Raw genomic sequence first — 72,089 nt, 5'->3', positions numbered from 1 at the left:
TGATCATGTGCATTACTCAGTGATACAGTCCTATCAGTCCTATAATTTATCAGTTTTGCTCATGTAATTTCAAGCAAGTCCTAAACTTGGTGCAAACTTCCATTGGTTTATTGTTTTAGAATGATAGACATATTAATTATGATTAGTTATTATTAGTACCTCACCAGTGGGAGCGCATTCCTGCACAGCGGCATACTATTTTAGAGCTGAGACCGTGTGTGTAAATTGTGGAGGTCAAAGAAACCATGAATATTCATAATTTAACTCCATGTATACTGATCATAGCATATATGAAAAAAAGGGGCATGCCCCCTTTGTAGGCCTCACAGATGAAACCCTGTGACCCAGTAGCTAACCGTACTTTGCATTGGAAGACAGTCCAGGGTCTATTGAATTATCCTAGGGCTGTCATCTGGGCCGGCGTCAGCACCCGGCAAACCCGAGCAAGTGCCGAGGCCCACTACCCTTGGGGGGCCCACTCGGCCGCCGGGTGCTGACGCTGTTGTCGTCATAGCATCATTGTCCATATATGCATAGTAATGTCAGGAGGAGAGAAGGAATCCCAGGCAGAGCGCTAGCGACTCTGCTCCAGGACTCCGTCTCTGGGGAAACCCCTGACATCACTGTCCATATATGGACAGTGATGTCAGGAGGAAAGCAGGAGTCCCAGGCAGAGCGCTAGCGGCTCTGCTCCGGGACTCCATCTCTGGTGAAGCCCCTGACATCACTATCCAAATATGGAGAGTGTTGTCAGGAGCAGAACAGTGTCCCAGGCAGAGACCTAGTAGTTCTCTGCCCGGGACTATGGCTCTGGGGTTGCCCCTGACAACACTGTCCATATATGGACAGTGATGTCAGGGGCTTCTGCTGTAGCGGAATCCCCAGCCAGAGAGTAGGCAATGCTCTTAGAGGGAACCCCAAAGGCACTACCTACAGTGAGGGGGGCTGTGTGGCACTACCAGGGAGGGGGCTGTGTGGCATTACCAGGGGGGTGGCTGCAATGGTGGATTAAGTAGACCATAGACCCTGGGCTGTTACCCACCACCGCCGTGCCGCGCCGTAACTATTGTTAACACTACCTTTTTGTGCAAGCATTAACAAATAGGTGTTACATTTCCCCTTTTCACAGTGCTGTGTCCATACATAATGACAGTATCACACTGTGCAGGGACACATCCTCCTGACAAGGGGAATGGTAACACGCATTTGTCTATCAGTCCTGGACTGCACAAAGACTTTTTGTGAAATACAAGGATTTCCTATAATAAACATGTCAGGACAGATGACAGATTCTGTATAAATCTAGAGACTCACAGGTGACGACGTCTCAGATTCTAGTATTTTTTTTTCCCTCTTTTCTTCGCCGTACGGTCCAGACTTCATGATGACTTCTTCAGGCCAGGAACCCATTTCTGCAGAATTTGCCACTCAGATGTCTTCGGCTCCTCCCTTTTCCAATATTTCCACACCTATAAACGAAGATAAAATTATCATTGTGCCAAACACTGTGCCACTAAATATAATAGCACCATACACTGCGCCCCTGAATAAAATAATAACCATACATTGCGCCCCTAAATATAACTATGTCAAACACTGTAAAGTAAAGCACCACATAAACACAGCCCCCTGTAAATAACACCACATACAGCCCCCTGTAGATACCGCCACACACAGCCCCTGTAGATAACCCCACACACCCCCCCCTGTAGATAGCATCACACATAGGCCCCCTATAGGTAGCGCCACACAGCCCCCCTGTAGATAGTGCAGCACACTCCCCCTGTAGATAGCGCCACACACAGCCCCCCTGTAGATAGCACCACACACAGCCCCCCTGTAGATAGCATCACACACCCCTCCTGAAATTATCTTTCGGCGCCCCACCCCATCATAAAAAAAAATGCCCCACAAAAAGAGTATAATGCCCCCACAGCATAATGCCCTATAGAGGTGCCCCCATACAGTATAATAACAATATTTAATAATATAATATAACCCCTTCAAGGACAGTATTTTGTCCAATTGTATTATGCCCCCTAAGTGCCAAACTCAGTATATTGCCCCTGTACTACCCCTACACAGTATAATGTCCGCTTAGTGGCCCCCACACATTATAATGCACCCTCTCCCCACACACAGCCCTCCCTTTATAGATAGTGCCGCCCTGTAGATTGTGCCATGCAGTCTCCCTGTAGACAGTGCCATAATCCCCTACCTCCTCCTTGTAGACTTGTAGATCGTGCCATACAGCCCCCCATTTCCCCCTTGTAGACAGTGTCCCCAAAAAATACAATTGTACTCACTTAGGCCCCTTTCCCACGACGAACTGAGCTGCTCCCCGACGGGATCCTTGCATAGGCCGGCGTGATTCTGTAGCCTAGTACAGCGTTTCCCAGCCTTTTTGGACTCGATTCACTACTGGAAAAAAAAAATTTCCCCTACCAAAAATTGTTTTGAGATTTGAGAAGGACAGAAAATGGCTAAAAACAAGCACTACACTCTTTGGTTATGTTCACACAGCGTTTTTTGTAAGGCAAAAAAAATCTGCCTCAAAATTCCTTCAGGAATTTTACCTACAAGGGGCTGTGTGGCACTACCTACAGCCCCTTGTAGGTAGTGCCACACATCCGCCTGTACATAGTGTCACACAGCCCCCTGTAGATAGGGCCACACAGCCCCCTTGTAGGTAGTGCCACACAGCACCCCTGTAGGTAGTGCCACACAGCCCCTTGTAAGTAGTGCTACACAGCCCCTGGAAAGTAGTGCCAAACAGCCCCCTGGTAGGTAGTGCCACACAGCCCCTTGTAGGTAGTGCCACACAGCCCCCTTGTAGATAGCATCACACACAGATTCTCCCTGTAGATAGTGCCACACAGCGCCCTGGTAGGTAGTGCCATGCAGTCCCCTGGTATGTAGTGGCACACAGCCCCCTGTAGATAGTGCCACACTGCCACACAGCCCCTTGTAGGTAGTGCCACACAGCCCCCTGTAAGTAGTGCCACACAGCTCCCTTGTATGTAGTGCCACACAGCTCCCTTGTAAGTAGTGCCACACGGTCCACTTGTAGGTAGTGCCACGCAGCCCCCTGGTAGGTAGTGTCACACAGCCCCCTGGTAGGTAGTACCACACAGCCCCCTTGTAGGTAGTGCCACACAGCCCCCTTGTAGGTAGTGCCACACAGCCCACTTGTAGGTAGTGCCACACAGCCCCTTTGTAGGTAGTGCCACACAGCCCACAGCCCCCTTGTAGATAGCACCCCCTTCCTGTAGACAGCATCACTGTAGCTCCCTGAAGGAGTGTAATCCCCCTGTGCCCGGGGATTCCGCTCCTGGAGCGCTCTACTTGATGTCTCTGTCCATATATGGACAGTGACATCAGGGACAACACCTGGAGCGGAATCCCCGTCCACAGCGTTGCCGATTCCACCCTAGGAGAAGCCCTTGTCGTCTGTGTCCATTTACGGGGATTCTGCACCTTCAGGGAGCTACAGTGGCACTAGTAGTTAGCAGAGCAGGAAGATACCTCCCTGCTTTGCTATAGATAGCAACGCCGCTAGTGGCGCCACGGCCATGGGGGAGCCCGTCCCGACAGGCAGCACGAGCGCCCTCATGCCCGCTGTTGCCGCTGCCAGATGCTATGGCTGCTACAGTGGTAGCGACGCCACTGAGTGAAGAAGCCCCCGGGCGGAAAGGCGGCTGCTGAGTCACCGGGCCCGGGTGCTTCTGAAACAAGCAAGGGAAGGAAGCCAGCGAAGCGCCCACTTCCATCTGCTGGAGTGATGCGCCCTGTGCAATGGCACAGGTCGCACGCCCCTAAGGCAGGCCCTAGTCACACAGTGCTACCCCCCCCCTTGCATATAGTGCTACACAGCACTCCCTCCTTGTATATAGTGTCACACAGTGCTCCCCCTTTTATATAGTGTCACTCAGCGCTCCTCCCCCTTGTATATAGTGTCACACAGTGTTCCCCCTCTTGATTATAGTGTCACACAGTGCTCGACCCATTGTATTTAGCGTCACACAGCGCTCCCTCTTGTATAGTGTCACACAGTGCTACCCCCCTTGCATATAGTGCTACACAGCGCTCCCCCCTTGTATATAGTGTCACACAGCACTTCCCCCCTTGTATAGTATCACACAGCGCTACCCCCTTACATATAGGGCTACACAGTGCTCCCCCCTTGTATATAGTGTCACACAGAACTTCCCCCCTTGTGTAGTCACACAGTGCTTCCCACCTCTTGTATATAGTGTCACACAGCGCTCCCCATTAGTATATAGTGCTACACAGCGCTACAACCCTTTGCATATGGTGCTACACAGCGCTACCCACTTTGTATATAGTGTCACACAGCATTTCCCCCCCCCCTTGTATAGTGTCACACAGTGCTTCCCTCTCTTGTATATAGTGTCACACAGCACTACCCCCTTGTATATAATGCTACACAGCACTCCCCCTTCCAGTATATAGTGCTACACAGCGCTTCCCCCCACTTCTTGTATATAGTGCTACACAGCGCTCCCCCTTCTTGTATGCTGCCCCCTTCTTGTATATAGTGCTACACAGCCCCCAAAAAAATAAAATAAAATAAAAAATATTTTACTTACCTTGCCCCGTTCCCACGACGGATGGAGCGCTACACATCCCAGCACCTTATAGGCTGCAGACCTAAAGTGGCCTGCAGCCTATAGTATTCATTTGTATCTGTGTCCTGAGGACGCAGATACAAGTAAATGTGGCTGCCGCTAGAACCATCGCCCCCTCCGGTGCTGGCGACGCCACAGGGCATGAGGGGGCCAGTGCGGTCATGTGCGTTTCGGGCGGCCATGGGCCCCCTGGGAGCCTTGAGCCCCGGTGGCCGCCTGAACCGCCCCAATGATGATCCGCCACTGGGTGGCTGTGTGTCACTTACAGGGAGGAGGGGGCTGTGTGGCACTACCAGGGATGAGGGGCTGGCTGTGTGGCACTACCTGCGGGCCTGTGTGGCACTACCTGGGAGGAGGCTGTGTGGCACTACCTGGAGGAGGCAGCTGTGTGGCAATACCTGGGAGGAGGGGTCATGTGGCCCTACCTGGGAGGGGGGCTGTGTGGCACTACCTGGGAGGGGGGCTGCATGGCACTACCTGGGAGGAGGGAGCTGTGTGCCACTACCTTGGAGGAGGGGGCTGTGTGGCACTACCTGGGAGGGGGGCTGTGTGGCACTATTTACAGAGGGCGATACATTTATGGTGGTACAAACTGGGGGCCTAACGTCTATATGGGGTCACAAAGTGATGTTTTCTGCCATTTTACTGCCGCTGTCAGTTCACCCGCAAAAGGGGCCTACTAAGTCTGTGTTGCCCAAGGGCCCACATAAACCTGGAGCCGGCCATGGCTGTCATTTAGTATTGTTGGTCATTAGGAGTTACTTAGGAAGAGCTGCATGTGCATTATGGTAATATAATAGCATATATGTATATGCTTGTATATTACAATGTAAAAATAAAGATCAATAAAGTTAAATATTGTTATGGAATAAAAAAAATGGAAAATAAATAAATAAAATTAATGATAAAAAATACAAACACATTTTATTAAAGATGTACAATAAATGCATCATATTACTGCTGATAATTGGTCCATAGAGACATATGGATGTTCTGTCGGTGACTTATTATGGCTCTGTACAACTCAGGGCTTTGTACAGTATGTGTCATTTGTATAGCCAGCTTAACTTTTTAGAGATAAATAAACCCTCCAGCTGGGAGACTCATGCTGGCTTCATTATATAGAATCAGCACTTGTACACTATACAATTGTACACTATAGTGAGTGACACTGCTGCATCTCCATAGGAGCATGGAGATCAAGTGTTGTCACCTGCTGCTGCTGGTGCGTGTTGCTAGGCAGCCACTCAAACATTTGCAGGTGCTTTCTAGAGAGCACAGCACTTGTCGAAATTGTTCATTAGGGAGTCTTTGGGAAGGTATGTTTTTGTTTTTTCCTGTTGTTTCCCTCTGAAAATGACTTTAATCAACTTAATAAAATGCCAAAAATCCCAAAGAACCAAGGGAGGTCCCATTTAAATAACTAGATTGAAAGAAAAATGGGAAATAGAATCATATTATCTAATATCTTTTAAATAGGAAAACAATTCTGAGAACAGATAATAAAACAGATGCAGACACTACCTCTTTGATTTCCGGGGTTGAAATAAAGAATAAAAAAAAATATTCATCTTCATTGTGCACTTTACTGAGAGAAGTAATTAAAAGGACTTACAAAATGGTTGCATATGAGGTATAAATTATTATTTTTTTCATTAAGAGTTGCCATCTTTGGAATAAGTTCTAAATTTAAAAAATTCAAAAATATCTTCAGAAGGTACCATTCTAAAAGGTCATGAGAAAAAGAAATACAGCCAACGTCTGTGGAAGAATGGGGTATTTATTTTCCTCCTGAGGGCCCGTCTACCACTGTATAGACAAGTTGTTATTGCAGACGGACCATGTTACTAAAAAAGGACTGACTCAAAATAGTATCGGCCAGGGCACAGGACCATGGGCAGAGTTGTCAGTAGCCCCAATGTCGTGTGAGAATATGGGCCCGCAGGAAGTTCATCTGGTCCTCTAGTGGGCCAGTCTGACCTTGACTGCAGTTCCCATAATGTCTTGGGATTTTGTGCAAACCCAGTCACATACATAGGACTATGTTTAAGGTTGCGTACTTTCATGAACACGCAACAAACCAAATATAGGACCTTGAGAGAACTTGTGTAGTACCAAGCTGACCTCCTCTCCTGTGTGCATGTACACAGCCAGCCTTATATAGGATGTTACCATGTGGAACACATTTTTGGCAGCACCCTTGCCGCTTCCTTACTGAAATATACTGTAGGAAATAACAGTATTGATATTTTTTATAGCCCCCATAACAGAGTAATTCACCAAGCAACACTGTCAACCACAGCCAGTGTTCTTACTAGCATTGACAGCCAAAATGAATGCCCCCAGGGAAAGAAGGGCTTTGTATGTGCACATGCTGTTCTTATAATGCTGGCAATATACATAAGATGGTGTTCGGTTGACAGCTATCTCTCCCTACCCTCCCATAAATATGGATCGACTGAAAGTGCATGTTTAGTTCAACAGGGAGATAAGCTGCCACCAAACACCTCCTGGAGGAACATTATATTTTTAGACAATCCCTTCAAAATTGTTGGGAAGGGCCCACATTTAAAGGGGTTGTCCACTACCAGACAACTGATGTCCTATCCATTAGATAGGTCATCAGTGTATGATCAGGGCAGGTCCAATACCGGTACCCCGCACCGATCAGCTGCTCCAGCTGCCTCCGTGCACCGGACATCCAGGCTGGAAGCAGATGGCTGAGGTCACGGCATAGCAGCTGAATAGGTGCAGAGCTGCAGTTCGGCAGCACGGCTGCTATGTAATGTACAAAGACAACTGCTTCCGGCTCCGTACATCGCATACAGCGCAATGATATCCGGTGCCCGCAGGCAGCCGGAGCTCTGATTGGTGCGTGGTTGGGTGTCAGACCTGCACCGATGATATACTGATGACCTATCCAGTGAATAGGTCATCAGTTGTCCGGTAGTGGACAACCCCTTTAAGGTGTATGGCCAGCGTAAGAGGTCAAGGTGAGCTGGGAGTGGCAATTTCCCATGTTCGTTTCCCTAGCCCTGTAGCTAAATACCCTGGCCAAAGTAAGGTGGCTTGTTGGAGCCACCCCTGACACCCAGCACCTGGCACATTGTCTGCCCCAAGTTACACCCCTGTCAAGGTCAATATTCTAGTGACAGTGGTTCCGGGGAGTGTCCCCTAACTTTTGTAACGGCTTTTAGACTACCTCCCTTCATTTCTGTTATCTTGTGATTATCTACAGAGAAATTCTTGGGGTCCTTGAGGGGGTGCTACTCATAAATATGCCTGGAAACGTAAAATAATTTAATAAAATAAAGAAATATCCAAATTACAACACGAATGTCATACCTAATTATGTTCTTGGCATATGTTCACTTTACTACACATGTGAAGCTGCATTCAGCACATAAGTAGTTAACCAGAAATCCCCAATTGTACAAGTTTAGGATTTAATAGAAGACACAACGTTATTTATTTCATCTTCATTTTGTATCCATTACTGCTATTTTCTCAGGTCATTTACTTGTCAGAAACAGGCAGAACAGGTAATTTTGTGGCACAGAATGCCTGGCGATGCCCTCCCCCTTCTTGGAGGGTCCGTTCAGTGCTTCAGCTCAGCTCAGTGAGGGCCTGATGAAAAGATTGATTTTTGTTGATTTTTCTTGTCTAGCCCGGTGTTTATATAGTGTCTGTGTACAACTTGTATTCTGCTCAGGTAAAGGTTGAGTTTCCAGAAAATCATATCAAGTTTTCAGCAGAGTATATATATTTTTTTTTTTTTTGCTGTTTGCGTTTGAACAGGATTTCTGCCAGGGCAGGGATAAAACATCTTCATAAATATGGAATGATGGCAGCAGCGGAGTGGGGTGCACTGATCTTGTGGGAGGAAGTGACTTGTCCACTAGAAATTGTTACTAAAGCAGAGATGCTTATGACTACGGCTGTATCATGTAGTGGGCAATATTAGTGCCCCCATGTCTCCAATCAGATAACAGTAATTGTCATAGCGGTAGGGGTAGGCTGCTGTTCTGTAGGGCAGTGACCCCTCATTATGTAAGGCATATACAGAATTTTGGCATGGCTGGGATTGATGTGGATTGATGGGTGTGGAAACAGATGCACATACACTTAGGCTGGATTCACAAGAGCGTAGCGTTTTTGCGCAGCTGTTGCGCGAATCACGCTGTTCGCACGGAAGTGCTTCCGTGTGACATGCGTGGTTTTCACCCACCCATTGACTTCAATGGGTGCGTGATGCGCGAAAAACGCCCAAAGAACGGACATGTCGTGACTTTTTTTCAGCGGACTCACGCGGAGTAAAAAACACGCACATGTCTGCACGGCCCCATAGACTAATATAGGTCCGTGCGACGCACGTCAAAATCACGCGCGTTGCACGGACGTATAGCCCGTTCGTCTGAATAAGGCCTCAAGGAAAGTTCTATTAAAAGTACTACCATATGAGTGTCATACAAGGTGCCAATTAACAGTGTCAGACACATTGCCTTATATCAAATCCACGCATATACCCCAATATCAGTGCAGCCACATGTATCTTTAAAGAGGACCTGTCACCTTTCCTGACATGTTTATTCTAGTAAATACTTGTATTGCCCATAAAATAACAATTCTGGAACATATTTCCATACAACTCGTTGTGCTGTTCCTCTCTTATTCCTCATAGAAATTTATGAATAAATTGACATCTGGGTGTTACTATTTCCCTTGTTAATGGGGCATGTCCCTACACAGTCTCACTCGGTCAGTACTGATTGGACATTTTCAGTCTGTGTAGGGACACCCCCCCCCCCCAACTGGTAACACTTAGTTGTCAATTTATTAATACATTTCTAGGAGGAATAACAGAGTTCTAAGGAAACATGTTCCAGAATTGGTATTTAATGGGAATTATTTACTAAACCAGAGAAGTCAAGAGTGCTCACAGATTGTCTTTAATAGCTAAAGCCACATACCCCATTTATAGAGTCAGCCACGGGCTGGTACATGGTGGTTCCTTCCCTTTTTAAACAAAAATGAAGGGCAAAGGGGCAGACACCAACAGAGGGCTCCTGTGCAAGAACAATACATGGACTCCTTGATGTCCAGCTATTAATTTTATGAGAGTGGGGTGCTAGCCATGGACCATCTCATTCATGGCTCATTACACGTCAGAAACCCACTTGTGATAGTTTACCTTACTTTAACACACTTGCTATATCACAGAAGCTGATAGCTGATCACCTGATAGAAACACAGTTGTGATGTCACAATATCTTACCTGACTAAAACTTTCTTGTGATGTCACAGCAGCTTAACTGCTGGAAACACATTTGTGGTATCGCAGAAGCTCACCTGACAGAAACACAGTTGTGATGTCACAATAGCTTACCTACCTGAAATAGTTGTGTCACAGCAGTTAGTTGACAAGAAACATTTATGATGTCACAGCAGCGTACCTGACTGAAACCCACTTGTTATGTCACTTCAGTTTACCTGATGGAAACACAATTGTGATGTGATCCTTCAAGCTTACCTAACTTAAACATTTGTGATGTCACTGCAGTTTCCTGACAAAAACATATTTGTGATGTCACAACAGCATATCTGACTGAAACTCACTTGAGATGTCACAGCAGTTTACATGACTGAAACAGTTGTGATGTCACAGCAGTACACCCAACTGGAACACTGTTGTGATATCGCAACATCTTCTGACCATGGCTCATCTGTGCAGATTTTGCTGCCTAGATGTCTTTGGCTCCTCGTTTTTGCAGCACCTCCCTACACTCTAATCTTAAAGAGGCTCTGTCACCAGATTTTCAAACCCCTATCTCGTATTGCAGCAGATCGGCGCTGCAATGTAGATAACAGTAACGTTTTGGGTTTTTTCAAAAACGAGCATTTTTGGCCAAGTTATAAGCATTTTTATATTTATGCAAATGAGCCTTTCTTAAGTACAACTGGGCGTGTTTAAAGTTATGTACAAGTGGGCGTGTATTGTGTGTGTACATCTGGGCGTTTTTACTTGTTTTACTAGCTGGGCGTTGTGAATAGAAGTGTATGATGCTGACGAATCAGCATCATCCACTTCTCTTCGTTAACACCCAGCTTCTGGCAGTTCACAGACACACAGCGTGTTCTCCAGAGATCACGCTGTGACGTCACTTCCTGTCCCAGGTCCTGCATCGTGTCGGACGAGCGAGGACACATCGGCACCAGGCGACAGAGGCTACAGTTGATTCTGCAGCAGCATCGGCGTTTGCAGGTAAGTCGATGTAGCCTCTGTAGCCTCTGTCGTCTGGTGCCGATGTGTCCTCGCTCGTCCGACACGATGCAGGACCTGGGGCAGGAAGTGACGTCACAGCGTGATCTCTGGAGAACACGCTGTGTGTCTGTGCACTGCCAGAAGCTGGGTGTTGACGAAGAGAAGTGGATGATGCTGATTCGTCAGCATCATACACTTCTATTCACAACGCCCAGCTAGTAAAACAAGTAAAAACGCCCAGATGTACACACACAATACACGCCCAGTTGTACTTAACTTTAAACACGCCCAGTTGTACTTAACAAAGGCTCATTTGCATAAATATATAAATGGTCATAACTTGGCCAAAAATGCTCGTTTTTGAAAAAAAAAACGTTACTGTCATCTACATTGCAGCGCTGATCTGCTGCAATACGAGATAGGGGTTTGAAAATCTGGTGACAGAGCCTCTTTAAACAAAATCCTCATGAATATAATAGTGGTCCTGAATATTATAGTGCCACACACTGTGCCTCCTGAATATAATGGTGCTACACACTATAACCACTTGAATATAATAGTGTCACACACTGTGCCACTGAATATAATAGTGCCATACACTGTGCCCCTGAGTGTAATAGTACCATACACTGTGCCCATATATATATATACACAGCTGATTTGAGAATAATCTGGGCCCTTGGCCATGAAAGGTCATTGGCTCATTACCAGTATCCTATAGCCATAATATACATGGGTTGGCTTACCAAATTGCATTCGAGAAGCACTTATTGCATTTATAATTGTTTTTGCAGACCATGCACTGTCAGTTCGCCTCAAATAGCTGGCTTTACATATAGGAAGGAGCATTATCCCCAAGAAAACAGAGTACAAATAAATCATTCTAAAAACGAATGCAATTTCGAAAGTAGATAAATGACAAGTAAAGTTTGTATTTTCCATTTGTAGATGTCAGACATAATGCAGATATGATTTACACACTTTAATATATTATCATTGGCAAAGGCTTATGGCTCACCAAGCCTCTATTCCCTTTTCATGTGATGTGAAATGGCTGTATGATTTCTATTTTACAGAATAACTTCTCAGGGCATGATGTGGATCTGACGGAGCAATCGACGGCCTTCCTGCATTCTTAAAATATAACAGGAAAACTCAGGATCATTTCAGCTCAAGGATACAAAGCATTGTGTAATGATGGCAATGTTTAACGAGAGAAGATCCGGCTCATTTTATCCACCTATTCTCCATATTCCCAGAACTCATTATAGAGCGGACACATCAAAGGGGATATCAATAATAAAAACTTACACTTCTTTCTTCATAACTAATGTGTTTTATTACTGTGGTTGCTTAAAGCGGTTGTACAGATTTAGAAAAACTTGGCTGTTTTCTTCCCAAAGCAGCACCACACATATCCATGGGGTTTGTCCTGCATTACAGGTCCGCTTAATTGAATTATATGCGGCTAAACTGCAATACTTGGCACAACCTGTAGACAGATGTGGCGCTGTTTTTGGATGAAAGCCGCCATGACAATTACTTTAAGGCCTGGAAAATGACATCTGGTTCTCATACTAGACATCGGTGTTGCGCCAGAATTCTGGCCGAAGTTGCACATTCTTTTCACCGCAAATCGTTTTAGACAAATGTATTAATGAAATGCGCCAAAAATAACAGATGTGTGCCACTCGCTCGATAAGGGGACATGGCTTAGCAGAAGCAGTGTAGTTTCAGATGCGTCAAATTGCACCAAAATTTTGGTGCAAATAAGTGGACTAAAATAAGCCAACCAAAAAGGTATAAAGTTACACAGGAAATGTATCATCCAGCATGAACCACTGTGATAAATTTTTGTCGCACCTAGTCTTATACTACGCTGTCTGAGACGGGGGTTTGGGGACCCCTGCCAGAGGTGGTACCCACATCTATCAGACATTTATGGCATATCCTGTGGCTATGCCATAAATGTCTGAGCTGGGAATACCCCCTTAATACTGACAGTACATAGTTCCATAAATCTTTTGCCGGCAGACATGTGTGCATATTTCCTATTTTAGGTTATTGCATTATTTTTCATAGTTTTGCTTCATTTATCATTTTGTGTAAGCTGTATAGTCAAAGCATACGTATCTTTACTGAAAACTAGCCATGATGAGATTTCTTATATTTACTGAGATCTGTTTCCTCTTGCAACTGGGTACAGGAAGAAGCAGACATTTTGGTAGCTATCATTAACCCCTTAGTGACTAAGCCTGTTTTGGCCTTCAGGACCAGCCCCATTTTTGCCAATCTGACATGTGTCACTTTATGTGGTAATAACTCCAGAATGCTTTTACCTATCCAAGCGATTCTGGGATTGTTTTCTCGTGACATGTTGTACTTTATGATACTGAAAAAATTTTGTCATTAAATTCAATATTTATTTGTAAGAAACGCCAAGATTTAGAGAAAATTAGCAAAAATTAGCATTTTTCTAAATTTTAATGTATTTACTTGTAAAACAGATAGTAATACAACACAAAATACATACTAGTTTATATTTCCTATATGTCTACTTTATGTTTGCGTCGTTTTTTGAACATTCTTTTATTTTTCTAGGACGTTACAAGGCTTAGAACTTTAGCAGCAATTTCTCATATTTTCAAGAAAATTTCAAAAGGCTATTTTTTCAGGGACCAGTTCAGTTCTGAAATGGCTTTGAGGGCCTTATATATTAGAAAGTCACCATAAATCACCCCATTTTGAAAACTGCACCCATCAAAGTATTCAAAACAGCATTCACAAAGTATTTTAGCCCTTTAGGCGTTTCACAGGAATTAAAGCAAAGTAGAGGTGAAATTTACAAATTTCATTTTTTTTCTTCAAAAATTCATTTGTAATAAATTTTTTCTGTACCACAGAAGGTTTTACCCAAGAAATGCAACTCAAGATTTATTGCCCAGATTCTGCAGTTTTTAGAAATACCCCACATGTGGCCCTAGCGCGGTCATGGACTGAAACACAGGCCTCCGAATCAAAGGAGCACCTAGTGGATTTTGGGCCTCTATTTTATTAGAATATATTTTAGGTACCATGTCAGGTGTGAGGAGGCCTTGTGCTGCCAAAACAGTGGAAACACCCCAAAAGTGACCCCATTTTGGAAACTATACCCCTCAAGGAATTTATCTATGGGTATAGTTAGCATTTTGAACCCACAGTTTTTTTGCTAAATTTATTTGAATTAGTATGTGAAGGTGAAAATCTACTTTTTTTGTGAAAAAATTAGGAAATTTTAAATTTTTACAAGGAATAAAGTAGAAAAAACACCCCAACATATGTAAAGCAATGTCTTCCGATTATAGCAATACCCCATATGTGGTAATAAATTGCTGTTTGGACCCACAGCAGGCCTCAGAAGAGAAGGAGCACCATTTGGATTTTGGATTTCTGATTTTGCTGGAATAGTTTTCAGTGCCGTGTCGCGTTTGCAATGCACTGGAGGGAAGAAAACCGTGGAAACCCCCCAATAGTGACCCCATTTTGGAAACGATACCCCTCAAGGAATTTATCTATGGGTATAGTTAGCATTTTGAACCCACAGTTTTTTTGCTAAATTTATTTGAATTAGTATGTGAAGATGAAAATCTACTTTTTTTCTGAAAAAAGGTAGCCATTTTTAATTTTTACAAGGAATAAAGGAGAAAAAGCGCCCCAACATTTGTAAAACAATTTCTCCTGATTACGTAAATACCCCATATGTGGTAATAAACTACTGTTTGGACCCACACCGGGGCTTAGAAGGGAAGGAGCGCTATTTGGCTTTTGGAGCTCAAATTTAGCTGGAATGTTTTTGGGTGTCATGTCGAATTTGCCCCTGAGAGACTGAAACAGTGGAAGCCCCCCAAAAGTAACCCCATTTGGGAAACTACACCACTTAAGGAATCTATCTAGGGGTATAGTGAGCATTTAGGCCCCACACGTCTTTTGCAGAATTTATTAGAATTAGGCCGTGAAAATTAATATCAACATTATTTCCACTAAAATGTTGAATTTTTTCAATTTCACAAAGGATAAACGAGAAAAAGCACCCCAACGTTTGTAAAGCAATTTCTCCCGAGTACGGCAATACCCCACATGTGGTCATAAATGTTTTTTCATTAGAAAGTAATTAACCCTTTACGAACTGATTCATGTTTTGCTTTTTCGTTTTTCCTCTCCGCTTTCCAAGAGCCACTACTTTTTTATTTTTCTGTCAATAGAGCGGTGTGGGGGCTTATTTTTTGCGGGACGAGTTGTCGTTTTTATTGGTACCATTTTTTGGTACGATGCCATATCGGTGGACATAAACGGCTGTTTGGGCACGCTGTAGGGCTCAGAAGGGAGGGACGCCATTTGGCTTTTGGAGCGCATATTTTGCTTGGTAGTAGCTCTGGCGTTTTGCTGGTATTTCAGTTTATAATGTTGGGGCACATGTAGGCTGGGCAGAGTACATCAGGGGCATAATAAGAGGGTATAATAATGGGGTAAATAAATAATAATCCACAGATATGTGGCCGGTGTCGCACTGATAAATGGTGCCCGATCTTATCCACTTTTGGAACACTCTGCACATTTTGCATCGCCATAATCTGGGAGCCGGAACTTTTTTTATTTTTTCACCACCGGAGCCGTGTGAGGGCTTATTTGTTGCGGGAAAATCTGTAATTTTCATTGGTACCATTTTGGGGTACATGCGATTTTGTTGATCACTTTTTATTCAATTTTTCGGCAAGCAAGGTGACCAAAAACCATCAATTCTGACAATGATTTTTATTTATTTTTGACAGCGTTTACCCTGGGCTATAAATGACTATTATACTTTATTCTGCGGGTCGGTACGATTACGGCGATACCATTTGTATATAGGTTTTTTTATGTTTTGCAACGTTTGCGCAATAAAATAACTTATTTAGAAAATAATGTCTTTTCTGTGTCACCATATTCTGAGAGCCATAACTTTTTTATTTTTCAGTCAAAAAAGCTGTGTAAGGGCTTGTTTTTTGCGGGACGGGTTGTAGTTTGTATCGGTACAATTTTGGCGTACATGCGACTTTTTGATCACTTTTTATTACATATTTTGTGAGGGGTGGTGACCAAAAAATAGTGATTCTGGCATTGTTTTTCGTTTATTTTTTTTGCGGCGTTCACTGTGCGGGAAAAATAATATTATAGTTTTATAGTTGGGGTCGTTACGAACGCGGTGATACCAAATATGTGTACTTTTTTTTTACGTGCTCATTTTTTTTCCTATAATGAAAGACTTATTATAGGAAAAAGAGCAGTTCTTGTTTATATCACTTCTAACTTTTATTTTTACACTTTTTTTAAAACATTTTTATTCTTTTTTTTACTTTTTTCACTTGTCCCACTAGGGGACACTTAGACTTGCAGCTCTGATCGCTGCTGGAATACATTACACTACACACGTAGTGTAATGCATTTCAACTGTCATTGTGACGTGACTGTCACACTGACAGGAAGCCCACGACGTCCACCCTCGGGGTGGTCCTCATAGGCTTCTGTACATGGCAACCCGGAAGCCATTGTCTGGCGTCCGGTTGCCATGGGTACCATCGCCAGCCCCCGTGATTTCACATGGGGGCTGCCGATCGGCACTAAAGACCTTAATTGTGGCGTTCAAAATCGAGCGCCGCAATTAAGGGGTTAACTGCCGATATCAGCGGCGACAGGCCGCTGATCGGCAACGGGGAGAGCAGGGCTGACACCCTGCACAGTTAACCGCCGCTGCGGTGTAGCGCCGCGCGGCGGTTAACTGTCAAAGCAATGACGTAACTGTACGTCAAGGTGCGCGAACTTACTGCTCACCATGACGTACAGTTACGTCATGGTGCGTTAAGGGGTTAAAGAGGCTCTGTCATCACATTATAAGTGGCCTATCTTCTACATAATGTGATCGGCGCTGTAATGTAGATTACAGCAGTGTTTTTTATTTAGAAAAACTATCATTTTTGACGGAGTTATGACCTATTTTAGCTTTATGCTAATGAGTTTCTCAATGGACAACTGGGCGTGTTTTACTTTTTGGCCAAGTGGGCGTTGTACAGAGGAGTGTATGACGCTGACCAATCAGTGACCAATCAGCGTCATACACTTCTCTCCATTCATTTACTCTGCACATAGCAATATAGCTATTTCTCTATGTGAAGCCACATACACAAACACTAACGTTACTGCAGTGTCCTGACAATGAATATACATTACCTCCAGGACGTGATGTGTATTCAGAATCCTGACCACTGCCCAGCACTTCTCTGTGATTTACAGCACAGCACAGCGAGATCTCTCTCTAAATGACAGTTTACATTGTAATCTCGCAAGACTACGCCAACTGTTTCCGGCATGTACGTCCGGTGCTCAGAGGCAGACGGTGCGGCTTAACGGTGCGGGATCTGGGTGTCGGGCCTCCACAGATCATGTACTGATGACCTATCTGTGGATAGGTCATCAGTTTTCCAGAAGTGGACAACCTTTTTAAAGCGTACTTAACTTTTGAGGTGACTTTTCATAATAAGCTGTCATATGTGTGTACATGAGGAATTACAGTATTTCTGGCCATTATATGACTTGTATATGGCACTATTTAGTAGTTCTCCCCTCTGCAGACTCTATCTCTAATTCTCAGTTGTCTCTGAACTTGTGGGCGGAGCCTAACTGCTATCATGGACTGACATAGAAATCTTACCATCACATCTGTGTGTTTCCCTCTGCTCCTACTTCCTCTCCCTGCTAGAGCCCCCCTCCTTAGACTTACATGCAGCATTTGTTGCTAAGTCGCACTCTGTCTCTGCTCCCTATTCGTGCTCCCCCTCCCCTCTCCATAGACTTGTATAGGAAGGCAGTTACGTGACACACCCCCACCTTCTGCAGCAATCATTTCTGCTCTGTAACCAGGGATGGCCAATGCTTCACAACAAGAGGTGGACAGCAGATTATAGGAAGGGGGAGACCCAGTGGCAGTAACTTCACACAGAATTTGCATGGAAAAAACAATTACATTTTAACAGTAAGTAAATTATAAAGCTGATCTATATCAGGTACACTATTAGATTAGCATAAGTTGTTTGAAAACTGAGTGTCCATTTAATGGTCACCTGATGGTTACAGGAACTTTAGTCATTTTACCACCACCATCAGGCATCCTAAATTCGATGTAGAACCCACAGCCAAAATTGCATCAATGAAACCTTTCCTTTGCTGAGTTTATAAACAAGGGTATGTGTTACACAGAGTCCCTGTGATTGACTTGGCCTTTACATAGTTGTTTCTTAAAGAGGCTCTGTCACCAGATTTTGCAACCCCTATCTGCTATTGCAGCAGATAGGCGCTGCAATGTAGATTACAGTAACGTTTTTATTTTTAAAAAACGAGCATTTTTGGCCAAGTTATGACCATTTTTGTAGTTATGCAAATGAGGCTTGCAAAAGTCCAAGTGGGTGTGTTTAAAAGTAAAAGTCCAAGTGGGCGTGTATTATGTGCGTACATCGGGGCGTTTTTAATACTTTTACTAGCTGGGCGTTCTGATGAGAAGTATCATCCACTTCTCTTCAGAACGCCCAGCTTCTGCCAGATCACGCTGTGACGTCACTCACAGGTCCTGCATCGTGTCAGACGAGCGAGGACACATCGGCACCAGAGGCTACAGTTGATTCTGCAGCAGCATCAGCGTTTGCAGGTAAGTAGCTACATCGACTTACCTGCTAACGCCGATGCTGCTGCCGAATCAACTGAAGCCTCTGGTGCCGGTGTCCTCGCTCGTCTGACACGATGCAGGACCTGTGAGTGACGTCACAGCGTGATCTCTCGAGAACACGGCTGTGTCTGCACTGCCAGAAGCTGGGCGTTCTGAAGAGAAGTGGATGATACTTCTCATCAGAACGCCCAGCTAGTAAAAGTATTAAAAACGCCCCGATGTACGCACATAATACACGCCCACTTAGACTTTTACTTTTAAACACACCCACTTGGACTTTTGCAAGCCTCATTTGCATAACTACAAAAATGGTCATAACTTGGCCAAAAATGCTCGTTTTTTAAAAATAAAAACGTTACTGTAATCTACATTGCAGCGCCGATCTGCTGCAATAGCAGATAGGGGTTGCAAAATCTGGTGACAGAGCCTCTTTAAGTACAGTCTGAACATGCACAAGGCTCCCCTTGCTTCACAAGCAACACAGCACTGACAAACAAGGGATGAGGAAGAAGCCTAGGTGGGTCATACTGCTCTTCACTCATCTCACCCTACTGTCCGGAATGTGGTTGGGTGTGCTGGCTTAAATAAGCACCAGTATGGGAGCATTTAGTTTTTTTGGGTACCTTCTCTGCTATGAATGCCAGTGGAAAAATTCAACAATAATACAGTTACCTGTTGTATCCCATGAAAAAGGTTACACAGAAATTTAAATGATACATAGTGCATACAGTCAATACTGGGCTGTGTATAGCCATCTTTTTGCCTTGGTCTAGATCAGTGGTACCCAACCAGTGGCCCTGTGAGTCACATGTGGCTCGTGACTTCGATTTGTGTGGCTCGCGATTGGATCCCTGAGTTATGACCATGGCTACAATAAGATTTCCAAATTGACTGGATTGAAGACATATCCTAACCTCTAGTGCCAATTTGGATGGTATAATACATATTTTTTTTCACTATGTACCAGTTAAAACATGCAATACCACTTTCTTCACTTCTGTCCCATATTTCTTCATGTTGGGAATGTGGCTCACGACCATTTGTCCAAGTTTATTGTGGCTCATAAGGTCCAAAAGGTTCGGGACCTCTGGTCTAGATATTTTAATTCTGTACTATATACAACTTTAGAAATATATTGACCTCCCAAACAATGGTCTCTGCCCCATAACATATTTCATACACAGAAACCATCTCTACAAATTGAACAATACGAAATAATTAACAAGAGGTCATCATGACCCAATATCTCTCCGGTATGGAACAGATGAAACCATTTCTAACCCCTACATTATCATCGTCATGTTGTTTTAATGGAAGAAGTGAAATGTACTACAGAGAAGGAACACGCGGCTGGCTGTTTCGTGCCGATAAGCTTATTGCATTGTTCTTCTCAGTGTGAGAAACACTCTCCAAAAGAACCAATCTGGTATTTTAAGGTCAATGGATATTTATGTTGCGAAGAAAGCAAAACCCTCAGAAATGTGTTTCAAATTATTTTACGCCAGATTTGACACAACTGGGAAAGAGCTTGAATTATTGTTTGTTATGGAACACCAGTAAAGTTCTGAGGAGGAAACAAATGTCACTTAAAAGGCTGTAAGATTCAATTCATTACACATACAAATGTATAACTTATAGGCTTCATATGTTTTAGGCCCATACACAGATGGAATACATATCTCATACCATCTTGCGAGAGGCCTTGTTCTTCCCGTTATCTTATAAGCACTGAAGGTGCCCTTAGACATTAGTTATTTGTGCTAACAAGAAGAAAAAGTAAGGAGGATACAAACTTTTTTAGGGCTTCAATGGGTGGTAGCATCATGTTAGACAAGTCGTCAAGTTGTGTGTGCAATAGCATTTAGGGTTTTTCTACTGTTAAGGTTGGTAGGCAGAGGGTCGTGCTACTGCCATAGAGGGTACAACACTTTTGGGTTGTCCCACAAATAAATATATTAATTGTATAGATCATAAAAAATTAGCAGTTAGCCATTTACATGCTGTTAAAAAATGATCCAGTGAAAAGTTATGACATCTACTTACATAGTATGGCGCCACATGCTGTTCAAAGTGTATAGCAATGTCACAGCCACCTACTGAGCTGAATGGTGATTTACACACATGCTCAGTCACTCTCCCCACAGCAAGATCTCTGCATAGTGATAATTTTTTCATTGCAGAGTAGCCAAAATAAATAGCTTTCTGTCCTGCTTGTCAGGGAAGGAGCGGAGCCTCTGCAGTAGCATGGCAGCATAATTGAAGGGACTCCTTCTGCAGGGGAAGTAAGAAGGGGATTTATTGTCAGCTACCAGTGGGAGAAGGAACTGATTCTGCTCAGAGCCCCTACCCCATCAGCAAAGATTAGCAGCAGCACCAAGGGGGACACAGGGATGAAAAAAATTATGATATTTATTCTTCACTAGAAACACTGCAAATTACCCTAAAATAGCTATTAATAGCATTTCAGGACTTTTGGTATGAAAATAATTTATGCGATAACCCCTTTCAATAATCAATTCAACTGTAGTTTTTTCCTTGGTCCTGGAAATGGGAAGGTCAGAATGACATGTGGCATAGAACCAAAAATTTGTGGAAGAAAAGGCACTATTGTTGAACTAGGAATTTCTGCTTCTATACTTTGCGGTGAGTGGTGTGAGGGCTATTTCCTAATTTTCTTGTTGCGGCAGCCTGCAGACAGGAGATCTTGATTGGCATTTATTCTAGTGCTTGGGGCCAATCAGAAGTATGGCGACCCCATAGCTCAAAAATGAACCGGGAGCCCGTACAGATTCAGATATCTGGTACTGCCTCGTTTACCATCATTGCCATTTGTGGTCCGAATCTGGAAGCAGTCTGCCCTCCCTTCAGTAAATTTTTTGGCCAGTGATGTGATGGCTATTTGTTGATGCCCTTGTCTTGGCAGCCTGCAGAGAGGAGATCTTGGTTGGCATTTATTCTAAAGATTAGGGCCCATCAAAAGTATGGCAACCCCTCCTCAGAGAACGGAAGAACGGTTGGTGTTGTACTTGCTGGGGCAGTTCTAGGGAACAAGCTCAAAAACAAATTGGGAGGCAGTACCTTGACAAATTTGTCGACACAGGAAGGCCCATTGAGACCTCCTCTGGGGACAGTGCTTTTAGTTAGATGATTATAATGTAGTTTAAAAAAAAATTACTGTATGCTTATAATATTTTAGATTATAAATTAAAGTTATTTATGGCAGTTTATATATTTTGTACGTTTTATATTTACTAAAGAGACAGCTGTGGCTGTTATTGTCACACAGCATGGGGAGTATTTATTGGGAAAGGGGAGGTGGGGAGGCGTAATAGTCAGTCTTCCTGGAGGGTGGAAATAATGCATTATGGTATCCTAGGGAGAGTCAACAACGACTGGAGTTTTCCTTTAAAGGGTAACTAAACTTTCAACAAACTTCTGACATGTCATAGTGACATGTCAGAAGTTTTGATTGGTGGGGGTTCGAGCACTGAGACCCCCACCGATGGCTAGACCGAAGCGGCAGAAGCGCTCAGGTGAGCGCTGAGCTGCTTGGTTTCTGATAGGCTTTTCTCAGAAAACCGAGCAGTTGGTATACGAACTCAATAGAAAGTCTATGAGCCCATGCACCGCTACATCGGCTTTCCGAAAAAAAGCCGATCAGAAACTAAGCGGCACAACGCTCACCCGAGGGCTTCAGACGCTTCGTTCTAGCAATCGGTGGGGGTCTCAGTGCTTGAACCCCCACCGATCAAAACTTCTGACATGTCGGAAGATTTTTGAAGGTTTAGTTACACAATATGGTGTATGTTTGGTTGTTCTAATCTACCACATGTACCCAGTTTAATAGCAAATACCTCCAGTATCAAATTATCCGCTGACAAATATGGCTCAGGTTTGTCTCAGAATATCCTGTTTATCTTTGAGCACAATATAATCTCCAGCAAACAATTCCCCGTTCTTGTATTACTTCCCATTATTTAAATAGCGTTTCCCACTGGAAGGCGTTGTAAGTCGTTCCTCTGAGTCATTGCTGAAAAAGATGAAATAATGACATCTCAGCTGTAAAGTTCAAGGAGATGTCAGGAGAAGGGCTGACTATTACATTATTGAATACGCTTCCTACTAAATCTGGATCTCATTAGCCGAAAAGCACTGGGATTATGTCTTCTGTTTATTTTGTTAATTGTGATGCAGCCTGGATATTGTTTCCGCGTCTTTAATTGTATCCTAAATGTGATAATAAATCTAATTTGCATATAAACAAAAAATATAGGAATAATTTTTATTAGAACTTGTTCACACATGGACCATTCAAGGGAGATATTGGTGCAGTGAGAATTTCTGTGGATTACAATATCTATGAGTAAACTCGGTAATGAGATACTGGGGTTATGTCCCAAAATCTTTGCGTGTTCTCAGCTATTGCTTTTAATAACAATGAAGGCACAAAGAAAAAAATTCATTGGTCATAGATATAACAAGTTTTTGTTCAATACAACTAATGATGAGCGCTAGCTGTAGGGTATATTCACACAGGGCAGTAATGATATGGCAGAGGGTTGCACCATTACTGCACTGCAAAAGCGTAATTTTTGCTACAGCTTGTGGTATTCGAAAACCATAACCAAATGTATTAACCATTATCGCCTCATGTGAGAATTTGTATTTGGCTAACGATCACGGATGGACCCCATTGACTTTAATGAGGTTCATCGTGGTTTTGGATGGGTTTCCATCATTGTGCTGCTTGTGTGACTGAAACCTTGACTGAACTCCCGATGGAGGTTCTGACTGGTAGTGTGAACAGAGCCTTAATCATTGATGGTAATCAGGTAGTTTTAACATCTATTAGGCAATCTGATAACTCACTATCAGGTACATTCACCCTACTAGTCATGGACTTTCACCTTGCCTCTAATGCCATAAACCCTTCAGAATAGGCCAAATTATAAATCTGTCTGTCATGATGGGCTAGGAGGTCATCAGAACCAGCACTGTCAGAAAATTCTGCTCCACCACAAATAACATAAAAGACAATGTAAACAGCACCAACAGAGACGTCAATGGCAAAATTACATCAAAATGGTCTAAGACAACAGCTACTCACTAGTCCTCGATTAATCATTAGTGAAGTCAAATTCCGGGTCAAAAAATACCATTCAGCTTTTGGTCATAACCACAGAGCTCCACGTTTCCTGAAAGTTTCACATACTTGCCACAATTTCCCTCAATAGGCCACAGCTGCCACAACAACGTGATAATCGAGGGTGCAGGGACCACAGGAAATACTACAATGCAGGGTCATACTAAGAACTGACTGGGTCTCCAGGCAATAAGGGTTATTGGCCTCTTATCAACCACAGTCCAGGTATTTTTTGTTTTTTTACTTTATTTAAAAATTTTAATTCATTACTTTTTTCATGTTTCCTCATCACGGTAGGCTCCAGAGTTGCTTAATGTTTAATTAATTGTTTGTATGTTTATTGTTTATAATATGGCTACAATCATGTTGTAATTGTTGGCTCTAGGTGATGTTCATACTATTTTATAGTTTGTGCCTTATTCTGTATGTTTTTGCTTTTCAACGTGTAGAATTCTAATAATTGTGACAAATGACACCCACTATGTTCCATTGTATTGCACAAAAATTCAATAAAACATTTATGTTTAAAAAAATAAATATTCAGAACTAATACAGCTTTCACTGAACTCAATGGACGCTGAATAAATCTGTACAATTTTATCACTATGACAGGAAGCAGAGGATTTGGCACTCTATATAAGAAATATTAGATCTCTGACCCGACACATGCAGTTCTGGGTGGAGAGCTTTAGGCTCTCCGGCAGTGCTTGATTTTGGAAATATCAATACACTACTTCTACAACTGCCAACTGCATTACTAGAAGACAGTGGGAGATTTCCAAAATTATAAGTTAAACATTTTTGGGAAATATTGTGGTAAATTGATGTAAAACTGTATCTTCACCTCCCAGAACCACATTTGTGGTCTCTAACAAAAACAACTCAGTGAGGCTACATAGGACTCCCATTTGTTGTGCCCTATGCAATGCCCTTCATTGATTCACATTGCTGTTCCCTCTGCACACGCATGCAATTGTGGATAGTATAGGACACATTCTCTCCTTTCGGCTATTGCACACATCCGTGGTTTCCACGACCGGTTACATTGTCTAGGAGCCCGGACCGCAAAAAACTAGGACAAATCATTTTACATTTTACAGGCTGCATTTGCGGTCCGGGCTCCTTAAAGTCATTGCACATCCTGTGGTCCCTGTTTGCGAACAACCCGCGGATAACACCCCTCAGGCCGTCCGTGCCGTAATCACGGACCGTGCAGACGGCTACGGTCATGTGCATGAAGCCTAACATTGACCCATATATTACTTCGTCCCCAGGGGCTTCTCTAATCCACACCAGTCCTGACTTTGTGTCCAAGCTTTGCCTTTGCTCAAGGAATATGGAGGTGGGTTACAATACATAATAATAATAGTTTAATTTTCACACATCAGGTATTACCTCCAGTTCTACACCATTATACAATAAAGGACAAATAAGTAGACAAGCAAGCCTCTGTTCACATCTATTCTGTGACTCCTGTTAATAACAGAAGCCGCGATACTGTGCCGGATCCATCATATGATAGAACCAAACGATCGGCCGATGGATCTCAATAACTGATGAAGTGGTCAACCGGGGTTCTATAAAGGTTTCTGCCATTTTGACAGGAAGAATATAGCTCCGCTAAACGCTCCACTATTCTTGCCATCAAAAGTGATGGAATTACTAAGGGGTCCGAACAGAACCCCAAATGCAAAAGGGAACAGAGTCTAAGTCATAGTTTTATGCACAGTAGCTTGCTACAATCTCAGATCTTCCTTATCTCCTGTATTTGCACACAAAAAAGTGATATCATAAATTGATTCGTTGTCATTCCAGTCATGTATTATAGTAAAGGTTAACTAAGCATAAGCCATTCCGACTTCCAAATGAAGTGAGGGTAATTTGCAGGCTCATAAAGTTGCTCTAATTGCAACTAATAGCACCTACTTTAATATGCTGACTCCTCAGTTTTATAATATGAGAGATATCGTCCATCAGAAGCAATACATTTATATACAGTCCGGCAGTTTAAAACAAAAAATGCAAATCACAAATGCCATCAGTAATTTGCAGGCCAAAAAAATCCATCACTACAAGTGTAATGATAATTGATAATAATCTCCAGCTGAATTTCATGAGGCTGTGTGGAAGACAAAATCTATCTAAAGAGAATTTTATAGATTTTATTTCAATTATTTTTCAGCTTCAAGCAGAATATACAGTATATTTTACTTCTTTGCTATTATGTTCTTCTGCTTTTGTATGGATTTTTGTTTGTTCTAACTAAGCAGCCCGCCTATGACCGAGAGTTACAGACTATTAATTTATCGCTCCAAGCAACTTTGCAAAGAGTCCTAATTAGAAATGTAATGACTATGTATACAGCTCATACACAGACCTATGTGTCTCCATAGCTATAGACTACAAACAAATACTGTGTGTAGTCATGTGTTACTCTACTTATTCTGCTCCCCTCTTCAAGCTAACCTACAGATGTAAGAGAGAATGTGACTGCCAGATATAACATTTGATTTAAAAGTTGATAACAGTAGTGGAGTAGGGGTAAGGGAAGTGACAAAAGTTCTGAGCATATTTCTGGTCACCAAATGATTGTCATTCAGCCATTAGTTTGACCAACTAATGGTAATGGTAGATAGTGGTTCAGAATGCACTAGACCACAGTAGGTGCACGAATAGGGTCCCAACCCAATCGTATTTGAAGAAGTGTTCGGCACAAAAAATGTAGCTTTGAAATTCTTTAGATTTATTGTGTTCGATGCCAGAGGCTTAGTGCGTGCGACGTTTCGGTCAGGAGACCTTCATCAGGCACTTAGTCCTACTGGTCGCTGGCGTATTCAGTTGTTTGGCGCTGTCATCTGTATGGCGGCTAACCGCTATTTTTGTCGCTTAGCCGCCATACAGATGACAGCGCCAAACAACCTGATGAAGTTCTCCTGACCGAAACGTCGCACGCACTAAGCCTCTGGCATCGAATACAATAAATCTAAAGAATTTCAAAGCTACATTTTGTGTGCCGAATACTTCTTCAACTAATGGTAATGGACCCCTTTAGAAAAAGAGCCCCATTCACTTGTATAATGCTGAGCTGCGATACTAGAATTAACCGAAATACAAGAGTGGCGCTGTGTTGTTAATTTTGCTGATACTCTTAACTTTATGCATATAACCTTATTATGGTTTACACATTCCTGTACTAGTGTATGGGGCCTTACTTTTCCTCCATATGCCTCCATCTTGATATGGAGACATTTACAGTTTTTCTTCTGTCGGATTCGTACGTGACATGTTCAATCGGATTCTGTATGTACGAAGTTACTCTTCCCTAAAAGCAATGCTTATACAGTATACTTATGTACTGAGCCCCGATGGAGCTTGAACGGCACCACACAGAGGTTGAGTGGCTTTGTACTAGGGAGTCTTACAGCTTCCGTGCGTTGCTGAACAGGCTCCATATACACAACTCTGCCACGTGCATGATCTAGGGCTAGGGAAGTGCGAAAACAGCACCTACAACAGTGGCAGCTGAGTATGCAAACTCACTCGACAACTACAGACTTCTGAAGAACTTTATTGGTCCCATGACCTTTTGTCTATAAAGGTTTTACTGCAGCAAAACAAATAAAGGAGGAGAAATTCTTTCCGGTATCTACCGGGCAGAACAACAAAAAAAAAAAAGATCACCAGAGTATAGTATGTTTTTCCACTTAGACCTAGAATTATATAAATAATGGAATTTTACTGTTTGTGCTGCAGAGAGAAAAAGAAGATCTGGTTGGTGGCCAAATAAAGTTTCAAAGGAGTATCAGTTAATCGAATCCTTAATCCTTTAAGAGAGTAAGATACCCCAAAGCAAAACCTTGGAGTCAAAAACGCCTTTATTTAACACAACTCCTAGCTCTATGCATCTATGCACATTACCACTTTTTTCTACTTATTTACATTTTATCCTCTAGTTCAAAGACACGTCCTCCCCACATGGCCCTAGACTGAAAGCTATCTTCCATAACTGCCCTGTTCTCTTCATGGGTGGAGCATTCCTGCCATGTTCTCTTCATGGGTGGAACCTTCCTACCCTGTTGTCTTTATGGGTGGAGCCTCCCTTCACTGTTCTCTTCATGGATGGAGCCTCCATTCACTGTTCTCTTCATGGGTAGAGCCTTCCTCCACTGTTCTCTTCAAGGGTGGAGCCTCCCTCCACTGTTCTCTTCATGGGTGGAGCCTCCATTCACTGTTCTCTTTGGGTGAGTGCTGAGCCGCTTCGTTTCTGATATTTTCTCGGAAAGCCGAGCAGTTGGTGTACAGGCTCAATAGAAAGTCTATAAGCCTTTACACCAACTGCTCGGCTTTCCGAGAAAAATCTAAGCGGCTCAGCGCTCACCCGAGCACTTCTGCCGCTTTGTTTTAGCAATCGTGGGGGTCTCAGTGCTCGGACTCCCACCGATCCAAACTTCTGACCTGTCACTATGACATGTTAGAAGACTTTTGAACATTTAGTTACCTTTTAATACAATAATAGGAGTGAATTTGACATATAGTCAATGCACCTATATGAGCAGCTGCATAGTTATTGGAGGTGCAGAAATTTCAGTAATATCTGCGTTCTGGTTCATGAGGGTGCCCAAAAGCCCCATTGCCACATACGAGGGGAAGCACATGACATGACTGTTAGGGGGTCTAGTACAGATTTTGCCTCAAGCTACACTGCTTATATAAGAACTGTAAGGCATTTCTGTGAACTTGTTGTCTGTTCTGATGAAGCAGCATCATGAATGCGGCATGGATTGGTCTAGATGATAATTTTCTCACTGTTTATTTTCTGTTTACTCAGGGGCAGCTGACGGAGCGCGGCACATACGCGAGGTCCTTCTGAAGAGAGTGTGGTGGCTGAAATAACAGGATGGTGAATTTCCAAATGACTCCTTCCCATCTGCTTAATGCATAATGTTCTCTTTGTTCGGAGGAGCTCACCTGCTGGAGCTCTAATGTATGCTGCGTCCTATTGTAAATTCCCAATAGAAGCTCAGGCATATTATTCCAGCTGATCAAGGCCGATGTTTTAAATAACTGCAATGCTTCCTTTATAGACTACACACGATGAGCGCTTGTAAAGTTAATATCATTGTCCATGGGGAAGTACGTGTGTATGTTAAACCCACGTTCCGATAAATGTCTTTTATTATAGGAATTATTGGATATCATTTATTTCCTGGTATTTCTCAGCCTGTCATAGTAAAGAGTTGTTTATATTTTTATTTTAATATTAAATAAAAAATGAGGGAGATTTACAAAGCAAAATTCACCAGAATTCTGTCCTAAATTGGCCAATAAAAAAAATTGAAGGGGTTTTCCAGCCATTGGAAATTGTCTGGATAAGCCATCAATAGCTGATGCATCGGGGTCTGACTCCCGGGACCCCCGTCGATCAGCTGTTTTAAAGGGGGTGCATAAGAGCGCTGCTTCCCCTTCATTTCTTCTTGCTCACTGTGAATCTTCGACACACATTTAGCAGCGGTTCACAGGTATTGCAGCCTTTTCTCCCTTTCACTTCAATGGGAGAAATTGTGGCAATACCTGTTAATCGCCGGTAAATGCGTGTCGAAGAGTCACAGTGAGCAACAAGAAATGAAGGGGAAGCACCCCCTTCACAACAGCTGAACGACGGGGTTCCCAGGAGTCGGACCCTGATGCATCAGCTATTGATGGCTTATCCTGAGGATAGGCCATCAATTTTTACTGGCTGGAAAACCCCTTTAAGGCTTCGTTCACATCTGCGATGGGGCTCATTTCATGGGTTCCGTCGGACCTTTCCGCCAGGGTAACCCATGAACGGAATCCAAACTGAAACAAACAGAATCCATAGGTTTCCGTTTGCATCACCATTGATTTCAATGGTGATGGATCCGGTGCAAATGGTTTCCGTATGTATGTCACCGTTGTGTAAGGGTTCCGTTGTTTTGACGGAATGAATACCGTTTGTTTCAGTTTGGATTCCGTTCATGGGTTCCCCTGACGGAAAGGTTTGACGGAACCCATGAACAGAGTCCCGATACAGATGTGAACTAAGACTTTTATATGTTTTAGACACTGTTTACAACTCACTTGACAGTTTTGAAAAGTATCTAAAAAAAAGGGGTGTAGCTAAGAAGTTGAAAGTGCACTACACTTCGTAAAGGCGTGTGCCATTTTTTGTTGCAAAATATTGGAGTTAAGTCCCTAAACATGAGGTGGCGTATGGAATGGGAAAGGCCGTGTTCACACGGGGCGGATACGCTGCATAACATTCCAGGCAAAAAAGCGCACCAAACTTTGGTGCATATTTTCGCCCAGAATGTCCGCTGCGGAAAACTGCTGCATTAACCGACCTGCTAGCAGGTGGCCTCCTGGGATGTCGTTTTATCCCAGGAGACCGCTGCAGCCTGTTATTGGCTGCAGCGCCGGTCACATGGGATGAAGCGTCATCCCATGAGACCGACTCTCTGACGTTATACAGGCCAGCCTCCTGGGATGATGTTTCATCCCATGTGACCTCTGCTACAGCCTGTGATTGAAACCTCATCCCAGGAGGCCGCGCTGGAGGGAGGAACACAGACTTCTAGGTAACGGGAGCGCTGCGAACCCGCCGCAAAAATGCAACAACTGCTATTTGTTGCAAGATTTACCTCCTCATTGAATTCAATGGGGAATTCCCGCAACAAATAAGCAGCATTTACGCAAATACAATTGACATGTTGCGGAATACATTTCCGCACCGCAGGTCAATTTCTGAGCGTTTTTTCCGCTCAGTATTTACGCAACGTGTGGATGAGATTTTTACAATCTCATCCACTTTGCTGCTACTGCATTCTGTTGCGTTTTTTCCGTCCGCAATTCTGGACAGAAAAAACGCAGCAATTCCGCAACGTGTGGAGAAGCCCAAAGTGTCTAACATGTCAAGCAAGAACCTTCGTCTTAACTGCACCTTTATCTTACCAAAAAACTGAGCAATTCACTAATGCATATTTTTCCCCCATCAAAGTCAAAGGAGAAAAAAAGTCCACAAAATTAGTTTTTTTGTTGTTTTTTATGGAGGTGAAAAAGAAAAACTTAAAACCAGTGATCACCAAAGCAATATGTGAATAAGAATTAATAATCCTTATACACCAACATTGCCTATGTGGTCCCTGCAATGAAATCCCATGTCATCTGCGATCTTATGCCTAATGCACACAATGATATTACGGCTCCAATGATGTTACGGCCTTGCGGCACACTGAATCCCTGTGACTCCATATTACCCCTCTAGGTGCCACTGCCTCTGTATGGCACCGCATTATGGTGGTATTTTCACCTCGTAGATCTTCTAGGGGAGAATATCTATGTAATACAGCATCTGATGCACCATGGCACAATTACTGGCACAATAACTAGTCCGGTGTGATTTCTGAGGGGAGCGCTCCCGTTTGCTTCCCCCTGCCCTCCTCATAGTGATTGACGGATTGATGGGTATGCAGAAATACAGCAGCCAGCCGTCAAACACCGCCGAGAGGGGCGGAGGGAGCGCTCCCCTCAAGAATACACCGGACTCATAACTATAAGCATTTTAGCTAATGGAAGGACGGATCTGTCCTTATCTAGGGCAGCATATTCAGCTGACAGGTCCGCTATAACGTACACCCAGTCTCCATATCGGGGGTCTATAAGAGAGCATGCAGATATATATTACTTCTCTGGTAATCAGCCAAGAGGAGCCTTGTGTTTAACCTTAATCCCCCCATATTAGATATTAAAGGTTTGTCTGGTGCAAGATTCTCTTTAAAGCGAATATCCATCCAGAATGACTTTTTGTCACTTTAATCTAACAAGATTACACTAAAATTCTATTCTGATTAATTATTTAATATATGTTTTTAGCTGTTGGCACTCTGACTCTGAACTTCATATTCCCTGCATGGATACATGAAGGAATAGGATAAAACTCTTGTCTGCCTGCAGTCACCACTAGGGGGAGCTTAGGAGCTTACTGCATACAGAACTCAATTATAATGCAGTATACATAAAGCTCCTGGGCTCCCACTAGTGGTGACTGCAGGCAGCCAGAATTTTATAACTTAACTTTATAATTTAACTTTATGTTTATGCAAGAGATTTGGAGGCAAAGGGTGGTCACACCAAATATTGATTTGATTTAGATTTCTCTTCTGTTCATTTACTTTGTATTTTTTTAATTAATTTAAAAAAAAACTATTAACACTTCTATTTTTGAAAGATTTCTTACTTTGCAGCATTTTTCCATAACTGCCTAAAACTTTTGCACAGTACTGTATATGAAGAAATTTATCAGCACAGAATTTTGAACCTAAAAACAACACAGTTTTAAATGGTGGAGATTCACTTTACAATAGCCATGATGTAAAGATTCCTGCCACAACTAAACTCAGCGAAGAACTATAGAAATGGATGTATGAGAACGTGTTATTGGAACTACGTAAGACTTTTTGGAAATACTTCATCATTTACGCTATTTATAGAAAAAGTTTATTGTGTCTTTATTTTCCTCAAAATAGCTGCCTGTGTCTTTTTTAATAACATGTTTCGAATTTTTCCAGAGTTACACCCATTTCCTAACATTGGCTTTCTTTAGTAACTGCCTGTTATCAGCTGCAACGTAACTGACTGTACATTGAGAACATTTCTCAGCTTCATAAATTGTGCAGTGGAAGCAGACGCCTATAATATGGGATTTAGGCTCCATACACATGGCCATATAACGAATCATTGTAATATGGATCCATAACATGAGCCCATATTGTACCTCCATGTGCCGTTGACTATATAAAGATTTTTTCTCTTACAGATTTCATGAGAATCTACAAGAAAAAGACGAGACATGGGAGAATATGGTGCCTGATGAAGGCACCACTTGAAGGCACATTGAGCAGGACTTCACGTGATGCCATGCATGATCTTGAGTCAATGCCCTGTGCACGGTAATTTTTTTGCCTAATTTTGGCAAATTAGTACTTCTTTGAATAATGCCCTGTGCACGGACCCTTAGACTATATGGGTTCTTTATATTATGTCAGATGTCCAATATATGAAATTAAATCACCATCTTTAGACTGTGGACGCTATTATATTTAGGTTAAAGAGTCATTCACATTACAGAAGGTGGTGGTATATCACTAGGATATGACATATCTTGCAGATCGGTGGGAAAAATTTGTGAAGGGGCCACATCGCTAGGTCCTAGCAATATACCATCACTTTCTGTGATGGGAATTATTCCACCTACATTTCCGAATGTAATCCATATATTGTATGGGTATTATAGTTGTCTCTATTACAAGGGCACTTTGTGTGGCATTTAAGTAGGGCCGCAATACCAAATAGAGCCCATTGGCAGGAGTGGTGCTGTTTCTTGAAAACAAATCTGACCCATTTTTTCTAATAAATCTTATTGTAAAGGGGTTTTCCAGGACTGTAATATTGTTGTGCTATTCTTGGAATATCTGATCGGTTTTGGTACAACTCCCGGCACCCACCACCAATCAGCTGCATGAAGGGGCTGCAGCACTTTCTGGATTGTTGCAACCCCTTCATTGTTTTCCTAGCACAGCGCCATACATTTGGTTGTGGCTGTGCCTGGTACTGCAACGCATAGCAACTCAGTCCCATTAAAGTGAACTTGACTGAGCTGCAATAGCAGTCACATCCACAACCAAATGTATGGCACTGGGGAAGTGGCGCTCGGAGATGCCAGGAGTCAAACCCCGATTGATCAGAAATTCATGGCCTATCCTAAGGATAGCCCATCTAGATTACAATCCCAGAAATCCAACTTGAGCAGCAGCTAGCCATTGTTGTAGCTCCCGTAAGGCATTTAGATGACCATCCCTGGTATGTGGAATAGCTATATAGCAGGGTTTTCATAACGCTATAAAAATTGTATATGAAGGTTTATTCTGTTTAATCACAATCTACAAGTCTACATGCTTTATGTTGTTGACACAGCCGGAGGTATCGTGATATATTAATCACTCATCGTTTTAGCTACGGCCTTTATTTTATCAGAAGATTGAACAGCAGAGATTGCCTGCGGAATGATGTTATATATGTACCGCACGAAAGAATCGGACAGAAATAGCAAGCACAGATTAATATTATATGGCCTATTTAATTCTACCATAACACCTAATTTGTCATGTCAAATATGCTTACATTGCATGCAGGAAAACTAATAACAGGTGAATGCTCTTCTATAGGATAAATCTTCTATCTTGATTTCCTTATTTTTAATAGATACAAATATAAGATAAATATGTCCCATTCGCAATGTCCTATTATATAAACCTCTATTTAATAGTCTACAGGGTGACCTTGGCATAAATTGTAAATAGGTCCCGCAATTCTCTGAATATTTTAGTCTACAATGTCTTTGCTGATGTGACTTTTTATTTGTTCCTATTCCATATGTTGTAACTGCATCATATTTTTACTTAAAGGGGTTGTCCACTACCGGACAACTGATGACCTATCCACCAGATAGGTCATTAGTGTATAATCGGTGCGGGTCCGACACCCGGACCCTGCACCGATCAGCTGCTCCGGCTGAAACCCGGCACTGGATGAGATTGCACAGTATGCAAGTGTACGGAGCCAGAAGCAGTTGACTCTGTACACTGCATAGTGGTCGTGCTGCTGAACTGCAACTCTGCTTCTATTCACTTGAACAGTACTGCAGCTTGGCCGCTATTCCGTGACCGGAGCCAACTTCTTCCAGCATGACCGGTGGCAGCCGGAGCAGCTGAACGGTGTGGGGTCCGATCGATACGTCATCAGTTGTTCGTTAGTGGACAACCCCTTTAAAGAGGCTCTGTCACAACATTATAAGTGCCCTATCTCCTACATAATGTAGGTGACAGCAGTGCTTTTTATTTAAAAAAACGATCTATTTTCACCATGTTATTAGCGATTTTAGCTTTATGCTAATGAGTTTCTGAATGGACAACTGGGCGTGTTTTACTATTGACCAAGTAGGCGTTGTACAGAGGAGTGTATGACGCTGACCAATCAGTGACCAATCAGCGTCATACACTTCTCTCCATTCATTTAGTCAGCACACAGGGATCCTTTTAGATCAGTATGTGCTGTCTTATACTAACATATTATCGATACTGAAGTGTTTAGACAGTGAATAGACATTCCACACGTTTCTGTGGTAGTTACAGCAGAGCAAGCGTAATCTCGCGAGATCCAGGGGCGGACATACCGCATGTGCAGCCGGTGCAGCTGCACAAGGGCCCCGCATGGGAAGGGGGCCCGTTCCTCTGCTGGCCGACTCAGTTCTCAGCTGCGCGATGCTGAGGACTGAGACAGAGGCCCGTGGACCACTGGCGTAGCTATAGGGGTCGCAGCGGTCGCAATTGCGACCGGGCCCCGAAGCCAGGGGGGCCCACGGCCCCCCGCACCACATCAATAAAAAGTTACTATAGTAACTCGGGCCGCGGGCCCCTGTTACTATAGTAACATACTTTACTTACCTTCCTGGTTCCGGATCGCAGCGGAGGTCCTGACGTCAGGCGCTGTGCGCAGCACATGACGTCACAGCGCTATGCGCCGCGCACAGCATCGAGACGACAGAACTCCCGCCGCGGCCGAAGAGGAAGGTAAGATAGCCCTGACTGGCGGGGTCCGACTCCTGGGACCCGCCAATCAGCTGTTTTGAAGGGGCCGCAGCACTCGTACGAGAGCTGCTCCCCTTCATTCCTGTCACTTCATTCCGGTCACACTGTGAATCGGTTTCGGCGATTCACAGTGTGGGCGAGTAGTGAAATGAAGGGGAAGCAGCTCTCGTACGAGTGCTGCGGCCCCTTCAAAACAGCTGATTTGCGGGTCCCGGGCGACACATCAGCTATTGATGGCCTATCCTGAGGATAGGCCATCAATGTTTAGGGACTGCACAACCCCTAAGCCTACGATGTAGCAGGCTTAGGGGGCCCATGAGACAGGATCACAGATTGTGTGATGCTGTCTGCTGGGCCCTGTATCTAAGCCAATCACATGGTAGGCTTAGATACATGGCCCATGCGTGATCCTGTCTGCTGGGCCCTGTATCTAAGCCTACCACACTGTAGGTTTAGATACAGGGCCCCAGCACACAGTAATCTTATACTGTATAAGATTACTGTCTGCTGGACCCTGTATCTAAGCCTACCTTGTGGTAGGCTTAGATACAGGGTCCCACAGACAGTATCACACATGGGCCCTGTATCTAAGCCTTAGGGTATGTGCACAGACACTAATTACGTCCGTAAGTGACGGATGTATTTCGGCCGCAAGTACCGGACCGAACACACTGCAGGGAGCCGGGCTCCTAGCGTCGTACTTATGTACGACGCTAGGAGTCCCTGCCTCGCTGTGGGACAACTGTCCTGTACTGTAATCATGTTTTCAGTACCGGACAGTTGTCCGGCAGCGAGGCAGGGACTCCTAGCGTCGTACATAACTATGATGCTAGGAGCCCGGCTCCCTGCAGTGTGTTCGGTCCGGTACTTGCGGCCGAAATACGTCCGTCAATTCCGGACGTAATTAGTGTGTGTGCACATACCCTAACACATGTGTTACTAATCATTTTTTGTGTGTTTTCTTACAGGTTCGGTCGTTGGACTACGGCGGATTCCAGGACTACTTCGATGACAGCTTTTTTTTTTATTAATAAAATGGTTAATGAGGGTTGTGTTTTTTTTTTTTATTTCAATAAAATATTTTTTCTATGTCTGTGGTTTTTTTTAAACTATATTACTACCGCCTTAGTAATGGCCGCCGGCTGATTGACAGCATCCATTGCTAAGGCAGGGCTTAGTGTTAGCCGGTGCAGAGGCTAACACTAACCCCCTTTATTACCCCGGTACCCACCGCCACCAGGGGTGCTGGGAAGAGCCGGGTACGATCCAGTACCTGACCATCTGTAGTGATGGTCGGCCACTGGGGTGGCCGCAGGCTGGTATTATCAGGAGGGGAAAGGCCAGATACAGTGGCCCTTCCTACCCTGGTGATGCTAGGCTGCTGCTGCTTTATTGTATCTGGCTGGTTATGAAAATGGGGGGGACGCCACGTCATTTAAAAAATAATTGGAAAGAACGATGTCGGGTCCCCCCCAATTTTCATAACCAGCCAGATACAACACAGCAGCAGCAGGCAGCATTACAAGGGTGGGAAGGGCCACTGTTTTTGGCCTTCCCCAGCCTAATACTACCAGCCTGCGGCCACCCCGGTGCCTGCCCGTCACTACAGCTGGTCGGGTACTGGTTTGTACCCGGCTCTTCCCAGTACCCCTGGTGGCGGTGGGTACCGGGGTAATAATGGGGGTTAGTGTAGACTCTGCACCGGCTAACATTAAGCCTCGCCTTAGTAATGGAGGTTGTCAATCAGCCAGCGGCCATTACTAAGGCGGTGATAATAAAGTTTAAAAAGATACAAGCACATAGAAATTTTTTTTATTGAAATAAAAACACAACCCTCATTAACCATTTTATTGAGAATAAAAAAAACGCCGTCATTGAAGTCCTCGTATCCGAAGTCCAACAACCGAACCTGTAAAAAAAACACAAACACACAAAAATAATCAGTAACACATAAAGAAGCAAAATTATTATTCTTACCTTTCCTGGGTCCAGCGCTGGAGCCGCAATGTCAGCGAGCTGGGCCCTGTATCTAATCCTATCATGTGTGATACAGTCTGCTGAGCTGTGTATCTAATCCAATCATGTATGATACTGTGCTGGGCCCTATATCTAATCCGATCATGTGTGATACTGTCTGCTGAGCCACTGTATCTAATCCTATCATGTGTGATACTGTCTGCTGAGCCACTGTATCTAATCCTATAATGTGTGGTACTGTCTGCTGAGCCACTGTATCTAATCCTATCATGTGTGATACTGTCTGCTGAGCCACTGTATCTAATCCTATCATGTGTGGTACTGTCTGCTGAGCCACTGTATCTAATCCTATCATGTGTGGTACTGTCTGCTGAGCCACTGTATCTAATCCTATCATGTGTGATACTGTCTGCTGGGCCACTGTATCTAATCCTATCATGTGTGATACTGTCTGCTGAGCTGTGTATCTAATCCTATCATGTGTGATACTGCCTTCTGAGCCACTGTATCTAATCCTATCATGTGTGATACTGTCTGCTCAGCCACTGTATCTAATCCTATCCATAGTTTATAGGGTCGTAGTGCTATAGATATGCTATGCTGTCTCCTATACACACACTTTTTTTTGGGGCGGACACATATGTATTGGGGCTATTTCCCGGACATTTTAAGCCCTGAGGGTATGTTCACACGGCAGCGTCTGTTACGGCTGAAATTACTGTGCTGTTTTCAGGAGAAAACAGCACCGTAATTTCAGCCGTAATGGCATGTGCAGGCGTCTTTTGCTGCGTCCACTACGGAAGTAATTGAAGCTGGTTTTCCATGGAGTCCATGGAAAACGGCTCCATTTACATCTGAAGAAGTGACAGGCAGTTTTTTACGCGCCGCCTTTCGACAGCGGCGCGTAAAAAAAAATGACCATCGGCACAGAACATCGTAAGACCCATTCAAATGAATGGGCAGATGTTTTCCGACGCTTTTGAGCCGCATTTTCGGATGTAATTCAATGCTAAAACGCCCAAATTACGTCCGTAAATAGTGTGTGTGTGAACCCAGCCTTAGTGACGCCCCGGCTGCTAGTGCTGCATTGTTGGGTCACTTAGGAGACCCAGCGATGCAGCTGAAAGCGGACCGTCGGCCATGAGAAGTTTGCGGGGTGGGGGGGGGGGCCCTGGCACATTATCTGCACAGGGGCCTTTTGCAGTCTGTGTCCGCCACTGGCGAGATCACACTGTAAATGACAGGTTACAGCGAGATTACGCCTCCTCTGCTGTAACTACCACAGAAACGTTAACGAAGTGCAGAGATTGTGAATAGACATCTAAACAGAATGTCTATTCACTGTCTAAGCACTTCAGTATCGTTAATGTGTTAGTATAAGGCCGGATTCACACGAGCGTGTCCATAACAGCTCCGTGTGTCATCAGCATATGGTGCGCGGCTGCGTGATTTTCGCGCAGCCGCCATCATTATGACACTCTGTTTTTATGTTTGTAAACAGAAAAGCACGTGGTGCTTTTCTATTTTCATTCATAGTTTTTACTGCTGTTGCGCGAATAACGCGCGTCACATGGAAGTGCTTCCGTGTGCTGCGCGTGATTTTCACGCACCCATTGACTTAAAAAAACACACAAATATGGGACATGTCGCGACTTTTACGCAGCGGACACCCGCTGCGTGAAAATCACGGACTGTCTGAACGGCCCCATTGACTAACATAGGTCCGTGCGATGCGCGTGAAAATCACGCGCTTTGCACGGACGTATTATACGTTCGTCTGAATAAGCCCTAAGACAGCACATAGTGATCTAAAAGGATCCCTATGTGTTGTGTAAATGAATAGAGAGAAGTGTATGACGCTGATTGGTCACTGATAGGTCAGCGTCATACACTCCTCTGTACAACGCCCACTTGGTCAATAGTAAAACACGCCCAATTGTCCATTGAGAAACTCATTAGCATAAAGCTAAAATCGCTAATAACGTGGTGAAAATAGATCGGTTTTTTAATAAAAAGCATTGCTGTCACCTACATTACAGCGCCCATCTCATTATGTAGGAGACAGGACACTTATAATGTGGTGACAGAGCCTCTTTAAAGGAATTGTTCACTAGGTCCTGGGGAGGGGTGCCATGATTGAGACCCTATTTAATTATCATAGCCAAGAGCTAATTCGTTGACTGCAATAAAAAAATCTAATAAAAAAAAAAACATTTTAAAGAATTGTTAATAAATGCCCCAACAATTCTAGCAAAAAAAAAAACAATAATAATAAAATACATGTCAAATTAGTTTTTTTAATGGTGTAGGTCTTAAAGGGAACTTGTCACATTAAAAATGCAGTCCAATCTACAGGTGGCATGTTATAGAGCAAGGGGAGCTCAGCAGATTGATGCATATTTCTGTAGAAAAAGATTCAGTAATAATTAAACCTTGACTCATTTTGGGTTTAGGAGTCCAGCGGGCGGTCCTAATCAATGATTGACAGCTATCTCTGTATTCACACTCATACAGGAAAGACTGTCGATGACTGAGTAGTCACTGGAACGCAGCAGTTTCTTCATTGCAGTATCTAATACTCTACATACATGTGTGTGTTGCTGTGATAGGTACCGCAGCTCAGCCCAATTCATGTGAACGGGTCTGAGCTGCGGTACCAGACATATCCTAATGAATAAGAGCGTCCATGAGTACAGGTTTTCCAACCCCCATCAAATACACATCGAGGGTATAGACTATCAACCTCTGTTAGCGCCACCTAGAGGCCAGGTTACTTACTTTTGATTTACCTCACCTGATGCTCTCTCTGCGAGAAATGTTGAATAACTGGAAATATGCTTTAATATAAGTAGACAACTCTTTACTGAAAATTACTATTGCACATAAAATAAAAAGAGGAAATAATTACTTAGATATGTTTAACACAGAACGAGCTTGCCAAAAGAGGACCTGAAAGAAAACGGGGAACTGCACATTACGCATAATATCCGCCGCTGCTAGGAATGGTTCCCTTCAAATCGAAATAATTTTACAAACTGCATTATATTGAACCCAATGCCTGGCACACGAGGGAGATGTATTAAAACTAGTGCAAGGGAAAGTGGAGTAGTTGCCCATAGCAACCAATAATATTCTGACTATCAAGACCATTGGTTAATATGGGCTACTGCTCCACTGTTCCCCTGCACCAGTCTTAGACTGGACCTATCACATGATCCTTTGCAGCACTTTTGATTGGTTGACAGGGTGAGGGATCCATCTTTTATGTAAGGGCCTTCCTCAGTACAAGGATTAGGGGTCCTTTTAGTGGGTGCAGATTGACCCAACAACTAGACTTAGGCCCCATGCACACGAACGTGTTTTTGTGTCCGCAATTCACCCGCAAATCTGTGGGTGAATTGCGGTCCCATTCATTTCTATGGGCCCATGCACGGTCCGTGCATTGCCCAGGAGCCTGGACCGCAAAAAGATAGGACATGTTTTATTACGGCCGTGTTTTGCGGTCCAGGCTCATAGAAACGAATGCACGCGGCCATGTGCACGTCCCGCGACTTGCGGGCGGCCCGCGGATTACACTCCGCGGCCATCCGAGGAGAAAATCACGTCCGTGCCCATGGTTAACGTCTTGTGCATTAGGCCTTACCAAAATGTTGGATAGATAAGATTTTTTTTACCGCCCTTCCTTCTCAGCTGTGTCTTCATAAGCATCCGCCATCTTGTCTTATGCACAGAGCCCTAAAGAGGAGAAAAAGTTTCAACATGTCGTCTTCGCTGCTGACAGCTACCGGTAACCTTCCATTGTAGGCCAAAAATTCGCACAGAACTCCTTTGAAATGTTCTTGTTCCACCTCAGCGCTTATTGTGCATCGATTTCTGGCCAGCAGGAAACGTAGAAATACAGCGAACGTAGAAGAAGAATGAAAAGAGCTGCTGAAAGTTACTCAGTATCTTTTAATCAGAAGTCTGTCAGAAGGGACGGCGCTTGATGTTGCTGTTTGTTACGCCGCAATGTAGCCTCCTGCCATGTTGTGTGATGAGATTTAGAAGCTGAGATTCTGATGCTCACAGCGACCCATTATCGCTACAAAGGATTTGGCTCGGAGATCCGGGCAGGATTTCTATTTGTTTAAAAGTAACTATGATCTTACGCCAAACTCCCATTCTTTTCTGTAGTCTTTCACCGGACGAGGCCAGCAGTTTAACTTTAATGTGTCACAGCATGGAAAACAGCACAGACGAATAAAACACCTTTGTCTGTTCCCCCAATTTTTTTGCAGTAGTCTATTATTAAAGAGCAATGGAGACTGTACAGAAAGCCCTGGCAACCTTTAAAGAGCAATTCAACCCAGATATAAAAAATTGTCTATATTCTTCTCCATAGGGGGCAGTATTGTAGAAGTTACAGCTGGCGTGAAGATAGTCTAATTATCTGCTAGCAATTTGTGAGACTTATGACTGAGGCCCCATGCAAACGACTGTAGTTTTCATCTGTATTTACGGATCCGTAATTACAAATAAAATTGCGGACCCATTCATTTCTATTGACAGACACATTTCAGTATATTTATGGATGTGTTTCCGTGCTGTAGAAATGATCTGCAAAATATAGAACATGTTCTATTCTTGTCCGCAATTGCGGCACGGACTCGCCCATGGAAGTATATGGGCATTTGCGCAATTACGGACGGCTATGGATGTGTATCCGTAGCCCTCGGATCCGTATTTGCAGCCAGTAAAAAACCCTTACGGTTGTGCGCATGAAGCCTGACTGGAATTAAAATTTCTGAGCAAGCAAGAAATCTTCTCAGAGCAGTTGTCATTTCCCTTCCCCCACTTATAAAACGCATCAACCAGCAGGGGGCGACATTGTTAATGACGTTACTAATGAATGTACTTTGTACATGGTACTAAGAGCCTCATTGTGTTTTTTTAAGGAGCCCTATATCTTCTTTGCACAGATGTAGCAAGGCTGACTGTTATTTGGCACAATATATTGCTTATTGATGTCACAATCTTATCTGAGGCTTATGACCATAGAACTGAAGGTAACCCTGCTGCATTGTCTTAAATCACATAGTTATCTTGGAGGTCATGCACAGACCCTGTATGGTAGCACACAAAATCTGTAAAGGTCTATACTACGGCCATATGGTACCTCAGTGAGGGACCATACTCTCTGCTACAAGTAACGCTTCTAAGGAAGAATACCTGCATAATACGGCAAGCAATACTCTACAGATGTGTCTTCCTTACCTTTCCTCTTATCACAATATATCCTGAGATGTGTGGCGCAATGTGACCAGCTTTGAAAAAAAAACACGATTTCGCGACATTCTGTCACGAGATGTCTATTCTGTATGTGTCTATTTGTAGCTGCCTAGTGGTTGGGATATGAATTGCAGCCTGTCAAGGGTTTTGCTAGTATGTCACGATATTATATTGCTTTTGTTTCATGAGAAATTGGAGTCAAACAACAGTAAGGGTGGACACATCTGTATTCCACAAAATCCATGAAAAATGAATCATTATATGCTGCATCACATTTGATATTACCAATATGCTTTTCACCAGCGGCACCAAACGGCAGTACAGGGATGCCAACTGTTCTGCAAAACTGATCTGTAGGGATTCCATTTTCTACAGTACAGGAGGGGTCTTGGGGGAGAATACGGTGCCATATTACATTACATGGAATCCGTAAGGAAGCTGTAGGGACTCCTTGTGCCGAAGTACAAGCTCCATGCACACAGCTTTGCCATCTGCATGAGACCTTACCTGTAGTTTTCTGTCATTCCACAAGCTCAGCACTGCTACATCTGTACATAGGTAATGATTCTAGAAGCAAATCAAACATTCCCTTAACTCAGTACACAGGAAAAGACGCCAAATGCTGATTGAGTACAAGCAATAAAACATTTGCACAAGGGCATGTGAACCTTTCTATCAATATGAAATGTTTTACAAGAGACGGGCTAAAAAAGAGAGAAAATCTGACTCTTACTAGCGTGGATCATTTTTATGCGTCAAAGTCTTTTTGAGTGGAATTTTCTATAATGAGTACACTAGAATTTGAAGAAAAAAAAGATTAAAGTGGTGTATGTGGAGGTTTCAGAAGTGCTTATCAGCCTTTCACAGCTGAGTGCAGATTAAAAATGATCTGACAGAAGAAGTCCTGGCCACTAAGTGGGACTTTACTGTCCCCGCTAATTACAAAGTGTATATTAAACACGAGGCTCAGGCTGATAGCAGCCGTACAGGTCTCCCAATACAGAGGACGCTCTCCCCCAACACAGGGAGAAAATATAATTAGGAAAAGCCAAAATCCTGATCACGGCTAGTTCCAAAAATTAATCAGTTTTGTGCTTCAAAGTTGTGCAGGATAAAAGAGATGCAGACGTCTGCAAGAATCGCTTCTTATCCTCATGTCTTAAGTGAAAGCCGACCGACTGCCGTAATAATTTATTAAAAGCGGGGTAAGCTCATTTTTAAAGCTGTTTTATATAATTTAACTAATACTGTTAGAAATTAATATATTTATGTGGAGACTCCTGGACAAAGACTGTAACATCCCCGACATCATCTGCAACACGGCAGCTAAGGAATAAACATGGAGCACATACATCCATTGGGACATTGGTGGCCCATACTAGTGATAGACCACTGAGGTCTATGCTGAGACACCCTCTTTAATATTGTATATTGAAAATTTCTAATATAATATGTTTTTAGTTCATTATTTTCAAGACCTCTGCTTACCGTCAGTGAACAGGAGGAGCATTCTTGTTTACATTCAGGGACAGGAAACCCATGCAGCCTACATGACTTCATTGCAATGCATAGCACTACTTTTAAAATAGACTATGCTGGTGGAGTGTCATCCAAGTTGGTGTCATTCAAGTGTCTCCTTAAAGGGAATTTTTGTTTTTTCGTCTAAATAGGTTTAAAATTCTGTGTTGATTAATTTCTTAATATATCTATGTAACCTTCAGAGCTCCGTTCTCCCTGATAAAGTGCTCTAAATCTCCTGTATAGACACAACATTCTGGGTACCTTCAGCCACCACTAGAGGGAGCTTAGGAGCTTACTGCACAGTATTATACATTGAACTCAATAATAAACCGTACACAGCAAAATGTCTAAGCTCCCTCTAGTGGCTGTAGAAGATAGCCAGAATATTATGTTTAAAAGGATAGTCTATCACGACTTTTGTACCCCCCACACTGCTAGCACCAATAGTCGTTTATTCCTATGTTGGCGATCATGCTGCAAGCCACACTAGGGTAATAAACCTTGTGTGTGTGTGTGGGGGGGGGGGGGGGTAAAAGTCATGACAGACTTACTTTAAATCTATGTCTATGCTGGAGATTTGGAGATCTACAGTACACCAGAAAAATATAGGTCTGCTCTTATAAAGTTATATTAAGAAAGAATTTTGGACCTAAAAACAACATGGTGTCAAAAGGTGGACATTCACTATAAGATAATAATTGTAATATCAGAGATCCAGGATATCACTAGTGTCAGTCACAATGTGCAAGATTTCACCTTCCACTCTTTTAAAGGGATTCTCTTCTTTAAACAATTCCTACTTGTTAGAAGAGTCCATCGATAATCAGCTAATCACAAAGTATCCTCTCAGCGATCAGCTGTAATCTGTGGGGAAACCTGGAAGTAAGTGTTCAATTTCCCTGCAGCACCACCACAGGGGAAATCAAGCATTACATAGTGCCCATTCAAATCAATGGGTTGAGTGTGTAATGCAGGACAGGACAGGACAGGTCCTCCAGAGCAAGAGACGCTCTTTGTAGCCGCTCTACACTCTGGACAAGAGATGAGGATCCAGAACAGAGGACTCCCCTCTCCCCCCCTCTATTAACTCAGAATTACCTAATAGGATGTATGGAAATGAGTTTTCTAAACTAGACAACCCTTCAAGATTTGCAGATGCTGCAAAACAATATACAACTCCGATATCATTGCTAACCTCTTGGATATCTCATGAGAGTGGTCAACCGGGGGCATGTATGGAAAATAATGGGAGCCCAGATTTGATTTTGCTATGGACCACTACCTTCTCAGGACCAACATTTCCTAGCAAGAAATCTGAATGAAATAACCACTTAGATGTCATGTCTCAGAAATATCAGGTCTTGAAGCTTTCTCCAAACCAAAACCGGCCCGAAACGCGCGTCGGGGTGGACACCAGCTACTTTACAATGGGTAAGTGACATGCATGTATTTTTCGTATGGTGCTACAAACAGTTGCATCCTGAGATGTAGATATACACATATATGTATAGCTGTAGTCCCTCATGTGTACCATTTTCTTGGGCTGTTGTCCCAGTTGTTCGATATAGAGACATTATACAGCATACTTATCATCATTGCATGCGTTACCCAGCGGCTGTCCAGTGTTTGATAGCTGGGTGCTGGCACATCTATTCCTAACTACTAATGTTTTCTGCTACAGTTGTGCTTTAGCCCAAGTACACAGTGCCGCTTGTTACACCTTTAGCTCTGGTTGTCCATGTTTTCATGTGGGAATCATCTCTTTGTTGTTATATACTTGTTCATTTTAATTGATTTAATAAAATTTCATTGTTTTACTTATTATGCGTGTGTCAGACTCCAATTTATAGGTTGTTGTTGTACATTTAGCGGGTGCACCGTTATAACCATGTCTATTCATGGGCCTGTGGCCCGGTTCCCTATAGAGCCCATATATTCACCAGTGAAGGGTCATACCCAACGAATCTTCTAGGGAGCTCTTTGGTGTCCTCCATCTAGGTATAGTAGTCCAAACCAAAATTAAAGATTACACATTTTTAGTTTTTACTGAATTTTTTTTTGTTTCTCTGGATATTTTTACATAATAATTTTACTTTTCTGCCTCTGCGACAAGGAACTATGAGTTTCACTTCTTGATGTACGACACAAGCCACAGTTCTAATCTTTAATGTGTCATTCAGCTCCTTAATAATATACTATCAATCCGCAGTGTATGAACGCTGAGCAGATATTCTACAAGCAGAGAGGAAAGAAAAGACGCCGGATTACAAATATAGTTATCGCAACTTTGTTGTAAATGTCAAACTTCATATTAAAATGGAGCATAACAGAAAATGTTAAAGGCAAAAGTACAGCAACAGCGATGTATTGTAATGTGTTATAGGAATGACATCCATTATTAAATATTCTTGTATAAAATGTATATGATTTACTTTGTATAGGGGATTTTAATTGATTCACAAGGGCAAGTACATTTGGTGAACACTATTTACCCTCATGCAACTTTTACTGCAACGTGTAGTTGTATTGAAGATTGAAGATCTTGAGTCCCTCACCTCTGTCTTGTCCATATAAGGTAGACCCATCTTGTGGCAGAGGGGCCTTTGGATACACTCAAACACGAGGTCCTGGGTGTGATTGTAACCTCTGCACCCACTATTACCATACCCAGCACGTAATGATGGAACTACCATTGTTACAGCTGTAGCAGCTGATATCGGTTTCACTGTCTGGGGATGGCTGATTCCAACGTGTTCTCCGCGTCAGAATTAGCGTGACAAATACTTGTAAGCAGCTTCCCATTGTCTTCATGGAGAATCCGGACTGTTGTTTCTAATCGGCGGAATTGTAAACCGCATTGCCGAAAAAAAAGAAGTGACATTTCCCTTCTTGACGCAGTTTCTGCTGTGTGTTCTGCCACGAAAACCACATCAAGTAACTACAGGCAGATAAGCCCCATCGAATGGGGCAAATCTGCAAGCAGAAACACAGTAGTTTTTAACTGCAAACCACCGCAGAAATCCGAAGGTCAGCTCAACATGGGCAATTCCACATCCATTTGTTCCACATATAAAATACGCTGTGTGAACATAGCCTTAAAAACATAATATGGAACAGCGGTCTTATGGGGAGGAGTGGCAAGGGGTCAGTAACAGGGACCACAAATCCCTTCACACACTTCAGCATACAGGGACTAGTATGTAATTGATTGGCCAGGGAGGTAATCTTGCCACATCGATGGTCAAGTTGGCTCTCCCCTATCCTGCACTGCTTTGGAGAAATAAAGCAAACTATTTTGGTATCTGGACACTGTATGGCATTGGGCATTGTATGTACCATTTATCTGGGCATTGTATGTACCATTTACCTGGGCATTGTATGGCATTATTATTTGTATGATGTATTGTGCCACTGTATGCAGACTGTACAGTTTTATTTACTTTGCATCCTACTGTCACATTGACTAGTTTGGAGGAGAACGTCTGTGAGGTCTCTTTTGAGATGGGCGTATTGCGACTGAATTTTGGCGTCTGTATTGTCTGCAAGATACGGACCCCCACATCGCAGCTCCTACTCAGTTTTTTCCCGCACAGTGACAGTCCTGATCGTCCGCTGTGCAGAAACTGCAACACAACCCCATTCATGTGAATGACGATGTTGTGCAATTTCTTGTACATCGGGTGGCCAGGAGCAGCGATATACAGGAGAAAAGCCAGAGGCACCTTGGTCCCTTCCTTCTTCGAATAAGTCCCAGAGATCAAACGTTCATCGATTACAATGTCATGGCATATTCTAGAGACATGCCCTGTAAACGCTCATTTGCCTGATAATTGCCCAGTGTATAAAGACCTTTAGAGTCTAATTTGGCAACCATGGGGAGTCCCAGAGGCCGGACCTACATCTAACTTACTTTTACAACCTGATTTATGAGTTTTTTTAAAAAGACAGATCCCTATTTAGGTCTCCATTGTCTTACATTTTGGAGATACAGTTCATTAATAAGAACTAAGTTAAATGCACTGATGTGCGGACGCTCAAACTTGTGCCACCATATCAGCTAAATATTTTATTATAGAAGTATAAAAGAAAGCAGGAATGAATGCATTGAATATAGCATTGTCTGTGTTTCGAGCCACTGGGGGGGAAAGCCCTATCTTTAATGAACTAAAGAAAAGAGATGACTCGCCCTGAGACATATGTCATTCATTCTAAATCTTCCAAGAACAATGACTCGAGAAAAGACTAGCTCATCCCCAGCGGGTTTTGGTTGTCCTCTTTGCTGGTAGATTGATGCGACTGATTCCTAAATGTCTTCAATTCTTCCATGGTCACCACAGACATTCGTCTTCCTACAATGGCTGGATCCTCCAGGGCAGATTTTAATTTCGCTTCAGTACATTACTAGTGCCCCCTTTTTTGTTATTAGTTAAGTTTCATTTAAAATGAGCAGTGGTGCTTATTACATTGTAATTGTAGACAAAGAAGGCCCCCAGGTCTCAATACATCTGATTAAACCTGTTTTGTCTGCTGGTGAACTGTAATTATTGTATCACGGCCTCAAAACAACAAGAGGGAAGTTAAGACTTGAAGGTTCGAGAAATCTGGTTTATGTGTGATATTATATGTATTACAACAAGTATAAACCCTATAGAGAGATACATTTCTGCTGCTGTCCAGTGCCAGGATATAGCATGGGCAAATGTGCCCACACATATATTTGCCCAGAGGCCCAGCTACTGTCTATGGCTAGACTAAGTATGTAAAAGCTTTTATATGTACATAACCTGGACAAAAGTATGTGAACATCTGACCATCTCACCTATATGATCTTGTTGGACATCCCAATTTAAAACCATGGATGTTAACAGTCTACACTCTTCTGGGAAGGCTTTTCACAAGATTTTGGAATGTGTCTGTGGGAATTTGTGACCATTTATGTTGGACGAGAAGGTCTGGCTCACAATCGGCGTTCCAATTCATCCAAAAGTTGTTAAATGGGGTTGAGGTCAGAGCTCTGTGCAGCCACTCGAGATCCTCCACACCAAACTCCTCACCCCATGTCTTTTACGAGCTCGCTGTGAGCACAGGGGCACAGTCATGATGGAACAGGAAAAGTCAGAAACCCAAACCACAAAGATAAAAGCTACAATTGCGTAAATTGTACTTGTATACCGTAATATTAACATTACCCATCACTGGAAATAAGGAACCAAACCCTGAAAAACAGCTCCAGACCATGACCTGCCTAGGTAGAGTCGTGTGTTAACCTTAGACCATACTATCCCCCCACCCCCATTTAGTAAAGACACATGACACCGAGGTTGGATGTGAAATGGCCACAGCAGCCGTTTATTAATTTCACAGTTTTATAAAAACAATTTAAATCCGAAACATTCGGATAACTAGTTAGGAATCCACCAGAGAATTCCTCCTAATAATTCACATGACCCAACATGGGTCAGAATCATAAATAACAATTAAACGTTAACATTAACCCGAGCAGAGGAAGTCCTTGAAGCCCCTTCAGATGTTCCTTTCAAGAACACACCGAATTAGCCATCTGCAAACCACCAATTACCTCCAGCCGTAAACCAGCTCGGAAGCACCGTTCACCTCTGCAGATGGCTCCAACCACTAGAAGTCCACTTCAAGGGGATAACACCCGATGAAGCCCTCAAGTGATATACCGACCACTAGAAGTCCACTTCAAAGGGATAACACCCGATGAAGCCTTCAAGTGATATACCTTCTACCAGAAGACCACTTCAAAGGGATAACACCCGATGAAGTCTTCAACCATGTACCTTTTTTGGGGGACGCATACCCCCGATGCGACCCCCCCACCATTTTGTACTGACTGGCCTCAAGGACTCCCCCCGCCAGCTGCCATGACAACAGAACCTACTCCGGAAAAAAGAAAAACAAGTTAAATAAGCACACAAAATAACACACAACACTCATAGACGGACGTACATAAGACCTAAGGAGTAACAAACCAAGGGTGGGAGGGTGGGAGCTTGCTTATTGTATGTTACTCCTCCCGCTGCTTCCGGCTCAATGCCGAGAAACAGCGGGAAGCGCAGTAACAGCCCCCCCCCGTCCCCCTTAACTCCTCCCCGTCCCTCCTTCAGCTCCTTCCAACCCAACTTTCCCTCACCTCATTAACCCTTTCCCTACCAGGACGGTCATGCCGGCTTCCCTTAACCCTGCGGCTGCGTCCAGCCTCTTCTTGACCTGCCTAGGTAGAGTCGTGTGTTAACCTTAGACCATACTATCCCCCCACCCCCATTTAGTAAAGACACATGACACCGAGGTTGGATGTGAAATGGCCACAGCAGCCGTTTATTAATTTCACAGTTTTATAAAAACAATTTAAATCCGAAACATTCGGATAACTAGTTAGGAATCCACCAGAGAATTCCTCCTAATAATTCACATGACCCAACATGGGTCAGAATCATAAATAACAATTAAACGTTAACATTAACCCGAGCAGAGGAAGTCCTTGAAGCCCCTTCAGATGTTCCTTTCAAGAACACACCGAATTAGCCATCTGCAAACCACCAATTACCTCCAGCCGTAAACCAGCTCGGAAGCACCGTTCACCTCTGCAGATGGCTCCAACCACTAGAAGTCCACTTCAAGGGGATAACACCCGATGAAGCCCTCAAGTGATATACCGACCACTAGAAGTCCACTTCAAAGGGATAACACCCGATGAAGCCTTCAAGTGATATACCTTCTACCAGAAGACCACTTCAAAGGGATAACACCCGATGAAGTCTTCAACCATGTACCTTTTTTGGGGGACGCATACCCCCGATGCGACCCCCCCACCATTTTGTACTGACTGGCCTCAAGGACTCCCCCCGCCACCGCGAAACAGGCCTTGACCACCTTAAGCCTGTGAGTTCCTCCACACCACCACCGCCCTTTCTATGCCTTCTGCTATCGCCAAACTCCAAAGATCAATGCCAACCTCGGTCAGATGAACCCCGTCACTTCTCCAGAAATTCCCCACTCCTGACTCCAAATCCCTATGCCTCACGCAAATGCCCCCGTTCTTTGCCACAAAACGAGACACCGCCCGGTTAACTTTTATGCGAGCCTTATTGACTCTCTCCACCGATCTAGCTAACCGCCAATGCTTTCTTGGGACTATGTCCGACCACACTACCACCAACTTGGGATAAGATACCCACAAACACAACATATCATGTTTGATATCCCGCACCAACTCACGAAAAGGGCGGACTCCTAAATCATTCCCACCTACGTGCAACACTAGAACCTCCGGAACCCTATCAAGCCGCACATATGTCTGGAATTCCGCCAACACCCTGTTCCAAGACATACCTCTAAAACCCAGCCAATGCACAACCGCATCCTGTCGCGGAATGCGCAACTGGCGACCATCCGGGCGGACGTCCGCCCTCAAAGCCCCCCAGTGCACGTACGAATGACCCATCAACCACACCAGACAAGGAGGCGAATCTGAAACGGAAAACACAGTTAGGCACCACCATATAACATTTTCAAACATAAACAACAAAATTACAACATATGGGGGCGGACATAGGACTTAAACCTTTTAGACTCCCAACGACCAATACGCCTCACCCCCTCGTCATCCAACCCCCAGCGCCCCGCTTCCGTTGCTGCGCCAATCCGGAAGGAATGAGATGAATATGAGCCTGCCGCAACCCCCACTGCCGTCAAACATTTTTTAAATACAGCTCCAAACTGAAACCTGGACAAAAACGACCCGTCATCATGACATAACAAAGGCAAATCTGGAGACCCCCTGTTTCTCGTAAAACCCCGCATGCACTCCACTGGACACATGACCGACCCCGGGAGAGCGAACAAAACTATCCGTTTACCCTTCCCTACTTGGTCAGTTTTAGATCTACGCAACCATACCTCCAGCCGATCTGCAAAAAGGCTCACCTCCCCAGATCTCAGCCCCCCTGCCTGTTTAGTACTTGGCGACACCAACTCACCTATTCTAAATGCTCCGAAGAACGCTAACGAAAAAGCCAACCGGAACAGATCCATTTCATCTGAAGAGCGACATACCGATGCTAATGAACCCCCCAACGAGCCAAGCAAAGCAAACGACACCGGCCTTCTACTATCCGCCTCCACCCTACCTCTGCGCAACCCCTTCAAAGCCTGCGATACCAGAAATTCCTTCGATACATCCCGCAAGCCCCGCAACTTAAGCCCAAACGCCACAGCAGATATGAACCGGTTCACCTTCGCTACTGAAAACCCCGCCTCCCAGGCATCCCCTAACCAATACAATAGTGCCACCAACCTGTCTCTATCCGTATTGACGTCACCCAACTCTCTTACCCACTCCTCCCACTGCCTCCAACAAGCAGCATAAGCACTCCACGTCGTGCGCGCCAAAGACCTTTGTAACAGCTGCTCTACGGGACCGATACCAGATCCCAAAGATGCTCCGGACAAGCCAAACCGAGACGTTCCGCTCCCGGGGCCAATTGCCGAAACCGGTCCCACTGCGAGCGAGAAAGAGCATCAGCAATACAATTCCGTACACCCGGGACATGCACCGCCACCACCCACGCGTTCAACGACAAACACACCAACACTAAATGTCGCAACAATTGAACTACCGGAGGAGAAGACGCCGTGATGTTGTTAATGGCAAGCACCACCCCCATGTTGTCGCAGTAAAAACGGACCTTCTTATCCCTGAGCCTGTCCCCCCAAATGGTAGCCGCCACCACGATGGGAAACAGCTCGAGCAGGGCCAGATTCCGCGTGAGTCCACTGGACACCCAGCTAGCCGGCCATTGACCTGCGCACCACGGACCTCCCCCGTAAGCTACAAAGCCACCCGCCCCAGCCGCATCCGTGAAAATATTCAAATCACTCGTATCCTGCGCTGGGGCCATCCATAGCGAGCGACCATTGTACTGGCCCAAGAAGTCATCCCAAACCTGAAGATCAGCTCGGTGCTCCTCCTTGAGCCGCACAAAATGATGCGGCGCACGCACTCCCGCCGTTGCCGCCGCCAACCTTCTACCAAACACCCTTCCCATCGGCATAATCCGGCAAGCGAAATTCAACTTCCCCAGCAGCGACTGAAGCTCCCTCAGCGACATTTTCTTCCTTCTACAAGCCCGTCGAACCTCCAGCCTCAAAGCACCCAACTTATCCGCCGGGAGACGACACTCCATTGCCACCGAGTCTATTTCGATTCCCAAAAAACAAATCGTCGCTACCGGGCCCTCCGTTTTTTCCGGCGCCAAAGGAATCCCAAAATCCCTCGCCACCTTCTGTAGAGCATGAAGCAGATTACCGCAAACCGGCGAACCCCCCGGGCCAACGCACAAAAAATCATCCAAGTAATGGATCAACGAGTCGACCCCGGATGCCCCCCTCGTTACCCACTCCACGAAGCTACTAAACGCCTCGAAGTATGCACAAGAAAGGGAACACCCCATCGGAAGGCACCGATCCACGTAAAAAGCCCCATTCCAAAAACAACCTAACAGCCGTTGGCTTTCTGGATGAACCGGCAACAACCTGAACGCCGCCTCGATGTCAGTTTTTGCTAGCAGCGCCCCAGGGCCCGCAGCCCGCACTAACCCCACCGCCTTATCGAATGAGGTATAAACTACGGAACACAACTCGTGATCAATCCCGTCATTTACCGACGAACCTTTAGGATACGATAAATGTTGAATCAAACGAAACTTTCCGGGATCGCGTTTAGGGACAATACCCAAAGGGGACACAACTAAATCTTTTACCGGCGACTCAACAAATGGCCCCGACATGCGACCCAACGAAACTTCTTTTAACAACTTTTCCGACACGACTTCCGCATGCAAGTAAGCCGATTTTAAATTCCTCCGCGTAACCGGAACCTCATAAGGAGGTGGAGGAATAACAAACCCAACACGAAACCCTTCATAAAGCAACTTAGCTGCCGCCCTATCCGGATACTCATTTAGATAAGGGGCCATCCTTTCCACCCTCACCGGCGACACCCCCTTGACCAGTCCCGTGCTGGTTCCCTGACCTCTTTTTTCGCAGGCATTTTGCCGCCCCGTGTGATGCACCATTACACTCGGAGCACACGTGCTTGAACTTGCACGTGGCCCCGAACTTGCACTGACCTTCATTAAATTGCCAGCAAAACCCCGCCTTTCCCCCGCCGCTTTGTCCACTCTGACTAGACTGGCCTCCCTGGCCACCGCTCCCGGGAAAGGGCTGCCTAACCGGAGCCGTAACCCGTAACCAGAGAGCAATATCCTTCTGGTCCCACCGAATCGCCGGCCGAACCGCCTTCCGCTGACGGAATTGCTCATCATATCGCAGCCACGCCTGACCCCCATACGCCCTATGAGCCTCCCCAATGGCATCAAAATAACAAAACAGCGCCGAACAATTTTCCGGCGCCTTTTCCCCTATCACACTAGCCAATATGGCGAACGCCTGCGACCAATTAACGAACGTCTGCGGGATCAGCCTATACCGCCGCCGTTCCTCCTCGTCCTTTTTACTCTCATCCCGCTTGCTCTTATCCAAATTAAATTTAGCCAGCGGCAAGAGAGAAAAAATTTCAACATATTCGTCTTTCCAGATCCGATCGCGCACCTCCTGCTTTAAATGCGCACCCAACGGACCCTCAAAACAAACATACACCTCCCCCCGAGCACGATCGTCCATACGCACTCGATCGCCGTCCTTCTGTGCCTCGGTCTGTACCGACACCGCGACCGCCTCTCTAACCGCCACCGCAGGACGCGCCTGTAACGATCCCACGTCCCTGGGGCCTTCCCAAACTATCGCAGGAGACACTTCCGTTACTACCGGCGCCGCGGCCCTATCCAGGCGCCCCACCAGCTCCCGTAAGCAACCCACTAAATCTGCCAAACCCGCTCCGTCGCGTCCGCCCGCGCCACTACCAGCCCCCGATGCAATGCTAGCAGCCCCCCCGCCGACACCCGACATAAAAATCGCTGGATAAGACAATGATGGAGTTATACACTCACTGGGCTGCACAGGCGCTGTGTTCCCGTCAGCCGGACCATCCTGACCTCGACGATACACGTCCAGTTCACCTTCCTCCAGTTCTTCTCTCGCCGACGACTGTCCCTCCCAACGACCTCTTCGGAACGGGGATGAGGACGCGCTGACCAATGGGCCGGCAACCTGCCGCCCGACCGCCGGGACCCAGACTTCCGACCGGACCTGTTGCCTCGACGTCGCTGCAGCTCTAGGCGTCCGTCTAGACGATCCTGACGAAGCCTGCCCCCTGGCCGGAACATCACCATGCGGGGCGGCCGTACCTTGTTCTCCACGTCTTCCATCTGATGGGGGAGGGGTGACAGGGAGCCCAGCCTGCGACTCCCTGCTTACCGCCGGACCCCGTCGCGGCCTGGGATTCCTGCCAGGACGCAGGGCCTGGGAAGGGGCGGTCCTCCCAGCTGCCTGGCCTGCAGCGTCCGGGATCGGGCTCCCTCTGCGACGCCGTGTCCGCGGGACTACCTCCGGACTGAGGCGCTCTGGAGGTCGGGACCGCCGAGAGGGACGGGTCGACCCAGCCTGCATCGCCGTCACCCCTGGCACCGCTCTCTGCCTGCCCAGCGCAGGAGCGGTTGTTGCCGACTCCCCCCCCGCCGCCATAGCCATGCTCGTAAGGGGGCCGGGGGAGGGGAGCCTGTCCCTTGCAACAGACCCCGAACGCCGTGCCCGACGTGGCGAAACGGCGTCCGGGATCCTCGTTATTGCAGCCACGGTCTCCTCTAGCCATCCGGGACCGTGGTGCACAGCAGCGGCCCGCAGCCGCTCTAACATAATGGCTTCTGCCATTTCTAAAAACCGGGCAACGGGGAGCTTGCTTATTGTATGTTACTCCTCCCGCTGCTTCCGGCTCAATGCCGAGAAACAGCGGGAAGCGCAGTAACAGCCCCCCCCGTCCCCCTTAACTCCTCCCCGTCCCTCCTTCAGCTCCTTCCAACCCAACTTTCCCTCACCTCATTAACCCTTTCCCTACCAGGACGGTCATGCCGGCTTCCCTTAACCCTGCGGCTGCGTCCAGCCTCTTCTTTATCCCTCCTCCTCCAAATGTTACACTAGACTATATATTCCGGTAGGTAGCATTCTCCTGACATCCGCCAAACCCAGATCCTTCATCAGACTGCCAGATAGTGAGACATGATTCATCACTCCAGAGACCACGCTGCTCCAGTGTCCAATTGTGCGTGCTTTACACCAATCCAGCCGCCGCTTAGCATTGTGCATGGTGATCTTAGGCTTGTGTGTATAGCGACCATGGAATCCAATTTAATAAAACTCCGGACGCACAGTTATTGTGCTGATGCCACTTTCAGATGCAGTTTGGATCTTTGTAGCGATTGATATAACAAAAGATAGGCGATTTTTACACTCCACGAGCTACAGCATTCGGCGGCCCCACTCTGTGATTTTCCATGGCCTACCGCTTCATGACTGATCTGTTGTTACTCCTAGACACTTCCACTGCACAATAATAGCACTTACCGGTGACTAGGGCAGATCTAGCAGACAATAATAGCATCTACAGGTGGCTGGGGCAGATCGAGCAGATAATAATAGCACTTACTGGTGACTGGGGCAGATCTAGCAGATAATAATAGCACTTACAGGTGACTGGGACAGATCTAGCAGATAATAATAGCAATTATAGGTGACCAATGCAGATCTAACAGATAATAATAGCACTTACAGGTGACTGAGCCAATTCTAGCAGAAAATAATGCCACTTACAGGTGAGCGGGCAGATCTAGCACATAATAGTACTTACGGGTGACTGGGGCAGATCTAACAGATAATAATAGAACTTACAGGTGACCGAGCAGATCTAGCAGATAATAATGGTACTTACAGTTGCCCGGGGCAGATCTAGCAGATAATAATAGTACTTACAGGTGACTGGGGCAGATCTAGCAGATAATAAAAGCACTTACATGTGACTGGAACAGATCTAGCAGATCAGAAATTTCATAAATTGGCATAGGGCAAAGGTGGCATCCTATGACAGTGCCACGTGTAAAGTCACTGAGCTCTTCAGTACGACTCATACTACTAGCAATATTTGTCCGTAGGGAGTACATGGCTGTGTGCCTGATTTTATGCACCTGTTTGCAATGGGTGTGGCTGAAACACGTGAACTTAATAATGAGGAGGGGGGTCCACATACTTTTAGGCCATATAGTACATGGAAGATATTATTGAATGAAACATCACTGTCCTCCTTTCAGTGAAACATCTTGTGGGAAGAGAAATGTTGGTCAATGAATAATGAAATATTAATCTTTTATAAATATACATAGAGCTCAATGCTGCTGGGAGTTACTCTTGTAGTTACGGACAGCACGTCAAAATTTCCACTGCGTGAAATAATTCTAAATATATGAACTGCTCGGTCTGTCCTGCCCGAATGCATAATGGATACGATACAGGTTTTTTTTCATTATTTCATTCAAGCATAATATTTTTTAGGGTATGAATCTATTTCTGTAAATTACTGTATACATCAGTGTATAGCCTGACAACCTGAGTATTCACACACACCATAATTGGACTAAAATAAAGCCAGTGACTAGAAGCTCACCTGCTTGTTGACAGTTTCCAGCACGTAAAAATGATCTAAAGAAAGTGAAAGCCACAAAAAAAATAACGTAATGTAGACACAGCGACATTCCTTTAATTTGGCATCAATGGGATTATATAGGGGGTGGATTTTCAAGTATTATGGATTATCGATGGACCATTGTAATGTATATAAATCCCATTTGTATGGGTTGAGAGCGTTGAAGAAGAATAAGATGTTGCTTTTATAACTGGGTTTTTTTTGGGCTAGGACTACTGCACGCAGATTACTGCGACTATCGAACAACTTCAATGTTTACCTTCGGGGAAAAACCTTGTGCGGCAATTGCAAGAATTCCAAGATTGGCGGGAATTTTGCAATTGTCGCACGGCGCACACAACTTTTTCCTTACAGAACAGAACAACTCAAGGACTTGATTTTATTTATTTTTTTACGTATACCTCTAAACATATAAACATGAAGTATGTTAGAAGATGTTATTAAAGTTGAGACCCCACATACAGCTGGAATATAGGGGCTGTGGAGCTCTGGGGATTTATCATTACAGTCCCATAAAATCAATGAGATGAGCTGTAATGCCACAAGAACATCTTTGGACATGTCTCAAGGACATTTCAGAGAATTCTCAGGCTGGGTTCACACACCCTATTTCCGGATGTAATTCGGGCGTTTTAGCCCCGAATTACGTCCGAAAATACGGCTCCAAAGCGCCGGCAAACATCTGCCCATTCATTTGAATGGGTTTTATGATGTTCTGTGCCAACGGTCATTTTTTTTACGCGCCGCTATCAAAAGGCGGCGCGTAAAAAAGACGCCCGCGTCAAAGAAGTGCATGTCACTTATTGAGACGTAATTGGAGCTGTTTCCCATTGACTCCATGGAAAAACAGCTCCAATTACTTCCGTAATGGACGCAGCGAAAAACGCCTGCACATTCCATTACGTCTGAAATTACAGAGCTGTTTTCTCCTGAAAACAGCTCCGTAATTTCAGCCGTAACGGAGGCTGCCGTGTGAACATACCCTTATAGATAAACATACAATTAGTCTACACGGCAACATTATAATATCAATGTTTTGTAGGTAACCTTGCGATTGTCAAAACGGTGAGACCATGTCGCCATGTAGCTGTTGCTTTAAAGTGAATGTCCACGTCCACCCATAAACACCATGTTGTTTTGTTGTTTCTTTCTAAATAGGTCCAAAATTCTGTGCCGATTCATTTCTTAATATATCTTCATACTGGTCAGAGCTTTATTTTTCTGATACAGAACTCCAAATCTCCTGGAAAAACATAGATTTAAAAAAAACATTCTGGCTTCCTGCAGCCGCCACTAGGTGGAGCTTAAGAGCTTGCTGCATACTGTTTATAAATTGAACTCAATAATAAAACAGTATGCAGTAAGATCCTAAGCTCCTTCTAGTGGTGGCTGCAGGAAGCCACAATGTTACCTTATAAATCGATGTTTATGCAGGGGATTTGGAGTTCTGTATCAAGAAAACAGATCTCTAACCGCTATAAAGATATCTAATCTAAATGTTGAACCAAAAAAACAATGATAAAACAATTCACTCATTTAATAACATGCTCTTATTTGTTTTTACCATATGTTTTTATGTGATTCCCCAGCTGTTGAAAAAGTACAACTCCAAGCATGTACTCACAGACACAGGCCGCCAGGGCATGCTGGGAGTTGTAGATTGTCAACAGCTGGAGATCCACTGGAAAAAAAAGAGATCACTATATTACAATATGAATTTCTGTGCTTTGGGCCATTACTATAAATATATCATATATGCTGTATTTTCCAATCAATATCAAAGGTTGCATAAATAGGACAGATTTGCCATTCAGGGGTCTGGGATAGTATAGTGAGAACCCCTGTGGGAGTTGTAATAGCGACCAATTTTTTTATGACCGTTCTTCCCAGCAACACATATGACAAAGAAATAGCTGAATTTTTGTTGCCAAGAGATATTTATTGGTGATTTATTAGTGCTTTTTTTTTTTTTTTTTTTTTTTTTTTTAGGGGCAATTGCCCTTTAAATAAAAAATTGCTGTAAAATACCTCACCCTTACTATATGTGTTTATATATTTGTAACATTTTAACGGTTTCTTAAAATATTATATGTATCTTTAAACATTCTGTGATTTCAATCGCAAATTAAATTTAAAGGGAAAATATTGCTATATGATTTCTGTGTCAGTATTTTTCCGGAAATTGCTTTTCTGGGTGATTATTTTTCTAACAGTCAGCTCTGTTCATGACTGAGGAGTGTATATTCCATATTTATTTATGTTCAGTCAATCAGAAAAATGAAGTAACGTTTAGTCCTCGGTGGGCCTTGATGGTGTCGGCTGGCGGAATTTGATGATATCAGACAAATGAGACGGACGGCGGGTAATAAAAGTCTGGTAGCTCCTATATCATGTGCTGGAGTACACGTTGTGAAGTGTAATCACTCAGACACAGACACATTGCATTTACAATGATAATATTGGCAGCTGGGTCATCTGCAACAAATACCGCTTCCATCAAACTCCCACCGTTAAAATGTCACTTTGTCGCAAGTAGAAAAACGGACTCGCTGAGTACACATTATAATCATAGAGTTTCTGATTCAGAGGAAAATCTCCGTTACTATTAGGTACAGCTGGAGATTTATTTTTTTTAAGGTGGTTTGCACCTTCGGACGACTTTGATTTGCCTTCTCATAGTATTTATGAACTAAACTGGATGGAGGTTCTAGCAGGTGTCTGTGCTTATGAGAAACTTTAAAAATACATTGTAAATCCTGTCCTGATCCTGATTTACAGCCTGTATTACAGTCCAGAGCTGCATTTATATTTCTCCTGGTGGTCATTGGAAACAGTTAACAAGCTTGTCATTGAATATACCCCTAAAGGTGGCCATATGCATTAGATAAATGTCAGACGAACCCGACGATTTTGTCACAACCTACCATCCAATATGTATGGCGGTGTCCCAAAACTACCCTGATGGCGATGTCGGAGAGATTAGGACCACACTGTTGGCGGTATGGCGAGGAAGAGCTGTCGGCTGAACGAGTGTTTGCCCGACAGCTATCCAAAGTGAATGGCCAACTGAAAGGGTAACCAAACATTCAACAAACTTCTGACATGTCATAGTGTCAGAAGTTTTAATTGGTGAGGGTCCGAGCACTGAGACCCCCACCAATCGTTAAAACGAAGCGGCAGAAGCACTCGCTTTGTTTCTGTTTGTTTTTTTCCGGAAAGCCGATGTAGAGGTGTACGGGCTCATAGACTTTCTATTGAATCCGTACTCCGATACATAGAATGCTGGAAAAAGCAGAAACTAAGCGGCTCAGCGCTCACACGAGCGCTTCTGCCACTTCGTTATAGCGATTGGTGGGGGTATCAGTGCTCGGACCCCACCAATCAATACTTCTGACATGTCACTATGACATGTCAGAAGTTTGGTGAACGTTTAGTTACACTTTATCTGCTTAGCTGTGCTCCGATAACGCAGTACGAATGTTTATTTTTCCTACATACAATTACTGTGCAATGCGTGATAGGAAGATGACATTTACCTGAATGTAAATCACTAATGCAAGTTCTGTATAGACATTCAGTCACTGGGAGATTTCAGCTCTGAAGTTTCCAGAATTGTGAATGCAGCTCTGGTATTCAACCCAGACTTTAACTCTGGACCAATGCAAATAAAATTCCTGAAAGAACAGCTAAGGCAATACAGTAATTTAAAGGTCAAAACATTATTCATGAATCATATTTGTATGGTGTGTAGCATGATGGTTGTGTCACTTGTGTGGCTAGCATAGCTGGGGTCCTGGGCTTGATTTAATATCCCATTTGCATATCCTTCCCATGGCCCAAGATTGGCACTTCTGGCGGCCATTTAATGGGTATATTTCAGCCCATTAGTTTAGCTTTGCCAGATGATGTAAAGTAAACCCCTTTTAGTGACAAGTCCCCCATAAGGTTATGTTCACACAGGGAATATAAGCTACGTAAAAAGTACACAGCGTATCCACCCTGGAGCGTTTGATTGGCTGCAGCACTCACATGGGATGAAACGTCATCCCAGGAGGCCAGGCTGCAGGATGTCAGCGGGACGCGTCGCCATAACTACAGGTAAGTATAACTTTTATTTTTTCTGAGTTGCGATTTTTGCAGCGGAATCACTGCTTTTCCTCTGCAAAAATCTCAACATCTGCTATTTGTTGTTGGTTTTACCTGCCATTGAATTCAATGGCGAAAACTCGCAACAGAAAAGCAGCAATTCCGGGCATAAATTAACATGCTGCGGATTAGAGAAACGCACCACAGGTCAATTTATGAACGGTTCTTCGTCTGATTTTTTTACGCAGCGTGTGGATGAGATTTGTTCAAATCTCATCCACTCTGCTGCTACTGTATTATGCTGCGGATTTTCCGCAATGAAATCCATCGACGAAAATCTGCAGTATTTGGACATACCTTAAATGTGGTTTTCCATCAGATCTGGTGACAACACTGGAATTTTTGGGATCATTATTTTATTCATACATTTATTTATTCATTGAATCTCAAAAAGATAGGACGATTTCAAACAAGGTTCAAGAAGGGTCACTCCTTTGTGAAGGCGCTCCTGTACAGGCTCAAATTTCCAATTTTTTTTTATTTGTTTAAAATTACATACATGTGTCTCACACATATTTCCGTAGCGGGATAGATGCTGGCCAAACAACAGTGTACCAAGTCAATATATATAGTCCAAGCACAAGGGTACCTGTGATAGTCCAGACAGTAATAACGGCTAGGCACAGATGGGACCTTTGGCAGCAGGTGATCGAAAACGTGGCGGAGGACACCAGACGTGGTATAACACAGCAGGCGTAATAGACAGCACAACGCAACTTCACACTAGAGATGGTACAAGAACAAATACAGCACAGGATACAGGATACAGGTAGCAGGGCATGGGAACACAGGGAACAGGATATGGCTACGGGACCATTTGCAAGACTAACAGAGGAATACAAACAACGCTCAGGCAAGGAGAAAAAGGGCATAGCCCTTCTTATAGTCTAGGGTGATTATGGGCTAATTACTGATGATTTACGACTATAGAGAAACAAAAAAGAAAAATTGTATCCAGGACATATCCAGCACTTATCAAAGATAGTAAAAAAATATATATAAATGTTTTATTGATGTAAGGTAAAAGACTATTACCAAACATAGTGCAAAATAAATAAATACAATTACAAATACAACCTGGCCAGCTGTATATGTAAAGTAGCAGACGGCACGGTGTACTACTTTTTTTTTCTCGCTACACTAGTCAGAAGTTTCTATTTGGATATTCTTTGTATATATACTGATGATTTACACCTGTGCACACTGGCCCTCTAAGGCCTGGCGCGAGCGTGCGCACGCACGCTGCGAGACACAGAAGAGCAGAGTGGAAGTGAGCGCTGGTCTATACTGGGGAGGAGATGCGGGCCAGCGCTCACAAGTCCATGGCTGCGGCCGTCGAAGGGTGAGTAATCCCGGCGGTCCGCGGCTGTGGATGTTACAGATAGGACGTAAGCTCATACGCGTTTCTCATTTATATCTGTCATGACCGACCAAGCAGCTGATGCTGGAATGTATTTCCCTTGACTTGTTCAGGTTCCATGTTTAGTAACCAGGAAACCAAGCTGACGAAATCCTGCTGAAATTGTATAGAACTAATAGCGGAGGTGATAGTCTTATCTCATTTCCTTCCTGTATCTCACGCATCTCATGTGAAAGGAAAAGAGCAGAGTCACTTCCACCAAGTTATACAACGTATTTCCATGTGGGTAGCATTATATAAATAGAATCTTATATAATAGTGTCATATATATAGAACATGCTCTCATTTCCACTTCTACAAATTCAAAATGTTAATTCAGATTTTTCTCCATTTTTCGGGTGTTTACAGCGCGAAAAACGACTGAAAATAGGCTGTGGTTATTAGACCAGGTATTGGTACTTTTAGCAGTGTGGTGCTAAGTCCTGCTGGAAAATTAAATTAGCATCTCCATAAAGCTTCTCAGCAGAGGGAAGCATGAAGTGCTGGAAAATTTCCTGGTAGACGGCCGCGTTGAAGGTCCGCCATCTTTGTGCTCCTACTAAGCTCTGCCTCTGGCAGGGCATAATAGAAGCCTGTCAGAAAGACGATATACTGCAATACATTAGTATTGCAATATATAGTGCAAGCGATACAACTGGTTGAAGTACCATACGGGGACTGATAAAAAAAAGTAAAAATTAGTAAAATAAAGTGGGTTTTTTTCTATGTAAAAAGTAAATAAATATTAAAAGTTAAAAAAATAAACTTTTTCCCCCTAAAGCATTGTAAAAAACGAAATAAACATAATTGGTATCACCGCATCCGTGAAAGTCTGAACTATTACAATATATCATTATTTAACCCGCACGGTGTACGCCGTAAAAAAAAAATTGCAAACGCCAGAGTCGCTATTTTTGTCACATCTCCCACAAAAAATGGAATGAAAAGTGATGAAAACCTTGCATGTACCCCAAAATGGTAGCATTAAAAACTACAGCTTATCCCGCAAAAAATAAGACCTCATACCACTTAATCAACGTAAAAACGACACAAAATAAATTTTATTTTTTACACTTAGTTTTTTCTTGTAAAAGTAGTAAAATATAGAAAAAACTATATATATTTGGTATCGCCGTAATCGTATTGACCCACAGAATAAAGTTAACATGTTGTTTTAATTGCACAGTGAATTCCGTAAAAACGAAGCGCAAAAAAACAATGGAGGAATCTGTTTTTTTCATTTTCTACCCCACAAATATTTTTTTTTCCGTTTCCTAGTACAATATATGGCATAATAAGTAGTGCTACAAAAAACGACAACTCGTCCTGCAAAGATCAAGCCCTCGTAGTACTATATCGACGGAAAAATAAAGACGTTATGGCTTTTGGAAGGTGGGGAGGAAAAAATGTAAATAAAAATCTGAAAATTGTTTACGACAGGAAGGGGTTAATTCAAGATTGGCAATTTATTAACCTTGCATATGCGCATAGTAAAAATGACATCTGCTATAAACACTCGTTGTAAAGTAATGTATTTTCTAAAGGCCCTTTTACACCGGCCGATGCGCTGCCGTGACCAGAATCAATCTTTTTCTATTGGAGTCATTTGCTTTGTGTTATTTATCATCGCACCCTTATCCTATCTCAGTTGTTCCAGCGGCCGCATGTAATTATTTACATTGAGATGTTTTTGCTTTTTTTTTTATTTCTTTTTTTTAACCCACCCCCAAATGTCGTTCCTGACTATATCATATTCTATCTGGCACATTCAGTGCAAAGTTGGCGGAGAGTTTTATCAGTTCATTTTTTTCCAGAATCAGAAAATCTTAAAGGGAATGTGGTGATTTATTTGCTGACATAGGATCTGGGGGGATGTTTTTGTCCTGTAAACTGTTATGATTCATGCAGATGTGGAGGGAAAGCACAAGATGTTCCATCATTATGGAGCAGCAATATAAACGCTATGTCCTTGGTCGGCTCTTATGGTGAACAATGATCTTTGTGTCTGTGTTTCACGGAATTCATCAGCATGACCGAGAACTATTATAGAGAAAACCCCCCCCCCCCCTCCGCAAAAAAACCAAAAACACCAGTAAATACAAGTTCTTAGTTATGTAGTAGCCCCATCCTTTTATATAAATGCATAACTAGGCAGCAAGAGCGTGCATACGATAGAGGCAGGCGGTGCGCCTGCTATGGTGCTATTGCAGAGAGGGGGTCCAGTCCTAGTTGGTCCCATCCCATTTGCTACTAGGAGGTGAGAACCTGTGCAGGACTCCACTGTGTATAGAAATTGCATTGTTAACACGCAAGGTGTTGGAGACATGTAAAGGACATGGAGGCGGAAACAAATGCCCTTCAGACTTGGGTGGCAATACCCAGCGCCATAATCGGGGGCACATTTGGATTATTGCTATCGATCCCTCTCTCTTCTATGTACACCAATGCAAGGAAGATTGGCCCATTTAAAATGTGAGAAAGATGGGTGACAACCAATGGGAGCTGCAATGGCGGCTATGTTGTCTGTCACGCTGCTTTTCTACAAACAGATCTAGCTAAATCCGAAATTAGGTTTAGGGGCATATATATCAAAACCGATGAACAGGAAAAGTGTATATATAGAATTAAGGCCCTTTAACACAGGCAGATTTTCTGGCAGTAAACGAGAGTCGATCGTCAATTTAAAGTGAGCAATGATCGTAATGCATGGCGATGATTGATTGCTAATACGATCGTACATTTGTATTTTGTCGGCGGCACATTCACTGTTTACACGGGGAGATATGCTGCTGACATGCCACCGTTTTTTGGGCCACATAAAAGATCTAATCAGCCAACTATTGAGCATTTGTCGTTTGTCAGCTGATCGCTGCCCTGTTTGCACAGGACAATGATCGAGAATGAACGTTCATACAAGCGCTCGTTCGCCCCGATCTTTGGCCCGTGTAAAAGGGCCCTAACTAAACATAGGTTGACTAACTTTTGTAAATAAGTTTCATTACTTATCTTGTACTGATCCTGAGTTACAGTCTGTATTAGGGCATGGCCCCACGTGGCGGTTTTCTTCCGCAACTGTCCGCATCAATGCCGTACAGAATCTGCGTTGCAGATTCTGTTGCGGATCTGCCCAAAATGTGCAGTAAATTGATGCGGACTAGCTGCTGCGTATTGAGGTGAAAGTACTTCCCTTCTCTCTATCAGTGCAGGATAGAGAGAAGGGACAGCACTTTCCCTAGTGAAAGTAAAAGAATTTCATACTTACCGGCCGTTGTCTTGGTGACGCGTCCCTCTTTCGGCATCCAGCCCGACCTCCCTGGATGACGCGGCAGTCCATGTGACCGCTGCAGCCTGTGATTGGCTGCAGCCGTCACTTAGACTGAAACGTCATCCTGGGAAGCCGGACTGGAGAAAGAAGCAGGGAGTTCTAGGTAAGTATGAACTTCTATTTTTTTTACAGGTTGCTGTATATTGGGATCGGTAGTCACTGTCCAGGGTGCAGAAACAGTTACTGCCGATCGCTTAACTCTTTCAGCACCCTGGACAGTGACTATTTACTGACATCGCCCAGCAACGCTCCCGTAATTACGGGTGCACACACATAGTCACCCGTAATTATGGGAGCCCCATTGACTTCCTCAGTCTGGCTGTAGACCTAGAAATACATAGGTCCAGCCAGAATGAAGAAATGTCATGTTAAAAAAACAATACGCATCCGCAGCACACATAACATGTGCATGACATCTGCGGACTTCATTGCGGAATTTAGAATCTCCATTGAAGTCAATGGAGAACTTCCGCCATGAGTCCGCAACCAGTCCGCCACTGGTCCGCAACATCCATTGTATGCTGCGGACACCAAATTCCGCACCGCAGCCTATGCTCCGCAGCGGAATTTTCCGCCTCGTCTAAACGAACACTACTAAAAAGAAGTGGAAGGCAATGGAGAAACGGGTCCGCTGCGGATTAACGCTGCGGAGTGTCCGCAGCGGAATTCCAGAGCAATTCCGCCACGTGGGGCTTTGCCCTTATAGTCCAGAGCTGCATTCCAATTTTTCAGGCTTGTGGGCCGGAATCCCAGCGAGCAAGTGCACCTTCCAAGCGCCACCTTTACCATATCTGTTTGACCAACCGTCAACTGTGACTTATACAGGTATCAGGATAACCAATCATTTACCACACCTGAAAAAGAAAAAATCACTGTAGTAGAATGGGGCATAAACTTCATTGGCAAATTGCCAGGATCATGCCAAAACCCCATAATCTTCAAGGGATATGAGTAAAGGAATCATAGGCTAACCGCAGGTAAACACGCAATTCCGTAACTAAAACCGCACCTAACTATGCGGTTTATGTGCATTTTTATGCTGCGTATTTTGATGTGTTTTCTTCAAAACTAGACAGATGCAATTCGCAAGCGGAAAAGCAAGATAAATTGACATCGCTGCAGATTTTAAAATACGCACCACAGATCAATTTACGTGCAGAAAAAATCTGCACCGTGTATAGATGAGATTTTTGGGAATCTCATTTACTTTGCTGGTACTGTATTACGCTGTGGATTTACCGCATGAAAATACTTGCGGCAAAACCGTACATAATACGCAACGTGCGCATTTAGCCTTAAGCATAGTTGTAGCTAGGCTTTCCTTCACCTAGCCTTGTGTTTAAATAACTGGGCAAGGGCAGATTGGATTGTTTTTTACCTACCCCTCCCCCTCGCCCAGGGCACACGTCACGCCAGCACCCACCAGCTGCACACCTCAGGTTAAGCATAAGATAGAGCAGTAGCCTGAGCTTTTGATGACTCAGGAGGTGGATTTCAGACTACCTTAGACGCCAATAGACAATGTAGTGAAGCTGGAGTCACTGATCATTGCTGTTTCCTAATGGAGCAGAGTAAAATAAAATAGCGTGCAAACTAAACAGAAAACTTCTGAGGGGAAGCTGCACAGCATTACGCCTATTTTTTTTGTAACCTTTGACATTAAACTCTTATTTTCCGATCCCGTCAAAGCTGTAAGTTCTTGGTCTTTCCTTCTTTTGTTTCTAAGAACAGATTGCACATTTGGCACAAATAGTAGATTGGCAAGAACTTAGGTGTAAGGATATTAAACAAAAGTCACATGTCACAGTAACTGGAGTCTGGAATTGTATCATGAAAAGAATGTCAGATCTGACGAAAGCGCACAAGAATAATTTTTTTTCATTGCAGCAATGTAATTTTTAATTTCACAGAATTTTATTTGGTCAACTATGCATTAACATTAATTTTTTGTTATTGTTCAAATGTACTTCAAATATAAAAAATGAAGCAACTTTGATTAAAATTATCGGACACAAAAAGCAGAGGGACCCTAATCACGAATACTCTGTTGGCCCTTTTCATAAAAAAGTTCTGCAAAGAGCCCCCTTAGGTCTCTATAACATTCCCCTCTGTAATTGGGAGCCATAAAATTCAACATCTTAAGCCCTGTTCACATATACGTTGGGCCATTCCGTTGTTCTGCTCTGTCAGAGAAGCAGAACAAGGGAATAACGGAAGCAACGGTAGCGGTGCACCACGGACACCACTGGTGGCCGACGGAATTCATTGACTTTTATGGGTTCCATTGCTTTCCATCAAGGTTTACGTGTTTTTACCGAAATCAATAGCGCAGCATGCTGCGCTATTGTTTCCGGTAATCTCTGCCGGATCTGCGACGGAGGCCCCAAATGGAGCCTCCAACGCAGATGCAAACAGGCCCTAATGCCCTTATGTGCAATGTAATAGACAGGAGGAAGCTGCTTTAAAGGTGACAGTGGACCCCCATACCTATTGCAGGTAAAATGTAGAAAAACTGGGAAATAAAACAGCGCTGCCAACATCCAGAAGAATCATGCAGTGTTGGAATAAAAGAGTTAAATCATCATATAAAACAGTGGCTACGCGTTTCAACGCCGGTACGGCGTCTTCATCAGGCAATTTTGAATGGCCTGACACCCACCAGTTTTGGGGATAGCTGCAGCTGAGCATTCATTATTATCTGTCTACACTAGTGTTATACCTGTGGTTGTGCAACTCTCCATGGTGAGCGTTTTTATTATTGCTCTATCAATTTTCACGTATACTTTTTGATCTGCATGATGTGGCTCCGTGTGTCACCCTTATTCCTCTAGATTTGTTCCCTTACCTATTGGGCTCCCATACAGCTGCACAAGCTGCACATATGGTATTTCCACTCCTGCATTTTGTGTATACAGCTCCTATGCAGACCTATGTTTCGCCATGGTTATTACAAACCCTGTGTCGTCTGATCCTGCAGTTATGTGCTACTCCCTCCTATTTGTCCCTTTCTATTTTTGCTAAACTACAGACAATAGAAGGGAAATACCACATAAATGCAGGATTAGCATAGGGATTGTTTGTCGTTTTTAAGCACGGAGACACATTGGTCTGCATAGGAGCTGTAAACACAAAATTGTAGTTTTTTTTTTAATCAAGACTCAAAAGTGTACAAACCATTTAAATTTATTGGACGTTCCTAGCCATTGAGACTATTAGAGGACTTTTGGGTAAAACCTATAGTTTTGGGCTGTGACATCATCCATATGGCATGACTGCTCTAAAATATGACATACGTATTAAGATAAATAAAGAAAAAGACCTTAGACCTGGATCTATTAGTGAAGCTTACAATAGCATTTTAGGATGATATAAAACAAATATAGTAAAATTTCAACAGTCCAACGGGCTCTGGAGAGGTTATTAGTAGAGATGATCGAATTTCCCGAAGATTGTTTTGCATCCAATTCGATTGAATCGGCCGTCTTATGAAGTTATCGCAAATCAAAAGTGCCCCGATTGCTCTGAAAACACGTGTCCGACTTTCTGTTGTTTTCTAGGGCTGTATCCAACTCCTTTCAAGCCCAGCCGCCATTTTACAGATCAGAAAAAGGATCACATGACCTCAGGCGGGCTTCCCCATAATGCCTTGCTGGCAGTCTTCCCAAAATGCACCGCGGTTATCCCTCCCTCTACCTATATATGTTGCTGTCACTTTGACATTACTAATGCTGGCTTGGCATTAACGAGGCTCTGTCACCACATTATAAGTGCCCTGTCTCCTACATAAGGAGATCGGCGCTATAATGTAGGTGACAGTAATGCTTTTTATTTTAAAAAACTATCTATTTTCACCATGTTATTAGCGATTTTAGCTTTATGCTAATGACTTTCTCAATGGACAACTGGGCGTGTTTTACTATATGACCAAGTGGGCGTTGTACAGAGGAGTGTATGACGTTGACTAATCAGCATCATGCACTCCTCTCCATTCATTTCCTCAGCACATAGGGATCCTTTTAGATCGCTATGTTCTGTCTTATACTAACACATTAACGATACTGAAGTGTTTAGACAGTGAATAGACATTGCACGCGATGTCTATTCACAATCCCTGCACTTCGTTACTGTTTCTGTGGTACTTACAGCAGAGCAAGCGTAATCTCGTTGTAACCTGTCATCTACAGCGTAATCTCGCGAGATCACGCGTCCTCTGCTGTAACTACCACAAACAGAGTAACAAAGTGCAGGGATTGTGAATAGACATCCCGTGGAATGTCTATTCACTGTCTAGACACTTCAGTATCGTTAATGTGTTAGTATAAGACAGCACATAAGGATCTAAAAGGATCCCTGTGCGCTGCCTAAATGAATGGGGAGGAGTGCATGATGCTGATTGGTCACTGATTGGTCCGCATCATACACACCCCTGTACAACGCCCACTTGGTCTAAAGTAAAAACACGCCCACTTGGGCATTAATAAACTCATTAGCATAAATCTAAAATCGTTAATAAAGGGGTGAAAATAGATCGTTTTTTAAATAAAAGGCACTGCTGTCACCTACATTATAGCGCCCACCTCCTTATGTAGGAGATAGGACACTTATAATGTGGTGACAGAGCCTCTTTAAAGAGCTTGAGAGGGCTCAGATACAGTCCTAGAAGATATCAGAGAGTCACACGAGTTTTCAGGGCAAATTTGCAATTTGCGGCAAATTTATTCAGACCGAATCAAATGGGATGGCCGATCGAATCGGACCGGAAACAAATTTGGGAAACTCGCTTATCTCTAGTTATTAGAAAATTCTGGACTATTGGAAGTTACTCAATAAGAAAGTCTCGACAGGCGCTGTCAACGCTACTATGATGGTGCAGGTGAAAATGTCATGAACACCATTCTGACAGGTCCAATGTCCTTTTCTACAGTAAATCCAACAACGGGCCATGCTGAACCCACAGAGAACAACTCTTTGAAGATGAGGGACAGCTGTTCCGGACTAGCAAATTTCTGCTAATCCAGCATTAGGAATATTTTTTCCAATTATGGATTAGCAGGAATAATTGAATTGGGTTCTTAGTAATAGACATTTTTAAAATTGATAATAAATTTTTACGTTGCGATCCTTCTGAATTTTATCTCTGTATCTTAATCACAAAGTTGGTAATCCCCACCCCTGTTCAATCATAATAGAATACATTATTTAACAGATTTGATATTTAAGTGTCTGGTAAACCATGTGGGAGCTGTAATGACACCCACATTGGTCATGGCCACCATAGGGGCATTAGAGGTGGTACTGCTATCAGGAGCCTAGTCATATGGGGCTTACC

The sequence above is a fragment of the Rhinoderma darwinii genome, chromosome 6 (assembly GCF_050947455.1).
Source record: "Rhinoderma darwinii isolate aRhiDar2 chromosome 6, aRhiDar2.hap1, whole genome shotgun sequence".
NCBI classification, from domain to species: domain Eukaryota; kingdom Metazoa; phylum Chordata; class Amphibia; order Anura; family Rhinodermatidae; genus Rhinoderma; species Rhinoderma darwinii.
Note: the sequence above shows the minus strand (reverse complement) of the source record.